Source organism: Bicyclus anynana, chromosome 12 (assembly GCF_947172395.1).
Source record: "Bicyclus anynana chromosome 12, ilBicAnyn1.1, whole genome shotgun sequence".
In the NCBI taxonomy this organism is placed as follows: domain Eukaryota; kingdom Metazoa; phylum Arthropoda; class Insecta; order Lepidoptera; family Nymphalidae; genus Bicyclus; species Bicyclus anynana.
Genome location: NC_069094.1, coordinates 14,357,225 through 14,428,531, shown reverse-complemented (window position 1 = coordinate 14,428,531; position 71,307 = coordinate 14,357,225). Strand labels below are relative to the sequence as shown.

Sequence of the window (71,307 nt, the reverse complement as noted above, 5' to 3'; positions counted from 1 at the left end):
AATAGTTAGACTAGCTATAAATAAATCAGAATTTATATTCCCTAAATGTACATCTAAACAAAAGCTATTTTAATGAACACTCATGCCCCACTTTTGTATGGCTTACCTAAAATTCACAAGGATAACATCCCAATGCGTCCAGTTGTCTCCTATATTGGAGCGCCAGCATATGAACTAGCAAAGCAATTAAATAATATAATTAAACTGAAAACCTCTTTTCGGCCAGTATTTGCACTTAAAAACACTGTTGAACTAGTCACCAAAATCAAGGATATAGATTTACCTAACTGTTGTAAATTAATATCATTAGATGTCGATAGCTTATTTACTAATGTTCCAGTAAACGAAACACTGGACATTTTAAATAAATTGTTAGAAATAAATAAAACGCATCCTTCTGAAATGGCAGAGTTGATTGAGTTAACACATATATGTATGGAACAAAATTATTTTAGATTTAATAATGATTACTACCAGCAAAATGAAGGGCTAGCTATGGGATCACCTTTGAGTCCCTTAATGGCTGACATATTTATGGATGACTTTGAAAATAAAAATATTGTTAAAAATAATCACATTTTATATTACTATCGATATGTAGACGATATAATTATATGCTGGACTGGAACGGACAGACAATTGGATGTCTTTGTAGATAAATTAAACAATTTGCACCCAAAAATTAAATTTAAATTAGAAATAGAACAGAATAATTCTTTAAATTTCCTTGATGTAACAATCACTAGAGTTAATAATAGACATCACTTTGGGATTTATCGTAAGCCAACTTATACAGATATAACCATACCAGCTTCATCTTGTCATCCATGGCAACATAAATTAGCAGCTTTCCATAGTTATGTTCATAGACTGATGTCCATTCCTCTAACTAGGGATCAGTATAACAAGGAATTAAATATAATATATCGCATGGCCATTTCGAATGGATACAACCCGAATATTGTGAATAGAATAATCAATAAGAAACAATTGGTGTTGATTAGAAAAGAACTTTATGGAATTCCATTAGAAAAACCTAAAAAATTTAAAGCTAGTCTAACATACTTTGGTCCAGTGTCGGAACGTATTGCAAAAACACTTAGAAAGCATGATATAAATGTGGCTTTCAGAACAAATAACTCTCTTAAAAATATTTGCAATGGTAAAGATAAACTAGAAAAGCAACATAAATCGGGAGTATATAAATTGCAATGTTCTGAATGTAATGCAACATATATTGGTCAAACCGGTCGGAATTTTGATACACGTTACAAGGAACACATATCCGCTGTTCGAAATGACCGTCCACAAAGGTCGCACTTTGCAAAGCATCTCCTAGATACTGGCCATAAGCTGGCAGATAATCATATGTATGACATTTTACACACTTGCAATAAAGGCCTACGACTATGCGTTTTGGAACAATTAGAAATAATAAAACATAATAAGTCAGGAATTACCTTATTAAATGAACAAATAGAGTTATCGAAGTCACCACTAATAAAAATGTTTGAATGCGATGCGAGATAAATCGCTTATATTATGAGTATCTTGGCAACGCCCACCTCTTGCCCCACCTACTTTTTGGTCTATAAAAGACGAAGCAAAGGTCGAAAACGACACTTTGCAATTGCACGTTGTAGAGTCAACATCTCCTGAGGATGCTCCGGTTTCGGGGTGAAACGTACGTAGAGAGTATTTTGTCGGACCTGGGTGACGTTGTCGCATGGGTTCGCCGAATTTTCGCGGATGATAGCAAAATAAATAAATCATTATATAATCATGATGAACTTCCGCAAAGTAACGCCTGCTTCTATCCAATATTTAAAAGAGGTTAGCTTAACCACGCAGGCACGACTCTATATAAAATTAACCAAATTACATCGACTTGCAGTCCAAAATGTTTGGTTTAATCAACAATGTAAACAATTAAATTTAGTACCAAAATATATTAATATTTCAACTAATATGCATAGCCGATCAGCCGATATTGCTATTAAAAAAGCTCAAAAAATTTGGCTTAATGAAGAATCACGTAGTTGGTTCACAATTAGAGATAATTTGAAGCTACATTTAAAAATATTGTATTCTGAACTCACATACAAATTACATAACGTAGAATTTGATCTGTTAGATAGCAAAGCAAGGGATTTTGCCTCAATAGAATGCCACAAAAAATACATTACTCAGCAAAAGAAATTACAATTCTTACAAACTAGTTCCTCTAGATCCCAACTAGTAATAGATGACAATGCAGTTACTGACAACACTGATCACGATTTCTATCCTCGTGTTAAAAATCTTACTGATACGGTTTTTTCAAAACATGAGATGACACTTTTAGAGAAAGGTTTAAAATTCAATATCCCAACTGTAACCTCTAAAAAATCGCTTGAAACCCTAGCAGTAGATACAGAATTAGCTGTAACACTTAATAAGAAAGGGGACATTGTTAAAAATATTATAGCGCACGATATCAATAAGACTCACACTCTCACAATACCTAATCAGGACATGAAAATATTGAAATCGTTACAGAGCACTATTGCACGAGATAATATTGTAATTTCTAAAGCTGATAAAGGTAATACAGTTATAATAATGAAACGGGACGAGTATGTGGATAAAGTAAAAGATATACTTCTTGGAGACGAATTCCATCAATTATCAACAGATCCAACTAAAAAGTTTGCTGCAATAGTTAGACTAGCTATAAATAAATCAGAATTTATATTCCCTAAATGTACATCTAAACAAAAGGCTATTTTAATGAACACTCATGCCCCACTTTTGTATGGCTTACCTAAAATTCACAAGGATAACATCCCAATGCGTCCAGTTGTCTCCTATATTGGAGCGCCAGCATATGAACTAGCAAAGCAATTAAATAATATAATTAAACTGAAAACCTCTTTTCGGCCAGTATTTGCACTTAAAAACACTGTTGAACTAGTCACCAAAATCAAGGATATAGATTTACCTAACTGTTGTAAATTAATATCATTAGATGTCGATAGCTTATTTACTAATGTTCCAGTAAACGAAACACTGGACATTTTAAATAAATTGTTAGAAATAAATAAAACGCATCCTTCTGAAATGGCAGAGTTGATTGAGTTAACACATATATGTATGGAACAAAATTATTTTAGATTTAATAATGATTACTACCAGCAAAATGAAGGGCTAGCTATGGGATCACCTTTGAGTCCCTTAATGGCTGACATATTTATGGATGACTTTGAAAATAAAAATATTGTTAAAAATAATCACATTTTATATTACTATCGATATGTAGACGATATAATTATATGCTGGACTGGAACGGACAGACAATTGGATGTCTTTGTAGATAAATTAAACAATTTGCACCCAAAAATTAAATTTAAATTAGAAATAGAACAGAATAATTCTTTAAATTTCCTTGATGTAACAATCACTAGAGTTAATAATAGACATCACTTTGGGATTTATCGTAAGCCAACTTATACAGATATAACCATACCAGCTTCATCTTGTCATCCATGGCAACATAAATTAGCAGCTTTCCATAGTTATGTTCATAGACTGATGTCCATTCCTCTAACTAGGGATCAGTATAACAAGGAATTAAATATAATATATCGCATGGCCATTTCGAATGGATACAACCCGAATATTGTGAATAGAATAATCAATAAGAAACAATTGGTGTTGATTAGAAAAGAACTTTATGGAATTCCATTAGAAAAACCTAAAAAATTTAAAGCTAGTCTAACATACTTTGGTCCAGTGTCGGAACGTATTGCAAAAACACTTAGAAAGCATGATATAAATGTGGCTTTCAGAACAAATAACTCTCTTAAAAATATTTGCAATGGTAAAGATAAACTAGAAAAGCAACATAAATCGGGAGTATATAAATTGCAATGTTCTGAATGTAATGCAACATATATTGGTCAAACCGGTCGGAATTTTGATACACGTTACAAGGAACACATATCCGCTGTTCGAAATGACCGTCCACAAAGGTCGCACTTTGCAAAGCATCTCCTAGATACTGGCCATAAGCTGGCAGATAATCATATGTATGACATTTTACACACTTGCAATAAAGGCCTACGACTATGCGTTTTGGAACAATTAGAAATAATAAAACATAATAAGTCAGGAATTACCTTATTAAATGAACAAATAGAGTTATCGAAGTCACCACTAATAAAAATGTTTGAATGCGATGCGAGATAAATCGCTTATATTATGAGTATCTTGGCAACGCCCACCTCTTGCCCCACCTACTTTTTGGTCTATAAAAGACGAAGCAAAGGTCGAAAACGACACTTTGCAATTGCACGTTGTAGAGTCAACATCTCCTGAGGATGCTCCGGTTTCGGGGTGAAACGTACGTAGAGAGTATTTTGTCGGACCTGGGTGACGTTGTCGCATGGGTTCGCCGAATTTTCGCGGATGATAGCAAAATAAATAAATATAATCATGATGAACTTCCGCAAAGTAACGCCTGCTTCTATCCAATATTTAAAAGAGGTTAGCTTAACCACGCAGGCACGACTCTATATAAAATTAACCAAATTACATCGACTTGCAGTCCAAAATGTTTGGTTTAATCAACAATGTAAACAATTAAATTTAGTACCAAAATATATTAATATTTCAACTAATATGCATAGCCGATCAGCCGATATTGCTATTAAAAAAGCTCAAAAAATTTGGCTTAATGAAGAATCACGTAGTTGGTTCACAATTAGAGATAATTTGAAGCTACATTTAAAAATATTGTATTCTGAACTCACATACAAATTACATAACGTAGAATTTGATCTGTTAGATAGCAAAGCAAGGGATTTTGCCTCAATAGAATGCCACAAAAAATACATTACTCAGCAAAAGAAATTACAATTCTTACAAACTAGTTCCTCTAGATCCCAACTAGTAATAGATGACAATGCAGTTACTGACAACACTGATCACGATTTCTATCCTCGTGTTAAAAATCTTACTGATACGGTTTTTTCAAAACATGAGATGACACTTTTAGAGAAAGGTTTAAAATTCAATATCCCAACTGTAACCTCTAAAAAATCGCTTGAAACCCTAGCAGTAGATACAGAATTAGCTGTAACACTTAATAAGAAAGGGGACATTGTTAAAAATATTATAGCGCACGATATCAATAAGACTCACACTCTCACAATACCTAATCAGGACATGAAAATATTGAAATCGTTACAGAGCACTATTGCACGAGATAATATTGTAATTTCTAAAGCTGATAAAGGTAATACAGTTATAATAATGAAACGGGACGAGTATGTGGATAAAGTAAAAGATATACTTCTTGGAGACGAATTCCATCAATTATCAACAGATCCAACTAAAAAGTTTGCTGCAATAGTTAGACTAGCTATAAATAAATCAGAATTTATATTCCCTAAATGTACATCTAAACAAAAGGCTATTTTAATGAACACTCATGCCCCACTTTTGTATGGCTTACCTAAAATTCACAAGGATAACATCCCAATGCGTCCAGTTGTCTCCTATATTGGAGCGCCAGCATATGAACTAGCAAAGCAATTAAATAATATAATTAAACTGAAAACCTCTTTTCGGCCAGTATTTGCACTTAAAAACACTGTTGAACTAGTCACCAAAATCAAGGATATAGATTTACCTAACTGTTGTAAATTAATATCATTAGATGTCGATAGCTTATTTACTAATGTTCCAGTAAACGAAACACTGGACATTTTAAATAAATTGTTAGAAATAAATAAAACGCATCCTTCTGAAATGGCAGAGTTGATTGAGTTAACACATATATGTATGGAACAAAATTATTTTAGATTTAATAATGATTACTACCAGCAAAATGAAGGGCTAGCTATGGGATCACCTTTGAGTCCCTTAATGGCTGACATATTTATGGATGACTTTGAAAATAAAAATATTGTTAAAAATAATCACATTTTATATTACTATCGATATGTAGACGATATAATTATATGCTGGACTGGAACGGACAAACAATTGGATGTCTTTGTAGATAAATTAAACAATTTGCACCCAAAAATTAAATTTAAATTAGAAATAGAACAGAATAATTCTTTAAATTTCCTTGATGTAACAATCACTAGAGTTAATAATAGACATCACTTTGGGATTTATCGTAAGCCAACTTATACAGATATAACCATACCAGCTTCATCTTGTCATCCATGGCAACATAAATTAGCAGCTTTCCATAGTTATGTTCATAGACTGATGTCCATTCCTCTAACTAGGGATCAGTATAACAAGGAATTAAATATAATATATCGCATGGCCATTTCGAATGGATACAACCCGAATATTGTGAATAGAATAATCAATAAGAAACAATTGGTGTTGATTAGAAAAGAACTTTATGGAATTCCATTAGAAAAACCTAAAAAATTTAAAGCTAGTCTAACATACTTTGGTCCAGTGTCGGAACGTATTGCAAAAACACTTAGAAAGCATGATATAAATGTGGCTTTCAGAACAAATAACTCTCTTAAAAATATTTGCAATGGTAAAGATAAACTAGAAAAGCAACATAAATCGGGAGTATATAAATTGCAATGTTCTGAATGTAATGCAACATATATTGGTCAAACCGGTCGGAATTTTGATACACGTTACAAGGAACACATATCCGCTGTTCGAAATGACCGTCCACAAAGGTCGCACTTTGCAAAGCATCTCCTAGATACTGGCCATAAGCTGGCAGATAATCATATGTATGACATTTTACACACTTGCAATAAAGGCCTACGACTATGCGTTTTGGAACAATTAGAAATAATAAAACATAATAAGTCAGGAATTACCTTATTAAATGAACAAATAGAGTTATCGAAGTCACCACTAATAAAAATGTTTGAATGCGATGCGAGATAAATCGCTTATATTATGAGTATCTTGGCAACGCCCACCTCTTGCCCCACCTACTTTTTGGTCTATAAAAGACGAAGCAAAGGTCGAAAACGACACTTTGCAATTGCACGTTGTAGAGTCAACATCTCCTGAGGATGCTCCGGTTTCGGGGTGAAACGTACGTAGAGAGTATTTTGTCGGACCTGGGTGACGTTGTCGCATGGGTTCGCCGAATTTTCGCGGATGATAGCAAAATAAATAAATCATTATATAATCATGATGAACTTCCGCAAAGTAACGCCTGCTTCTATCCAATATTTAAAAGAGGTTAGCTTAACCACGCAGGCACGACTCTATATAAAATTAACCAAATTACATCGACTTGCAGTCCAAAATGTTTGGTTTAATCAACAATGTAAACAATTAAATTTAGTACCAAAATATATTAATATTTCAACTAATATGCATAGCCGATCAGCCGATATTGCTATTAAAAAAGCTCAAAAAATTTGGCTTAATGAAGAATCACGTAGTTGGTTCACAATTAGAGATAATTTGAAGCTACATTTAAAAATATTGTATTCTGAACTCACATACAAATTACATAACGTAGAATTTGATCTGTTAGATAGCAAAGCAAGGGATTTTGCCTCAATAGAATGCCACAAAAAATACATTACTCAGCAAAAGAAATTACAATTCTTACAAACTAGTTCCTCTAGATCCCAACTAGTAATAGATGACAATGCAGTTACTGACAACACTGATCACGATTTCTATCCTCGTGTTAAAAATCTTACTGATACGGTTTTTTCAAAACATGAGATGACACTTTTAGAGAAAGGTTTAAAATTCAATATCCCAACTGTAACCTCTAAAAAATCGCTTGAAACCCTAGCAGTAGATACAGAATTAGCTGTAACACTTAATAAGAAAGGGGACATTGTTAAAAATATTATAGCGCACGATATCAATAAGACTCACACTCTCACAATACCTAATCAGGACATGAAAATATTGAAATCGTTACAGAGCACTATTGCACGAGATAATATTGTAATTTCTAAAGCTGATAAAGGTAATACAGTTATAATAATGAAACGGGACGAGTATGTGGATAAAGTAAAAGATATACTTCTTGGAGACGAATTCCATCAATTATCAACAGATCCAACTAAAAAGTTTGCTGCAATAGTTAGACTAGCTATAAATAAATCAGAATTTATATTCCCTAAATGTACATCTAAACAAAAGGCTATTTTAATGAACACTCATGCCCCACTTTTGTATGGCTTACCTAAAATTCACAAGGATAACATCCCAATGCGTCCAGTTGTCTCCACCGGAATCAAAGTACCCATATTTTTGTGCAAAGTTTTATTCGATGTGTCAGATTTTTATCTGAAATCGGCAAGGATTTATGGGCGAAAAGGGATTTCCGACTTGATAGGTCAGATGTTACTGCCAGAGGAAAGATTTTCTTTTGAGGGATATTCTTGAAAGTTGCAGAAATGCTGTGTTTGTTTTGCCTCCGTACTTTTGGTGTACTTTTCTGGCTGGTGGAAGGCTTTGCCCGTGGCTAGTTACGACTCTACCGGCAAAGACGTATCGCCTAGCGATTTAGCGTTCTGGTATGATGTCGTGTAGAAACCGAAAGGGGAGTGGATTTTCATCCTCGTTCAGCAGGTAGCCTGCTTCCATCTTAGATTGCATCGTCACTTACTATCAGGTGAGATTGCAGTCAAGGGCGAACTTGTAAAGAATAAAAAAAAAGATGTACAAACATAATTGATGTCTCGACGTAAATTTTTACCTATATTATTATAAGTATTATTTATCTCAAAGTTATCGAAAACATTCCTAAGGATAATATTGGGGTGCTAAATTTGATCTACTTTATCTCATATCAGTGATTGTAATGAAACTATTACAGAATTGAAACCAACATTCGTTTTGTTATAGTTGCATCTTTAATTAAAGTAAGTTGAAACGAATCCCGCTAGAATCCATTGTTGAGAAACATGAAATAATAAATAAATGAAGGTGGTAGTATTGTTTGTCAACTTTTAATTGTATCTCCGAAATGTATCAAAATTAAAAAAAAACATATCTATCTGCATTAGTAGTGCACCACTTTTATTAAAATAAAGAAATAAAATTTTTATTATCTATTAGCGACCCCGGTCAAGCTTCTTCTCTCTGACTTACGTGCATTTTTCCCTACCCCTACCCTATCCCTCTTATAAGTATTATTACGAATCGTTTGTATGGGAGTATAGAAAAATGCGTTTTTTAGACCTTTTTTCAAATTAAAATCAAACACTAATTATATATTACACAAACCTTGTCCTAACAAACTCATAAAAATAATTCATCTTGATGCAATTGTTTGAAAGTTATGGTCGTACATACATTCAGAAGATCAATTTTTATCTATTAAAGACATAAAAACAACTCCGTTATGCTAGCCACAAACGGTCAATTATTCTCACGTTTCTGTGGCACTCACGACTATGATTGATCGTATGTTGGTCACTGCGTACATGACTTCTATAGTATGCAGCGTGGGTACTGCCGTTTGCTTTCAGAAACGTGTGAATAATTGACCGTCAATGGCGACCTTTAGCTATCCGGACATGCAAAGCACAGGCGTGTCCGAGTCAGATATCTTTGCATAATGTTACTTAAATAATCTAGCTACAAACTTGCTTCCAAAGCTGTTGTTGATTTCTTGAAAGTTTGCCAGTGATGTGACAGGCTCGCCGGAGCAAGGACATGTACTCTATGAATGATTTAGTGCCAGTGGGTCACTGTGCACCACGTATCAGTTACTGTAACTATTTATAGAAGGTGACTAATCTTTGTCGGTTTTCCATTCTATTTTGAGTTTTTTATAAAGAAGATCATTATAAAATTTTATTGGAATATTATTAAGGCATGCTCATGCATGATGTAAAGTGTTTTATATCTTTTAGATGTTCATAATTAGAAACAAGCAAATCTGAACAAATATTACTTACCTTAGCTCGAACAAATACTACCTAAAGAGTGCCAATTTCTACATTGCCATAAAACATGCGTCAACGACATATTACCGTGTGAAGAGAAAAACACCGATTATAGACTTTAGCGGTGAAAATATCGCTGTCTCTTTCGATGCGATGGGATTGGTCGACATATATTTTTTCTAACCACGAGACATCTCGTTGCGCGCATCCTAGGCCTACTGTCGTAAAGTAAAGAGTGAATGTGGAAAAAAAAGAAACAAAGAAAACCACAAGAAGACAGAATAATCACACAAAAATAAATGTAGAGCAACCAAAGTTACCCCCCCACATAAGGAGGTACACCCAATGACCATGTTGTATTGACAATACGCACAGAAAACTGCACGTAGGGGGCAAATGCCCCGGCCGTGCCAACCCCCGGGCCCTTACGGGCCCAAGAGAAGAAGTAGAGAGAATGTGGAACTACATCAGGTTCTAGCAATGGATAACTAGGATGTTAGAATGACTAATGTTGCCTTATTGCATGTTTTTCTAACATCCATGTTCAGTGCACGGGGTCTTGAGATAAGTCCTGGCTTCTGAACTCATTTAACTTGCCTCCCCTCAGATTTAACTTATATAACTAGCATTTTTTTATCCAATTATGACACTTTAAAGTGATCTTAATTGTATAAAGTTCGACACTTTTCTAGAGTTTTAAATGTCGTGAGTGAATTTTCTTCTGCATAAAATCTTATTTTTAAGCGATGCGATAGTGCCCGCCAATCCGCATGGGAGTGGCGTGGTAGGCTTAAGCACAGGGCTGTTCGTTGATGACACTCCCATGATATGCGGGCGACAGAAGGAAAGACTGTGCGGGTGTGAAATCGTGCGTGCGGAGAAGTGAGGTGCATCAGTCGTGGGTTTGTCATTCATCGCTCCACGCCCCCCGGCCCGCGCGTACCATCGGAAGTGTTACGAACGAACTTGCTAAGCTATAGGGTAAACATCACTCATTCAAACTGAACAGAACGGAAAATCCGTTCCCCAGTAATTGTAATGAGTCATCAAGGTAAGAAATGCATTTTTTCATCTATAAACAGCACGGTTCCTTCCTACTACCATCCGTTCCATTCCGATTCTTCCATTTTTATCTATGGAGGAATATATTTTTTAACCGACTTCCAAAAAGGAGGAGGTTCTACGTTGATTCTTACCTACATCTATACTAATATTATAAAGCTGAAAAGTTTGTTTTTTTGTTTGCTTGAACGCACTAGTCTTTGGAACTAGTGGTCCGATTTGAAAAATTCTTTCAGTTTTAGATAGTCCATTTATCAGGAAAGGCTATAGGCTATATATTAAACATGTGTTCCTACAGGAATGGGAACCATGCGGGTAAAACCGCGCAGTGTTAGCTAGTATATTATAAAGAATATATTGTAGTACGGTATTTTTCAAAAGGAATATTATTCGTATTTTTTAGTATTCCAAGAGCCAGAGTACAAAAACTGGACATAAAAAAACACGTACAAAAACAATTTATAAGTAACCCACAAAGACCACGTCAAATTATAATACTTAGTAAAAACAAAACTTAGTAAAAACAAATTGTCTTGACGGCTAAATGCTAATTCTTTCAACACTTCTGCCCTTTCGATAATGGCTTCTGAATTTTTATTAAATTGATAAAACATCCACCTAATTACAATTAAGTTTATTTTTTATTCCTCCGTCGAAATTCACCGTTAGTGCCGGAGGGGCTATAAATTGATCAGAGCCTGTTTTATTTAATTAAGTTCAGAGTGGAGGCGGTCGAAATGTGGGTCACGTTATCTCTCTGGAAACACGGTTAGAGTTACCTTATTATTCTTTGCATTTTCTGTTTTAACTTAACGCGGTGTTGCCATACATAAAAAAATATTGGGAAATAAGAAGTGGTATTTCGGTGTTGTTTTATCTTGTAGTTTAACTAAATCTTTATAGTAATACTGACGTAATATTGACGGCCTCCGTGGCGCAGTGGTTTGCGCAGTGGATTTACAAGACGGAGGTCCTGGGTTCGATCCCCGGCTGGGTCGATTGAGTTTTTCTTACTTGGTTCAGGTCTGGCTGCTGGGAGGCTTCGGCCGTGGCTAATTACCACCCTACCGACAAAGACGTACCGCCAAGCGTATGATGTCGTGTAGAAACCTAAAGGGGCGTGGATTTTCATCCTCCTCCTAACAATTTAGCCCGCTTCCATCTTAGATTGCATCATCACTTAGGTGAGATTGTAGTCAAGGGCTAACTTGTAAAGAATTAAAAAAAAAAAATATATCACCAACCACAGAATTCTGCAGGAAACGTAAATGGCTTCATAATATTCGCGTCCTTCTCCACGTATCAATAAGTTCAAATGAACATTAAAGTGTGGTTCTCATTGTTTATATATTTTTGTATTTTATGTGACGGAGAAGGTACAGATACAATTTCTGTAAAATTCGGTTTTGGTTCATCGACTTTAAATACCTTACTTATCATTAAACATTCGGTTAATCAACAATAAAATACGATTTATTGGGCGATCAAAACGTCATATTTAACGATAACTTATCTGTTTTATAATCTTGTCATTTTAAAACAATTTAGTAGTCATTTACATACGTGCCCGCATAGCAATTGTGCATAATATCGATAATTAATAAATCAATAACCTAATCTTTCATAACTTTATGTCAGCCACTGACGTTCAATTAATCTGATATGAGATTACTTGATCGTCAGTGGCTGATATTATACGCCGTCCCCGATTCTGATACCATTTGACATATTCATAAATACAATCACCTATAAAAGAACATTACTATGTATTTTTTGTGTTAATATCACCATTAACAACGTATAATCAGCTCACTGTTGAGCACGAGTCTCCTCTCAGAATGAGAGGGGTTATGCCTTAGTCGACCACGTTGGCTCAATGCGGATTAGCAGACTTCACACACGTAGAGAATTAAGAAAATTCTAAGGCGTGCAGGTTTTCTCATGATGTTTTTCTTTCACCGTTTGACATATGATATTTAATTTCTTAATGCACATAATTGAAGTTGGAGGTGCATGCCCCGGACCGGTTTCGAAGCCACATCTTCCGGAAACGGAGGCAGTGGTCATATCCATTGGGCTATCGCGGCTCTGGATGGTCGAATTTGTTTAATACCTATTTTATAGGCTGCCTCATAAAATAGAAGTGATAGTGATAGTTGAACAGTGTGATAGTATTCTTATGAGATAGTTTACATAAAATCTAAAAAAAAGCTTTTGTAATCGACAGACAAGCTAAACAATTTGCGTCCTCAAAATTATCTCATATTGATTTCTTCATACCTTATCATTGATAATAATTCTCCAAGATAACCGTCAATTTTGACGCCTCATTTCATCATTACGGGATCGTATTTTGGCGTATTAGCTAGTGTATTACATATTGAAATCGATCTTTTAATTAATTTAACATTTTCATATATGCCTCTCAGTAAGAGCCACGGTTTGGAATACAACGATTCAACGGTTTGCATGATAAAATGGCTGGTACAGATTACTCTATGAACGAGGTAACTTTTACTTTATTAGCTATAAATATTTATATTTAAACTAGCGGACGCCCGCGACTTCGTCCGCGTGGAATTCAGTTTTTCACAAATCCCTCGGGAACCATGGATGTGTTAATCCATGCTATAATATATCTCAATACCAAATTTCAGCTAATTCGGTTAAGTAGTCGAGGCGTGAACGAGTAACAAACATTCATATAATTAAAATCATCTGTTTTCGCAAATCTCGGCAAACCATGGATTTTTTCGGGATAAAAAGTAGCCTTTGTGTTAAACCAGAGTAAAATCTATTTCCATTCCAAATTTTAGCCAAATCGCTTCAGTAGTAGCGGCGTTAAAGAGTAACAAACATCCAAACATCCAAACATACATCCAAACATACATCCAAACATACATCCAAACATTCATACAAACTTTCGCGTTTATAATATTAGTAGGATTAGTAGGATAGGATAAATAAAAGTCTCAAAGTTACTCAGCGGGCGATGGAGCGAGCTATGCTTGGGGTTTCTCGGAGTGATCGAATCAGAAATGAGGAGATCCGCAGACGAACCAAAGTCACTGACATGGCTAGCGAGTCGCGAAGCTGAAGTGGCAATGGGTAGGCCACATAGTTCGAAGAGCCGATGAACGTTGGGGTCCCAAGGTGCTGAAATGGCGACCCCGCACCGGAGGGCGTAGTGTTACTCGACCCTTCACTAGGGGGACCGATGACATTAAGCGGGATGCAGGGAGCCGCTGGATGCTGGCGGCTCGAGACCGTTTTGTTTGGGTGTTCATGCAATAGGCCCATGTCTAGCAGTGGACATCCATGGACGTCCATCGGCTGATAATAATGATGATGATGATGATGGATGATGATGAAATAAGTAAAATAAAAATAAATCTCTAAGATATAATAATAATTATATAATTATATTATTAATAATTAGCGCGCGCGTGCGATATGGTCCGCAAACAAAATCAATGCAAACTTTCAACCTATAATTCACTACTTTAGAAGTTGAATTTTAAGAATTCTTAAATCACATTATAATATTTTTTTTATGATTCAATTTAAAACTGTAACTCTAAAAATTAAGGACACACCACTCTAGCCTATCATTAAAATCATCTGTTATCGCAAATCTCGGGAAACCATGGATTTTTTCGGGATCAAAATCCAAATTTCAGCCAAATCGCTTTAGTAGTAGCGGAGTTAAAGAGTAACAAACGTCCAAACTTACATCCAAACATCCATACAAACTTTCGCGTTTATAATATTAGTAGGATAAAGCTTATTAATAAAATCATAAATTATGAATATTATCAGTAGTAACCTAATGCATTCTTCATTCACACCTACAGCTAGTACACAGTACATGTTATATAAAAGAAAGTACACAATGATCATGGACAATGTGTCAACCTACAGGTGTATACAGCTTGAAATAAAAAAACATTTTAAGATCGACAAATAGAATATGGTTCTATAGTTCACATATTCAAGAAGTACGTAAAATAAAAATAATATAATAAAAAATGTCGTGGTTCACCGATCCAACATGGTTAAAGTCGGCAACTGTTATTAATTAAATAATAAAATTCTTCGGTTTTTCTGACCACTAAAGGTTAATTTTTTTTGGCAAAATGGTAATAAAGCAAGTATAGATAAAATAAATAAATTAGGTACTTGTTATCTGGTTATTGTCAGTTAATATTCTGGTTGTGTATATTATGTAGATATCTTATCGTATAGACGCAATAATGTTACAATATTTCGTCAGTACGTAGACTAATTAATGGCGATTATTTTAATATCAGATCTATGATAAGGATTCAGGAAAAATTTATATAGGACGTCGTATTACCTCTCGCACCATTTTCATATCTGAATAAAATACTAACTGAAATCACTTGTTGGCTACACCAGTAAATTCACTTTACTTTCTAGCTTTCTTTGATGGGAAAAAAGTATATATATATCACAGAACATTTAGCTTTAGCAATAGAGGGGCCAAGTGGTCGATACCCCCGTATCCTCATATATGAAGACGTACGCTAATGTATTTGTATTATAACAAAATAGACTTTAATAACGGTTACATACAGTAAACTTAACTTAGTAATATGACACTCTTGCTTTGCTAGTGCAAGTTAAGTACTAACTAAAGTTTATTCTATATGAGCTGTATTAAATTCTTTTGTTAAAAATTATATTTTTTCGAAAAGATAAAAGATCAGAACGGTGACTAATGGACCTTTTACGAAATAAATATTTATATCTATGTCAATAAAAATAATATGGAGTAGTAACGAACAAATGACTTTTAACTCTAAAGTAAAGCTACTTGTTACACATGCTCATTTCAAGCACGAAAGCATGCTACTTATTAGCATGTGTATCGCAACAATGAAAAAAATTACTAATAATGAGCATGCTTATTTCTTGCTTGCTCAAGAATCAACAGTCATGCGATTTATGAGCATGCTACTTGCTTTTTTTTGCTTTTGAGCCGTGATAGCCCAGTGGATATGACCTCTGCCTCCGATTCCGGAGGGTGTGGGTTCGAATCCGGTCCGGGGCATGCACCTCCAACTTTTCAGTTGTGTGCATTTTAAGAAATTAAATATCACGTGTCTCAGTCGGTGAAGGAAAACATCGTGAGGAAACCTGCATACCAGAGAATTATCTTAATTCTCTGCGTGTGTGAAGTCTGCCAATCCGCATTGGGCCAGCGTGGTGGACTAATGGCCTAACCCCTCTCATTCTGAGAGGAGACTCGAGCTCAGCAGTGAGCCGAATATGGGTTGATGACGACGACTTGCTTTTGGAATGTTTGCTTTGAGCATGTTTATACAGGAGCATGCTTAAAAATAGCATGCTTATTGCTAGCAAATGTAAACTGATGATAAGCATGCTCGTATGGAGCATACTTAATAGCACGTTTTTAGCATTATATTTAACAGCATGTGTAACAGTACCATAAGGTAATTAAGTTATTTTTCAAACACTGAAGATCAACATCATTATTAATAACCCATATTCAGCTAACTATTTAGCACGAGTTTTCACTACCACGTGGTGATGAGTAAAGCCTCTTTGCCACTGAGCTATTGAGGCTTAAAATAATAAATGGGGACTTAAAACTAAATATATATTTTTTTATTAATATTTTATTTATTTATTTTGTTTATGGGCAGGAAAAAGCAAAACATTCTACTACTACATAAAAAAAACTTATAGTTTATGAGTTTATTGGATTAGGTATTAAAAAAAGATGTTTCAGTTATAAAACTAAATAATTTCACTGAAATGACTGCAACGGAACTTCGAAGTTTTTACTTTTTAAAGTGTGTGTAGCTATCACTAAACAATAAAAGTATTAGGTTACCTTGAAAGGCTTACAAAAGTTAGTGAGTTAGGGGTTTATTACAATCTGAAAACTTCAGGAACTAACTTAGTAAGCGAACAATCTCGAACTATCACTTAGCAAGTCTAGTAATTTCAAAGTTGGGTGTTCTGATTCCGAAGTTGGCGTCAGGTGCATTCCTTTCTCATGAGTTTATGTGTGCCTACAAAGAACTTGAAAGCTTAAAACTTTTCTGTAAGCTTTTTGTGTTCGTTCCACAGATTAATCAATAATATACAGATGGAGCGTACGGAACACGACTGTGTCGTAGCCGCTCCAAATACGAAATTCAAAAAGTAATACATTTTCGAATCAATGCGTGAAAGCGTCGCATCAGTATTTTTCGATATTATTGAAAAAAAATGGCGTCTTATGTTTTTAAACATTTTAAAAACTGTTCACAAAAAATTAAAAATTAAGATGGAGTATTTTTTATTGGTTGGTATTGATTATTATATTAATTTACGTAAATGTTGTTAGTGTTAAATTTTGCAATTCAAATTATGAAAAAGTTTGTATATGCGAATGTCACGAAGACGCATGACGTTTGTTTTTTTTTTTAATGGGTTTAACTGGCTTCAGTATGTTGCTTGTAAAGACTTGGTTCATTCGCAGTAAAACGTGGGCACAGAATCTATACCACACCTTTTAAAAATGTATAGATTAAGATTATTATGGTACCGTGATAGCCCGGTGGATATGACCTCTGCCTCCGATTCCGGTAGCTGTGGGTTTGAATCCGGTCCGGGACATGCACTTCCAACTTTTCATTTGTGTGCGTAGATATTAAATATCACGTGTCTCAAACGGTGAAGGACAACATGTGAGGAAATCTGCATACCAGAGAATTTTCTAAATTCTCTGCATGTGTGAATTCTGCCAATCCACATTGGGCCAGCATGGTGGGCTATAGGCCTAACCCCTTTCATTCTGAGAGGATACTCGAGCTCAGCAATGAGCCGAATATGGGTTGTTAAAGAACGAAGATTAGATTAGAAGCTTTCATTGTATCTTAATCTGAAACTCGTATTATCTATTCTAAAATCTGGTAAAACCATGTATTGAAAGCGAGCCCTGATAAATGTTAGTACGCTTTAACTGTAATGAAATGAATTGTTATCAGATCAGCACCGAGATATTATAATGTTATTTATCTAATTAAATGTCATACTCGTGCCACATAACTTCAATTAAAAAAATAAAAAAGGCATTAAACAATTATGTCTTTATTACTCACTTCATTATTTTAACAAAATGTTTCATAGTCTACTATTATCTATTATTATTCATCCTAATAAGCTAAATGAAATAAATTTTTCTTACAAGTTTTGACTTATTTTTACAACTCTGACATAAGTTGGCAAAAAAAGAGGATTTAAAAAATAAGAAAACCAATATCGAACTAAGGTTATTCACAATATTTGTCAGGAAACCTTAATTAATAAATCGAAATTTAACCAAACTAACCCTTGAATGGCAGAAAATACCTTGAGCAGTCCCAGAGACTTGTGACTCCGGGTGCAGAGTTAAGGGATCCCTTTGGACTAGCCATTACACAACACTAACCTTCACTGCTCAAGTTATTCTCCCCACCTAACCCAAGTAGTTCATGAAGGATTACACAATAATAGATGTAGACAGATCGAACGCCACAAGTGAACTATAGCCAACCGTACGGCGAGCGCCTTACATCACCAGTCACTCCATCCCGGACGCTCCCACTTTCTAACTCCCACTCTTTACGGAAACAAGTCGCGCCACCTAGCGTCAGCACGAGCCAACACGAGGTCGAGCAACGTCATTTTTGGCTGGTGGGAGACTTCGGCCGTGGCTAGTTACCACCCTACCGGCAAAGACGTACCGCCAAGCGATTTAGCGTTCCGGTACGATGTCGTGTAGAAACCGAAATGAGTGTGGTTTTCATCCTACTCTTAACAAGTTAGCCCGCTTCCATCTTAGACTGCATCGTCACTTGCCATTAGGTGGGATTGTAGTCAAGGGCTAACTTGTACAAAATATTAATGAAAAAAAAAAGAAATCTGTCTTAGGCTGCTCTATTCCAGCATACAGGTTTATAAAAAATATTAAAAAGTTTTGGGGTATAATAGAAAAAGTTTCCCTGTAAATGCACAAACTTGCTCTCCTGTAAAAAATCCCTATTCGACATATTTCTATAAGCACAAATATTAGAATATTATTTGTGCTTATAGAACTCTAAAGGCAAATTTACATTTAAATAAGAATAATTAATTATTCTATTGTTTTAAAGGATTAACTTTATAAGCATAATCTTTATTCTTAAGGCATTAGAGATGATTTTCCGAAAGTGCTTTATGATGGCTTCAAGCTAATTGAATACAATAATAATTTATCTCAGTTATCAGGAATCTTTAATAAACTTTGAGTACGAACATAACGAGCTATTGTTTTGGTTCCGGATACTTTTAATGTTAACAACTTGAACGACTTCTGCTCCTTATGAAGTTCGCTACTGTTTTCGCTGGTTATTTTGTTACTAACGATTTTCCGCATTTTCCCGTAGAACTTTCTTCCTTATTTCAATCCATCACAATTTTAGGGTATTTCTATTATAAATACTTAATTTATAATAGGAGGTATATGAAATTTAATATAAAGATTTTTTAAATTCATAAATCATATCTTTACTAGCGGACTTGTGTGGCTCCGTTTGCGTGAATTTTTGTTCTTCAAAAATCCCACAGATGGCGTTTATTTTTCAGCGTAAAGAATAGTTTTTGTAGTAATCCAAGGTAGATATATTTTATCTCCATTTAAAATTAAATTAAGTAACACACATACTACATACTTACACACTTTGTCATTATTATAGGTGTAAAAATGTAATACACAGACTAGATGTAAAAATCTGAATTAAGAACGTAATTACTCTTGCCTCTGCTGCACGCAGCTCTACGTCACGTTGCATGAACAATTGGACTATCGTGAGTGTTATTCATATTAATTGATTATGAAACACGGCTAAAACTCACGTGATATTAGGTCGGAGTGTGCCCGACTAGTTTCGAACCCATACGGGGCCCTTAGTCATGAGCTGGTTCTTCAAACTCAGTTCAGTTTGGATCGTGCCGCGATGCAAGAACCAGATCATGTCTAAGGGCTCCGTATGGGTTCGAAACTAGTCGGGCATACTCCGACCTAATATCACGTAAGTTTTAGCCGTGTTTCATAATCAATTAATATGAACACTTAAGATTAAAACCCCGCATAGTTTGAGTACTAGTTATTTGAAATTCAAAATAATCTTGTTTGAATCAGTATAACTGACGTTATTTTAAACGATAGCGATATAGTTATCCGAAAAATTACCAAAGCCCATTTGCACGTGTAAATGGGGGTTAACACATACAACAACATAAGGTTGATTTTGGAAAAGATATACTAATTATGCATCTGCAATGTCGGCAGAATTTGCATCTTGGCAGTTTGGTAAAACAGTCAAAACAGGTTTTTTTGAAAGATTCGATGATTCTATCTCATTTGTTATTTTTTTTTTCAGAAAAATGTGATGGAAAGTCTGCCACCCGATGAAAAGGCATCGCAAGCCCCCGCGAGAGCCGGATGGGGACGTCCCCTGGAATTTATATTAGCATGCCTGGGGTATGCCGTGGGACTAGGCAATGTGTGGCGATTCCCTTACCTCTGCTACAGGAATGGCGGAGGTAAGTTTGAATTCACTGTAGCATGCTATTGCTACAAGCCTACAAGAATGGTGGAGGCTTTGTTTATTCTTTACAAGTTAGCCCTTGATTACAATCTCACCTGATGGTAAGCGATGATGCAATCTAAGCTGGGAAAGCGGACTAACTTGTTAGGAGGAGGATGAAAATCCACACCCGTTTCGTTTTCTACACGACATCGTATCGAAACGCTTGGTGGTCTTTGTCGGTAGAGTGGTAACTAGCCACGGCCAAAGCCTCCCACCAGCCAAAGAACTTTAATATAGTCGAAATGCCAGCGACAGCCAGACCTTCGTCATTTTATAAAAGTTGAAAGTTTGTCAGCTCATGTGCCTGCTATAGATAAATACCGTGATCAAGTATGGAGTTTGGACCGTGGTGGCTTTGGGAGATAGCAGGTTTCAAGGATCCAGCCCCTTAGCTAAAGTATAAAGTGTAATTTTTTATATACGTTCATCGGCATAATATGAGAAATGATATCCCTATTCTCCAGACACTTGGCTTAATGGCAACCCCTCGCTAAAGATCCTTGAAGTTTCATATTAGTGTTGTTGAAGGGTTTCCGCGATGCTAAGATGCTGGGAATATATTATGCCGAGGAAAACATAAAGAAAATATACTTAGAAGGTTGATATTAATTGATTATGAAACACGGCTAAAACTAACGTGATATTACGTCGGAGTATGCCCGACTAGTTTCGAACCCATAAGGGGCCCTTAGTCATGAGCTGGTTCTTGCATCGCGGCACGATCCAAACTGAAAAAATTCTAAAATTAGAAGGTTGAGTTGGATCCTTAAAACCTGTTACCTCATAAAGAGACCACGGTCCAAACTCCACAATTGGCTACCTACCGTATTTACTTATGGTAGGGTCATGAGCTGACAACAGCTTTTATAAAATATTGAAGGTCTGGGGTTTAAAGGCTCTTAGACATACGTCATATTAGCATGCTCGGATATGCCGTGGGACTGGCCAATTCGTTGAATAGAAATTTCTTAAAATATCCTCTTATTGCAGTAAAAATACTCATCATAATAAGTAAGATAATATTTTTTTCATATATAAAAGTACAAAGTTACGTGGTACAAAGACACAATGGCAGAAAAAAAGAGAGATTTCAGAATACTATTTCAACATAGACATTATTTACGCTCCCTTAAGCGTCGGAAAGTATGTACCTACAAAGGAAAACATAGGAAGTATTACCGGGAATTTTATTCTATAAAGTAACATGCTACGTATACACGACCGAACATGCTCGATATTAGTATTAAGTTCATTTGCGCATAAGAATACGTGGACTCACTGTGAAATCAACATACGAGTAACTCAAAGAGTAAATTAATATATTGGGGTAACTCTCTTCGAACATGTATACGGACTTATTAGGTTTTTTTATTTACAATACTATCATGACTTAAAACGATAATGAAGAACGATAATAAACTTTGATAATGGTAACACATAAAAAATAAATCCAAAATTTTAATTTTATTCAGTCTATTATTATTACTATTATGGGAAATATAAAAAGAAATTCATGTGATTTTTACAGGTACAATAAGCGTAGTCTGTAGTAAATAAACTTTGTTGTTTTGAAATCGGAAGACCACACGACTAAATGTCTTTTTATTAAAACCAAAATCCTCGATATCCTCATCGAGCATGTGTGGACGTGTGTGGAGACTTTAAACTTTTCCCTGTTGGTACGAGCTTAACAAAACAGAATTTTTACTCACTCGCCACAGAACCACAGAGAAAAGATAATATTATTCGCCTTACAAATCTTGTTTTAGCTTATTGTTCTAAGCTCGACTCGTGGACTTTGTTTGATCAAATAATGCGCTGTCTGTAAGCTTTATGTAATACTAGCCTGCAACTCCGTTCGCGTGACATCCTGTTTTTCACAAATACCGTTGAAACCAAAGATTTTATTATAGAGATAAGTCACTAGTGCGTCAAAACTGAGGCGAACAAAAGTCTTGATTTGAGACAAACTGTCTTAATTTCATTGAGTCGCATAGTAGGTAAAGAATGAAAGTATTTATACAAATTATACCTAAATATACACATACATTGTCGAGTTGTGTGTTAAGTAACTTTGAAACTGTATATACATAAATATATAATAGAATTAAACACAAAATTGGCATAGCCCCTGTCATTCTGAGATGAGGAGGAGGAACGAACGAATAAGGCTCCTGGCACATACTTTTCGTTTGTTTAGAAGAGAAATATCCTTTGAAAGTCGCCGTGGTCCAAGACTTGCTGGTAAGAGGCTTCAGCCGTGGCTAGTTAGCTAACAGCAAAGACATATCGTCAAGCGATTTAGGTGCAATATATAATTTGGTGGTTACAAATGGTTCTGGATCTCAGATTCTGGGAAAGTTAGGAGCCAGATATTTTAGTAAATGATATTTCAAAGTGTTAGCTTTGTTATGACTATACAAATTACACAATTTGTAAAACTTTTCTCGATAGATAATTTTTTTGAAAAATACATGTTTTGCTCTCACATTTTGCTTTCAATCTCAGGAAAAGCAAACTTATTCTCTTAATTTTTTGTTTTGTATAGAAAATTACGTATATATCTTGAACATGGCCATTTTGTTTTTCGTTATGTTGTTTAATTTACTTGCAATTAGGTAAAAATGGTTTTGGCGCTCACGTCATAAAATTTGCGTCGCGCGTCAATCGCTCCGTGCTTTTCACTCACGTGAAAGTCATAATTCGGCGTCTCGCTTGCGCTTCGAATTTTATCCATATCGTACCGACGTGCTGCGCGCTGTTTTTTGATTGTAGTCAAGGCCTAACTTGTAGAGAATAAAAAAATGGACAGCTACTTTACCTTAAATTAAAAAAAAAACAAATATTTATTAAATCATGTTACGATAGTATGTTTTGTTTCAGGTGCATTTTTGATACCCTTCTTCATAATGTTGGTACTAATTGGACTGCCGATATTCTACTTGGAGCTTTATATCGGACAGTACAGCGCTTTGGGCCCCATCAAAGCGTTTAGCTCTATTGCCCCCTTCTTCGGAGGCCTGGGCTATTGCACGCTCGTAGTGATCAGCTTGATCTTAGTGTATTACATGATCATAGTCGCTTGGACCATATTCTATACATTTATATCCATTGGTGGCAACATGGCTTGGGGATCTTGTGTAAACGATTTCAATACTGATGGTACGTATTAATTAAATCTATACTAATATTATATATTTTTACGATATTTATTTAACTACCCGATAATGATTATTCTTTTCTTTTGTTAATTATTTTTGTTCTTAAATATTGTATTATGTAATAATAACCAGTGCACAGTAAAACCAACTGTGGTTTGTGTTGCACCATAGTTAGGCTTAATTAAAATGTGTTTTTCGTAGAATAATAAATAAATAAATAAATAATAAATAAACAAAATAAACCTGAAGAGTTTGTTTGTTTATCTGCTTAATCTCAGGAACTACTGGTCCGATTTAAAATATTCTTTCAGTGTTAGATAGCTTATTTATCGAGGAAGGATAAAGGCTATATAGTATCCCCGTATTCTTACGGGAACGGGAATCACGCGGGTAGAACCGTTTTAAATATGATTTACTAGCAGATGCCCGTGACTTCGTCCGCCATTAGACCTCTTTAATCTGGTCCTCTCGATAAAACTGTTCTTAGCATACGTCTACTAACTATTACCTACCTCTCTGCCAAAATTCATTTTTGGACGTCAAGCGGTTTTTGATATTTCGTGATGTGTAAGCTTTCCATGTATTTGTATTTGCCATAAAATATTTTTAACAAAAAGACTGAACCGACACCGTTTACTATAGATACCTACTACAAACCACCGCAAAAAACAATCACCAAACAAAACAATGTCAACAGAAAACAGATAAATAATATGCACAAAATAACCGAATATTATCAAATTTACGTTTATTTCGGACTATTGATTTTATACGTCATCAACCCATATTCGGCTCACTGCTGAGCTCGAGTCTCCTCTCAGAATGAGAGGGGTTAGGCCAATAGTCCACCACGCTGGCCCAATGCGGATTGGCAGACTTCACACACGCAGAGAATTAAGATAATTCTCTGGTATGCAGGTTTCCTCACGATGTTTTCCTTCACCGATTGAGACACGTGATATTAAATTTTTTTTTTTTTTTTTATAATCTGTAGTATAATGCCAATTTATAAGATATCTACAAATGGGTGGACAAGTCTTTCCCTCCGTTTATCCACCGGGGATAATATATCCACCGGCGTGCCCATGCTCGGAGAGTAGATAAAACGAGTTTGAGGGATAAACGTTTTATCCTCTCCCCGTGGATAAAATTCTCCCTTGCCCATGCTAGCCCTGCTGAGATGCATTACCTACCTACTCTAAAAAGTGTAAAATAATATCGAACCCATGTCCTTTCTATTGATCGGTGACGGCGTTATACCAAATAGGCTTTTTGTTTTAGGTACGATTTTAAATAAACTAAATTGAAATCGCTTTATCCGTTCAGGAGCTATGGTGTCACAGACATACTGACATACGGACAGACAGACACGTCAAACTTATAACACCCCACTTTTTGCCTCGGGGGTTAAAAAAGGAAAGTACTATTTTGACACTATGCACCGTGTTAAAAAAAAAACTGAATTCACACGGCGATTATGAAGCATCCCATGTTTTGTTTGAACCTAAAAATAACACGCAATAGTTTGGGGTGATGTTATTTTATTAGAGATGAACAAATATCAGCTAAAAGTATTTAAATGCATGTAACACACATTTGTTTTCTTTTCCAATGCAAATACTATAAAAATAAACACACACATTTTGTATTCAATTCTTACTTTTTTTTTAAATTATCGTGAGTGTTATTCATAATATTAGTTTATTATAAAACACGGCTGAAACTCTTGTGATAAAACGTAGGAGTATGCCTGACTTGTTTCGAACCCACACGGGACCCTTAGTCATGAGCTGCGCTTGCTGTGCACGTATAGGTATGGATAAAAATATCGTGAGGAAACCTGCATATCAGAGAATTTTCTTAATTCTCTACGTGTGTGAAGTCTGCCAATACGCATTGCGCCAGCGTGGTTGACTAAGGCCTAGCCTCTCTCATTCTGATAGGAGACTCGTGCTTAACAGTGAGCTGAATATGGGCTACTAATTATGATATGATTGTAGAAATTACAACAGTTAAAAGATTTCTTTTCATGGCGCAAGCTCGCCAACAAGCATTAAAGCAGCATGGTGGGTTTCATCTCATGAGTTCTCCCTAATGTTTGCCACAGACGATCAACTAAGCTCACACGTCTGCAGTGCTAACGGCTTGACAACTGATAAAACTGATCGTGTGTTGGTTGTGTTGAGCATGACATCATGCCGATCGCGACCAACACAGTCGTTTTTATCGGACGTCAAGCCGTTAGCGCTGCAGGCATGTTAGATTACTTGATCGTCAGTGGCTGACGTCAAATAAGGGAAGCCTGCCTGCTTAAATAGGCTGATAATGATGATGATGAAGTACATTTAATAAAACTTTTTATTGCAAAATTTAAATAAAAACATAAAACACAATCATAATATCCTTGATAATGAAATTTAGATCTCAAAATTGAAATAAATCTCCATACACACATAAATGAAATATTATTTCCTCTTTCGATCGTAAAATGCACATTTGAGTTGAGTCGTATAATATTTTATGACTGACGAGTAGATTGTAATCGTGAAGAATATTATGTGCATTTAAGAAAGGCTAGCTTTTGGTTACCAAAGATTATGAAAAAAAAATCTCAATTCGACGCGTGTTTCTTTTTATAATATTTCGTCGTCATCAGCCCATATTCGGCTCACTGCTGAGCTCAAGTCTCCTCTCAGAATGAGAGGGGTCAGGCCAATAGTCCACCACGCTGGCCTAATGCGGATTAACAGACTTCACACACGCAGAGAATTAAGATAATTCTCTGTGTGTCTGTATGCAGGTTTACTCACGATGTTTTCCTTCACTGATTGAGACACGTGATATTTAATTCCTTAAAATGCACACAACTGAAAAGTTGGAGGTCCGTTGGAGGTCGGTTGGAGGAGCTCCGGAATCGGAGGCAGTGTTCATATCCACTGGACTATTACGGCTCTCATATTTGTTATAATATTTGTTACCTCATAATTTCGTCATTTAGTAACCAATTTTTAAAATTCATTTTTTGTTTGAAAGAGTAAGTATAACTTCCAAATTGGTCCCATTTCAGTTTTTTTTAAATCGGTTAAATAATTACGTGTTAAAAGCAAAATAACTGAAATACGTCTTTGAATGAGTTCAATTTTTATCTTATATAGATTATGTCAATATATATACCATTAAAAATAGATCCTGTGACAGACAGACAAACCCCATGTTTTCATAATTTTTCATTTCATAAATAAAGGATAGTTTTTGTATTTATTTGTAAAATTAACCAACAATCGCAAGTTTGTAGTTTATCATGTCATCATCATCACCCAGGGCCGGCCGTCCATACGGTGAACGGAGCAGTCGCTATAGGCGCCAAATCCTAGAGAGCGTCGAAATGATAATCCTACTCAACCGTAGACGGTACTGCGCCTGGTTTTTAATTGGTCACCCCAGAGTATCTTCGTGTTCCATTCTTACTTTACACTCATAATTTGGTATAGGTATCTACATATTATTAGGAACAAACAGGAGAGGCACCACAATTGGATCTCGCTCCATTTATAAATTTACTTCGGGCCGGCGCTGTAGCAACCCATATTCGGCTCTCTGCTCACAGCAGTCTCGAGACTCCTCTCAGAATGAGAGGGGTCTCGAGACTCCTGACACGCTTGCCCAATCACACAATTGACAGACTTCACACACGTAGCGAATCAAGAAAATTCGTATGCAGGTTTCCTCACGATGTTTTTTTCACCATTTGAGACACGTGATATTTAATTTCTTAAAATGCACATAACTGAAAACTTGGAGGTGCATGCCTCGGGGAATCGAACCTACGCCCTCTGGAATTGGGCTAAATCATATCCACTGGGCTATCACGGCTCTCATGTACATTCATTTAATAGTTATCCGATTAATGTGTATTGAATCAGCTTGTTACAGCGGTTCGTACGACAAGGATTGTCGAGTCAACAACACGGGTGCGGCGACAGATCTCACATACTACATGCGGCGGTGTATGAGCATCGGCGAGATATGCGAGATGAGCAACTTACAGCCTTACGATAACTTGCACTGCTGGAACGGCACGCATACCACTCCTTGGTTCTATAACGTCAGAAGGGTCCTGGCATCTGAGGAGTATTATAAGTAAGCTATCTGACTACGCATTCAGACTCAAAATACATATAATTTACTATCGTAACTCATTATCATCATCAATATCAACCCGTGTTCGTCTCACCGTTGAGTACAAGTCTTTTTTTATCTTGGATAGGCTTGCCTACAATCATGCCTGATGGTAAGCAATGATGAGGTCTAAGATGATGCGCGCTTGCCTAGAAGATGCCTATTCACACTTGCCCTGAACGTGCACAAATTGTAGGTGTCAGGAAACACAGACACCGGTAGGGCATTCCACATCTTACCAGTTCTAATTAGAAACGTTAACGCAAAAGGTTTTGCGGGTTGACTGAATGTCGACAACAAAGGGATGCCATTTTTAGAATGGGGATGGAGGAACAAGATGATACAGTTCCTGTGCACACTCTCCGAAGTGTATCCGGTAAAAGACCCCTAGACAGGGGACGTTGCGCCGGTGTTGTAAACTTTGCAGTTTCGTCCGTGTCAACGGTTCATCACTGCATTCGTCTAGCGCGACGATCATCCGAGTCTAATGCAGCGAGCTGATAATTAGCAGCCCCATCCCATAGGTGACTTCAGTACTCCATGCTGGTTCGAACCTGTGCCTGATAAAGGGTGAGAAATCGTTCTGATGTAAAGTACCGCTTTACCTTTTTAAGATGCCTAATTTTTTAACTCTAAAGTAACTAAAGTCTTGGCCTTATTCTCGATGCATTTCCCGAATATATTTCCAGCTAAATACTATTCTCCTTTTACATCAATTACACTAATATTATGAAGGAATTTTGAGTCAACTATTGTTGTTCCGATAGTTGTTTCAGTCTTAAAATGAAATATTTGACCAAAACCCTAAGAAGCTTTCGCTTAACTGCTGGATCAGGGGTCGGATACAGAGGGCAGTGATTCTTGAGACGACGTGTATAGTGAGGAGGTCCCTCACTCTAGACCCCCGACCACCGGTTGCTTGGACACTCAAATGTCCAGCAGTGGAAGGGTTGATATTTTTTTACAAACTTTTTATGGTGTTCGGTTAAGTGCGTGTTTTTACTCGTAGTTAACTGATGACTTCTGCCGGTTTGCTCTACTGTAAGCCGTATAAAATAACTTGTTCCAATACGTGTACAAAATAATATATACTTGACTTGTTTTCTTGCAGTGAACGTGTTCTAGGGAGAGGAGGTGCAACATGGTCAAGTTGGGGTACGATGCAATGGCATTTGGTCGGATGCCTGTTCTTTTGCTGGGTGGTGGCCTTCCTGTGTATTATCAAGGTATCTACGATACAAGGTCTATGATACAATATTATGTATTTTGACGGCCTCCGTGGCGCAGTATGCGCGGTGGATTTACAAGACGGAGGTCCTGGTTCGATTCCCGGCTGGGCCGATAAAGGTTTTCTTAATAAATATAGGTTCTTAATATAGGTTCTCACACTTAAAGGTTTTCTAAATAAAGTGTGAGAGGCTACGGCCGAGGCTAGTTGCCGCCCTACTGGCAAAGATATACCGCAAAGTGATTTACTGTTCCGGTACGATGTCGTGTAGAAACCGAAAGGGGTGTGGATTTTCTTCCTACTCCTAACAAGTTAGCCAGCTTACTATCAGGTGAGATTGTAGTCACGGGTTAACTTGTAAAGTATAAAAAAAAGTATCATAATTACTCACAGAAATTTCTTATTTTTTAATTGATCATTTTCATATATTTTTTTTAGTTTCTAGCTTTTCTGCGTGGCTTTACTCTTATAAAACACATACAGCATATATTTAAGTTATATGTTTATAAAGCTTTTTTGCATTTTGGGCTATATAACACTGAAATTATTTTTTAATTCGAACCATAGCTTCTGAGATTAACCTACATAATTGTGTAAACAAACATACATTATGTTGTGCAGAGAATAACGAATTTTCTGTACAATGTAAACTATAAAAAAAATTGTTGAATAATGTTATTATTTAGATAACTTTGTGTAATAATATGTTTAAGGTTAGTTTGTAAAAAAAATCCTTGAAAGTAACTTTAATTTTAAGTTTTCGACTTTAACTACCACCATTAATTTAAATTGAATTATAACATAACTTGACGTTTCAAAAGTGCTTGTAAATTAAGGCTAAATGAAATAAATGAATTTTTAATTTTTGATTTTGTTTTTATTTTCCTCTTTTAGGGTGTGCAATCAGCCGGGAAGGTGGTATACTTCACGTCGCTTTTCCCCTACGTCATGTTGACGGCTTTACTCATCAGAGGGGTCACCTTGGAAGGCGCGGGAGAAGGAATCCTATTCTACCTCTTACCTGATTGGGAGATCCTGTTAACTGCAAGAGTATGGGGAGATGCTGCGTCTCAGGTAAATTTGAGATTTATTTTCAGGCAGTCACAGATATTTTTTAATTAATTAATTAATTAATTTTAATTCGTAAATCAAAATCGTAAAATTTTTGTTATAATATATGAACAAACTCTTTTTGACTCTGCTATAAAAAAACCAACAACCGACTTTATAAAATATATACTATTTATACGATTTTTGTAAAACAGATTAAGAAAGATATCTAGAAGCAAGTGGTAACCTTTTTAGACAATTTTCAGGGGGTATATTTGCTATCTCATATAGGAGACTCGAGCTCAGCATTGAGCCGAATGGCTCACTTCTGAGCTCAAGTCTCCTTCCTTCCTTCTGAGCTAAAGTTTTGGTTCCTGGGCCCAAAGACTATTAAGATTTGCTAGAATTTCACAGCACAGGGTATATAACATGTTCTTAACAAGCCCTGGAAAGAGTTGTTAGTCTGTTAAATGTTTTTCCACTTAACGTAAGGTATTTTCATTATCAACCCATATTCGGCTCACAGCTGAGCTCGAGTCTCCTCTCAAAATGAGAATTAAGAAAACTCTCTGGTATGCAGGTTTCCTCATATATGTTTTTCCTTCACCGTTTGAGACACGTAATGTATAACTGTACAAAATTATATCGACATATAAATAAAAATATAATAACCAATATTTTGAGTTTTACAAAGTAATTTATGTTAAGTAAACCTCAGAGTAACACAATTATGTGTTAATTAAATTAAGTACTGTTTAAATCTGCTCCAAAAAGCTATTCGGTCGCCCATTAAACTTTGAAAACTTTGACGAACATAAATCCTTTTGCAGGATTTATTGAAAACAATTTCGTATTAAGGCTGATCGTACATATTTTCTTGCATAATTATACCTTATCAAAACATACACTATGCTGGTGTAATAACAACACGATGTCATTTTCTAAGGGTCTGTTACAGCCCTTATTTTTATCATCATCATCATCATCATTATCAGCCGATGGACGTGCTCTGCTGAACATGCCTCTTGCATGGACTTCCAAGCACAACGGTATCGAGCCGCCAGCATTCAGCGGCCATTTTTTATGTCTTCGTCATTTTGTAAAATTTGAAAATGTCAATGAATTGATGTATATGTATAATCGACCCATCGCAATGATGATTTTAATTCCAAATGCCGCGCACGATGTAAGTACCATGGTAGGGGTAAAGGATAAAAATAAAAGTCAAGTAATATGATATAACAGTAAGTCACCTTACCTACTATCACTTAACTAGTTTTAATGATCGTCGTTGTACTCATGTCTCGATATTTAGCTCCAAAAATACAGTTTGACTTGATGGCATCCATTCTACCCACAATAGTTCAAACTCCAGGTGTTGTCTAACGTACCTACGTTAGACAACACCTTACGAAGACTTACCTTTGTAAGGAGCAAGAGGTATAAATTTTCACTTTTATAAAATCACGATCAATGTATCACTCTTTTGCACCCGAAATCGTTATTAGAAAATTACTTAGTCATAATTCTGCACTGAAGATGTCGTCTTGCAAAAAATACATCTCATATCTTTGAAATAATCGTAAGTATAGCAGTGAATACAAATCGATGAATATTCATATTTAGACTTAATAGGCTACCGGATGTTGTATTGTATGGCAATCTAAAAATGTCACAAGAAATTCAATACATAAAATATATTCAGTGAACACAAATGTGCAATCACCTTTAGTATTTCCTTGTCATACATAAATAAACACCCTAAGACTAATCAAGTCGAAAATACGAACAAATTGTGCGGCTATTAATAAAAAGTTTCAAATTTATTCACACTGTTTTATAGAAAGCAAATTTTCACAGCATTTTTACGTAATTTTTTTACACAGCTACTGAGCGACTTTAGCAACTTTGTCGGAAATAACTTAGCAAGCTTCTCGCTTTGCTTCCCCGCAATCTTAAAGGAAAGTTAAAGTTTTAGTTCGGCTATCAAAACGCTAAACAAGTATGTTTTCAATACATTTGCTCGGATATAAGCTTTTATTTTGCCGTTATCAAAATGTGAGAGATAATTTCCTACTTACTTTAATTACAATGTGGTGTGATTGAGTAACAAACATCAGCTAACCTTTCCAAATTTCTCAGATAGATTAGATAAAATAACCTATTATATTATGTAATCTTTAGGGTTCCATATACGTTAAGGGTAAAACGGGATCTGTTAGCGATAGAGGGCAAATGTTACGTCTTTAATGAGAGCATGCGTCACTCATTGACAGCTTATTTAAAATCCAATGACTTAACCACGCAGCCCAGTGGATATGGCCTCCGCCTTCTATTCCGGAGGGTGTGCGTTCGGATTCGGTCCGGGGCATGCACCTCCAACTTTTCAGTTGTGTGCATTTTAACAAATTAAATATCACGTGTCTCAAACGATGGAGGAAAATCGTGAGGAAACCTACATACCAGAGAATTTTCTTAATTCTCTGCGTATGTCTGTGTCTGCGCATTGGGCCAGCGTGGTGGATTATTGGCCTAACCCTTCATTTGGAGAGGACACTCGAGCTCAGCAGTGAGTTGATAATGATGATGATGATGAAATCTGTGTTTCATTGAGCCTGGCCTTAACAGGATCTTATTACTAAGACTTCGCTGTTGGTCCGTCTGTCCGTGTGTCGGTCACCTGGATGTATCTTATGAACCGTGATACAGTAATAGTACTTAAATAAAAGAACAGTAAAAAGTAAGAAGGTTGAAAGCAAATACTAAATAGTATCTATACTAATATTATAAATCTGAAGAGTTTGTTTCTTTGATTGATTGAACGCGCTAATCTCAGGAAGTACTGGTCCGATTTGAAAAATTGTATCAGTGTTAGATAGCCCATTTATCGAGCTAGGCTATATATTATCCCCGTATTTCTACGGGAACTGGAACCACGCGAGTGAAACCGCGCGGCGTTAGCTAGTACATAATATAATAACAAATGTAAATCAAGTTTACTTTTAATTAACTAACTACTAACTTTGTTTTCTAGATCTTCTATTCGTTCGGTGTTGCTTGCGGCTCCTTAATAACTTTGGCGTCGTACAACAACTTTACCAACAACTGTCAGTTCGACGCCATATTCGTCTGTCTCTCCAACTTCGGGACCTCCATTTATGCTGGCTTCGCAATATTCTCCGTGCTTGGTTTCCAAGCTCAAATGATGGGGGTCAGCGTTGACGGTGAGTACCTAATCTTTAATTTTTAAGCACCTTCAGTACATACGCTAGCTTTTTTTTTTTTTATTCTTTACAAGTTAGCCCTTGACTACAGGTCTCACCTGATGGTAAGTGATGATGCAGTTTAAGATGGAAGCGGGCTAACTTGTTAGGAGGAGGATAAAAATCCACAGCCCTTTCGGTTTCTACACGGCATCGTACCGGAACGCTAAATCGCTTGGCGGTACGTCTTTGCCGGTAGGGTGGTAATTAGCCATGGCCGAAGCCTCCCACCAGCCAGACCTGGACAAATTAAGAAAATCTCAATCTGCCCAGCCGGGGATCGAACCCAGGACCTCAGTTTTGTAAATCCACCGCGCATACCACTGCGCCACGGAGGCCGTCAAAATAATTCTTTCGTAATTCGTTCGGCTTGGCTAATTCGTTCGTAAAACTCCCGATGGACCGCGCGGGCCGGGTGGTAGCGCACCGCGTACCCGCACAATCCTTCCCTCTGACCCGCGCGTACGACTTCACACCCACGCAGTCCTTTCCCCCCGTCGCCCGCATATCATGGGAGTGTCAAAATCATCAAATCCGAGCTGTTTCTGAGGATTTCCTGAAAATGTTCGTTTTATGTATTCTTTTACTCCACTGCACTGTAAGTCATCTTGTAAATCTAAAAATTCTTAGACAAACAATACGCTATGCAAATAAAAACGCTTTTGCTCGGTGAGCGTGCAGCGGTGTACTGGAGCCAATCAGACGGGATTAAACAACTCCATTAGATCAATATACACACCGGTTCTGTATTATTCGTATGGAAAGTTTATCTTTAACAAACACCAGAATAAAATTACTTGTGCGCATCTTAAAATGCATCCAAAAAGTGATGCTTATTTTGCTTTTTACCCTTCTGCAAGAAGGGTTATGTTTTTCGAGCGTATCTTTTATGTATGTATTGTTATCGCCGCATTGCAACGACTTGCGGTAAGGACGGCTTCAGTGTGCTCGTGGCGTTCGAGCCGTCCAAATCTCTAGTTGTGTAATTCTTTATGGGTTACTTGGGATAGGCGGGGAGAGTGACTTGAGTGGAAAAGGGGAGTGTTAGATATCTGTCAAAGGCGCCTTTAACCCTACCGCTAGTTCACAAGTGCGTGACTTCACTTAAGGTCATTCTCTGCCATTCCAGGGTCTTATTTTGGATACAGTTTGATTTGTTAATTAAGTTGTCCTGACAAATGTTGTGAATCATAACCTTTGTTCGACATAGGTTTTTTTTATTTTTGTAATCACCTCTGAGTCTGTTAAAAGTATGTATTCTTTGTGGGGGAGATTCCACCAGGGAATAACTCATTGGACAGTATATAATAGGTGCTGGTAAAGCAAAACTTTTTAGACATAATTTTATTAGATAAAAATAACATTTTTGTTGTATTCGTAAAAGGTAAACTTTTCCTACGAAATAATATAAAACCATGTATTTATGACTCATTAAATTAATTTGCTTTATTTGTTACGCATTCAATAAAAAAAAATCAACCGACTTCAAAAACATAAAACGTACCGACTAAACTAAAAAGCGTAAAATAACATCATATCATGTTCTACATGTTAATCAGTTTGAAGACGGTGCTAACCCAATGATGTATTAATTCAAGCCATGTTAGGATATCACAAAGATTTAGGGTTTCTTTCATATATTCTTTCAGAAATGACTTAAATTAATATAACATCGTTTTAGCACCGCCTGCCTTTTCTCCAGGATACAATATTCATATCCTGACATGATGACAATAGAACCACCGTCGGAGTATACCCTTTTCAATAAAAAAAGAATTATACAAATCGGTCCAGTCGTCTTCGAGTAATCAAATAACGTACATAAACAACCTTCTCCTTTTTTGAAGTCGGATAATTGTCAGGTAACATAATACCCTTCTTGCAGTCGGGTAAAAAAAGACAGATTGATATTATTTTTTTTTATTCTCTACAAGTTAGCCCTTTACTACAATCTCGATGGTAAGGAATGATGCGATCTAAGATGGAATCTGGCTAACTAGTTAGGAGGAGGATGAAAATCCATACCCCTTTCGGTTTCTACTCGACATCGTCTTCATCATCTTTGTCGGTAGGGTGGTAACTAGCCACGGCTGAAGCCTCCCACCAGCCACACCTGGACCAATTAAGAAAACCTCAATCAGCCCAGCCGGGGATCGAACCCAGGACCTCCGTCAAGTAAATCCACCGCGCATAACACTGCGCCACGGAGGCCGCCATGATATTATAAAAACATTTTTGTAATTTACCTTGTAGTGTTTAAAATCCAATCAAATTTTTTACCTTAGAAGCGAGTATTTGAAAACTTTATCAATCAAACAAAGCATGTCCCGAATCTGCTGTTACGCGAACAAAGTTACGGGGTTCGTTGGCACAAAACAAAACGCTGCCTCGTATTGATCCGCTGAGTTGATTAATCCATACGGACCGGTGCGCGCCACGGGCTATAGCAAACAACTCCACGTTCGAGCGTTCGATTAACCGTAATTTTTCAACTACCCTCGCTGCTGTAAATAAACATGTGCATTGTTTAACCTGTTTTGTAGTGCCTGTGAGATCGTTTTACCGCAAATATCAATCAAATAACCAGAGCCGTTTGTAATTAATAAACAAGTTAGCCAATAGTTGAGAAACCTATACAATTTTTACACGACTGCAAGGAAGGGTTGTTTTTTGCAAGTACATTTTATTTATATGTAAATGTACTTTATACCTTCCAAACGACTGAATGGATTTCAACAATAGTAAGTATAGTTAGATTTTGAAAATCCTTCTGTCCTTACATAGGTGTAGAAAAATGATGGATTGTAGAAATAGGCTACTCGCCTGCTGTACAAAATTATGAAGATTTTTTGCATTTAGGCAGTTTAGATGCCTAGAAACTCTAATCACATGTTTATTTGTAAAAATAATCTCGTAGTTGTAATATTGTTATAAAACAAAATTGTATTTTTATCACGTCACCGCAAACGCCAATCATAAACTGTGACGTCATTCGCTACAATGCCTCGGTTTGTGATTGGCGCTTGCGGCGACGTGATATATCACATCACTACAAACACCAATCACGCTTTTATCTCTATGAATGACGTCACTTGCTAATGAATAATAATGATTCGGCGGCAAAAAATTTACGTAGATTATTTTCATTTATATTAAATTTTTTACTTGTTATTATTGACGGGACAAAATAAAATATAGTTTATAATACTTCCATAATTCAGATTAAACACTGCTTACAAAGAGGCAAGTAGCCTATTGACGTGAAAATAGGCATGAGCAATATTGACTCATTTCTCCAGTGTTGTGACTAACAACAAACTCGAAAGGATTCACCAAACAGAACATGAATTTAGCGCGGGTTAGAGCGCTATACTAACGCCACGCTATAGCGACGAAATTGTGTTGTACTATGACGTAATTAGCTGCCAAACAATCCTAACACCCTAACAGAGCGTTGCGTAATTAAGCCAGCTATCACTCTGTAGAATATGTCGTAATATTTACGGGACACCCTGTATATAGAACCACTTATAGGACTTGTAAATACTGTAGCACTGTTAGCAATCATAGTAGCTGCGAGATAAATGGATAGCGCAAATAATACACATTAATAGATCACTGTTGCTATCCAATTTGGTAATGTTTGCTCGAGTTAATTCAATTTTGAAACTGCGTTACCCGAGTTGTGACACTTAACTGGCGTGCGACTGTATTCGCTTTCATGAAATTGAATGATTAGTGATTGAAACTGTTATCTAGTAATTATCACATTCGATACTATACACGATCAGCTAGCCTATTCACTGTTTTGGTCTATAATATCAACGTACCTATTAAAATTAACATCAAATCAATTGACAAATTGAAATCTATAACTCGTGCGCGTTAACTTGACATAGTACAAACATCATTCGAACCAGGTGTCAAGTTAATCTGCACGAGCAGTACGTACTGTACGATATCGACCAGTATCACGGGATGACATTTGCTACATTTAATCTCAATTTCTTATATTAAGTCAATAGCAAACGTCAAAGATAGTGAATTAGTCTGCTGAGGTCACTTACGGTCAGAATAACAAAAAAAGATGTCTTATTTTTGACTTTTCTAACGTGTGAAGAGCAGAACTTCGACTTGGTTTAGTATTAAAGGGAGGTGAATAGCTAACTAGTCCAAGGTTCAATCATTACGGCGTAATTTTGACCAACAATACATCACATCTGACCGTAATAGAGATTTAATAAACATTATCAGAGAATATCTGGCATTTATAATAATACTGTACTAATACTGATAATATTATTATCGTCTATTATACGTATTTAAATAAGTAATTCTTATATCGCGTACTTCGGAAACTATGTAGGTATTAACTATTTGCATTAAATTATACGTGTATCTAACCTACCTAGGTATTTAGATAAGGTTTTGCTTTTTAAGTTTCTCTCACGCATTAAATCTCCTACCTGACCTACGGATCCTAGAGCTTATTAGAAGACTCAAAGTCACTCAGCGGGCGATCGAGTTATACTTGATGTTTTTCTGTATTTCCGATTTTATATGGGTTTTGGTGGTGGACCACTCCAGGGTTAATATAAATTGTTCATGTTTTAAGTAGTATTTTTTTAAAATTGATAGTGGACTATTTATTTTATATTATGTATAAAACAGGTGAAAATATAATATATGGGAATGAAAAAGAGGTCATAAGTTTACATCCATTTCCATTCGTACGAAGTCGCGGGCGTCCGCAAATATATGATACCTATAATACTGTTTTCTTTATTTAGATGTGGCTGAGCACGGACCGGGTTTGGCATTCGTGGCGTACCCCGAAGCGTTGCTTCAGATGCCAATACCTCAGTTTTGGTCTATCTTGTTCTTCTTCATGCTCTTCATCCTTGGGCTTGGCTGCCAGTTTGCTGGCATCGAAGCCATCAACACTGCCATTGTGGACCAATGGCCTCAACTTAGGAAGCGATACTGGATGGTAAGCTATGAGGAAATAAACCAATAATTGTTTATATATTTTTTTATTCTTTACAAATTAGCCCTTGACCACAAACTCACCTGGTAAGTGATGATGCAATCTAAGATGGAAGCAGGCTAACTTGATAGGAGTAGGATGAAAATCGATGTCAGATTCATCAAAACAGAGTTCCTCCAAATCCTAACCTCTTAACGGGAGCTTTAACTTACCGCACTGCTCCAATACGAGTTTATTTTCCAGGTAGACATGGTACAATTTTAAAATTCTAACTTTGATTTTGTCTATGCAGGTGACGGCTGGGACCTGCTTCACGTGTTTCCTTCTGGGATTGCCTATGTGCTTCAGCGGCGGAGTATTTATGTTAACGCTGCTAGATATCAACACCGCCTCCTGGGCTGTACTGTTGATTGGTATGGCTGAGGTGAGTTTGTGTTTCTGTTCACGCTGCTAAGATATATGAACACCGCCTCCTGGGCTTGTTGATTGGTATGGTATGGCTAAGGTGAGTTTGTGTTTCTGTTCACGCTGCTAAATATTAACACCTCTTCCTGGGCTATACAGTATAACTCAGGAGAGTATATATGATACTAGCAGATAACCGCAACTTTGTTTTACTTTCTATCTGTCTATATACTTCTCTGTCTCCGTGTAAATCACTCAATAAACATAGCTTTATAAAAAAAACAACCGTTAAAACAAATCGCATTTTGCCAGCTTGAGTCTGAGAGCTTGCAAATTAAATTATAACATGGACTCGTTTAAGTAATTCCAAGACAATCTTTCCGAGCTGAACTTGCCCTAAAGTATTTTGCTCAGTTCGTTGTTCCCGGGGATCTTTTTAGTCGGAGAGCGTGTGGAAATTATTCGGTGTTTGACTATTTAGATTTTTTTTTCTGCTATAAGTAAAATAACTATAAGCAGATGTGTTCAGCGATAACTTCGCTTTTCGAGTGTATTCCCCAGTAAGAATATGCCGTCTTTGTTTTAAAGGTTAGTTTTAAATAACATGCTTTCTTTTAAGCCTGATCTGATAAGTTGTAAATCAATTAGAAAAAAAAAATGAAAAATTATGTGGTGAATAGAGATGTACCTACCTACTCGTGTAAATCTTAAGATCTCGTTGTATGATTGAATGTTGTTATGAGGAAATCACACGGGTAATCATCAATCAGCTAATAAATGTAAATCAAGTAGCAGTGATTTCAAAATTAATTATTATCTATTTTTAATTAAGATAATGCTGGCAAAATTACTGGCACATGAGGTTTTAGATTTTTACATTTTTTTATTTTAGTATCACCGTCATAAAATAGCATATTTATTTAAATTTGTAAGTTAATCATTTGTAACTATTAACATTATATACATTATTAAAAGTAAACTAATCTAAAACTAACTTTTACTACCTATATATGTAATATAAATAAAAAATTAAAAAAGGAAATATATAATTTACATTTTGGATCTAATATTTTTGTGGTATTTGAAACTACTTTTTCAAAAATTTACGAATACAGAGTACGTCACTAGCTCTTTGACTACAGGTATTTTGTCCCCAATCTTTTTAGACAGGATCCAATGAATATTAATTTATTCTTATCCACCGAGTATCTCTTGCGAGGCCGCGGGTGATATGGAGTTTCTGTAAAGCACGATCATGTTTAAATCGCCTTGGCTTTAAGTAATTTGTTTGAGACACGTCTTCTCTTTGTTACTGCAATTCACTCTTATTCACGGCAATGCTCCTGGCATACGCGATTACATTTAGAGCACGTTTATTTTTTAACGTGCGTTTTGAATATCGCCGCAACTCTGCGCTCAAATTGAGCCAGGACTTAGTTATAAAAATATTTTATTTGAATACTAGTTGACGCCCGCGACTTAGTCCGCGTGGAATTTAGTTTTTCACATATTTCTCGGGAACCATGGATTTTTTTGGGATAAAAAGTAGCCTATGTATTAATCCGGACGATAATCTATCTCTGCTTCAAATTTCAGATGATTCGGTTTAGTAGTCGAGGCGTGAAAGAGTAACAAACATTCTTACCATCAAAATCATCAGGTTTTCGCGGGAATTCTTAGATTTTTTTGGGATAAAAAGTAGCTTATGTGTGTAACCCAGAGTAAAATCTACTTCCATTCTAAATTTCAACCAAATTGCTTCAGTAGTAGCGGCGTTAAAGAGTAACAAACATCTAAACAAACATACATCCATACGAACTTTCGCGTTCATAATATTAATAGGATTATTAAAAACCAATGTTTCATGTCGCGTCTGTCTGTTCTTAATAAACCCGAAAAACTACATTAGATTTTTTAAATACATAATTTGTCTAGGTTTTATTAAATCGGTTGCAATATGAGGATAATAAGTATTGTTTCAAGTGTTCAAGCCAGCGGGGAAATTTAATCATAAACACTTTCAAACATTCCATCATAATCCGCGAGATAATTAACAAAAATGTCTTGTGAGATATTTGTCTTTTAGGGATGTACAAAAAATTATGCGGTGGCACTTTATCTTCTAAAACAACTATCGAGTACAAATAAAGTTTTCACCAATTTTCTCGCAGACAAAGCCACGGGTACCCGCTTTTTTGAAAATACAATGTTAAGCCTTGAATTTAATTTAATATTATAATTTTGTAGTGCGCTGCCGTGTCTTGGAGTTACGGCATCAACCGAGCCATAAGTGACTTGGCGTCCATGAACATGAAGCTCGGCATTGTAATGCGAACGTACTGGAAAGCTACTTGGACGGCCATTGTGCCTGTTGCTAGCATGGTGAGTATAAATTAACTTTTCTATACTAATATACAGGGTGTTCAAGATGCACAGCATAATCAATTAGTCAACTACGTTCAAGAGTGTTATTTAACTCTAGAGTTATATTCTTTATGGAAAATTAATTAAAAACGTCTTAGGAACATGTGTTCTAAGATGAATATTTTTCGAGTTAATATTTCTTTTGCTTTTATACTACATATGTTTAAGAGTATTTCCCATAACTCTAGGGTTATATTTTTTATGGAAAAATTAATTAAAAACTTCTAAGGAACATGTGTTCTAAGATGAATATTTTCTGAGTTAAAAATATTTCTTTTGTAAATAGATTTTAAATTGCGTCCCATAAATCGCGTCCTCATATTATGACTTAGCCAAACTTATTCATTGATAAATGTAGAATATTTTATTGAAGTAGCATACTAGTGAAGTGTGGAGTACCAGTTTCAATATTTCGTCGATATCGACAGTCTTACCACTACGATTACGTATTTTAAAATGCAAGGATAGATGTGTGTTACATAGATGGAATTTGAATTACTTTGTATGAAAACATTAAAACTTAAAAGTTAGAGGCCGGATTCGAATCTAAGGCCTCCGAATCGAAGACAAAGGTCATATCCACTGGGCTATCATGGCACTGGTCGACTCGACTTCTCTATAAACCACCGATACCCAAAGTGGTCCCAGGTGGAACCCCCTACGGAAGATTCGGCGGGGAAGTAGCTATCAAAAATTAAAGTTGGCCTAAATAACTTATTCCCTGGACAATTTTACTTTTTGACATCCACTCACAGCATAACCAATTAGTCAACTACGTAATCAATTCTCACTTTTTTTTTGAAAAATTTCGTAATTTTTGCGGAATTTTGGATAGAAATTTAGCAAAGGGTCCAATGATAACAGTTAAATTAGAAAGTGGTCTATAAGAAAAAAATGTTTGAGAACCTCTGCTCTAAACTGTAATTAATATAATCACGTTGTTTTACAGAGTGTCTTAATATTCGTGTTCCTAAACTGGACGGCACCGGCCTACGAGGACTACATATTTCCCTTATTTGCCGAGCTGCTTGGATGGGCTATTGGACTGTCCACTCTTGTATTCTTTCCTGTTGGTATTGGCTGGGCCTTTTATAAAGGATACGTAAGTTTATCAATCTATTTTCACATCATATTAAAAATCTGTACAATTATCTTTTATTACTCGCTTTATATTAGCTTCACTTGTAACTATGTGTGTAAGAAAATCTTGGAATCTTAATTTGACCCACTTCCCGGTCTTCGATTAGGATGAAATTTTGCACACGCTCTGAGTTGTGATGACAATACATGACTAGGTAAGAAACGTCATTACAAATCCAATATGGAGGCCTCCTCAAGATGGCGAACAGGCTGTTTGAATGATATGAATATCAATTGAAAAGGTTTAACATACTGGTTAACATTCATTAATCTATTACTCGGTGAAGATGTAGCTTAAGGATGGTAGAAAAATTTACAAAGAGATTTTTTTACAACCTTAATAACTGACAAACTTTACCTCTATATAATATTAGTATAGATCTGTTGAGTTACCTTTTACATTGAATTACGAACACCTACTAGTTTTTTTTTTTATAATACAATATGCTCGTATTCACAATCCGCTAAATAAGGCAAAAAAGCAGTATGGCCATACCACCCTTTTCTCTAAACAATTCAAGTCATTTTCGACCTCTAAAACTAGAAGCCTGAACTGGAAGTATTCAATATATATGTTGTGTTAATTCACAGAGTGGCAAAGATTTGTTCACACCAACACCGCTATGGAAGCCAGCAGGTAAGATAGAGCCAACGCCTGACACGATTCTGACCAACGGTGGGTCGCCCGCTGAATATGACAATATTGCTTACATATCTTGAAATTGGATCAAGTTGATATGGAATTGCACAATTAGGAGGAAATAATATAGACGTAACTTGTATTCGGAAGATATGGATTTTATGGGAAACGTATCTTTTAAAATAAAACCAAAAAACGATCTTGAATTCATTTGTAAAAGAAGAATTCTTTAAGGGGCATTCCATTTTTTTAGTTATTGTATCAGTAAATACTATTAGTACTAAGAAGGTTTAAACGAGAGTTATGAGGTAGAAGGAACAAAAAGATTTTAACAAATATTACGGGTATGTTAGATACGTTTAAATAGCATGTCCAGTATTATGATATAAAAACTGAAGTATAACTAATCTATTGCTAAACGAGCTTACAATGACAGTGTTATGCTTAGATATAATTTATAAAATACCTATATTAATAATTTAATTGGATTTATATGTATAAACTACACCCTGTCTTGTAAATTTTTAACCAATAAAGTGACTATGACTATTATAAAGTTAGTAATTTACTACTACTAAATTTAGTAAATCTCGCATTTTACTATTATTTAAACTGTCATGAAATAAACGAATATTGTTTTGTTGTTGTATTTTATAATTGTTGCACGTTAATTTTAAATAAAATCTGTAAATAATAATTTATTGTTTTTCTTATTCTTGACCGCATTTTTTAGTTTTATTTATAACGTTTTGAACAAAAGTGCCAATAGCATATTTTTTTACAATTCGTCTATTTACTATATATAATACAAGATAATCATGTCTGATGGTAAATAATGACGCCGCTTAAAAGCTAAAGTGGAACGCGCTTGCCTAGAAGGCGTCTATTAAGTTTTGACGAAGACACATTTCTAGGTGGTAGCGAAACGGAAGCAGAAATCCGCAAAAATACGCTACCAATGAAGAATTATAGCGTTCTCAGGATATTGACAACGGATGTGTGCAAATTAATGCAACACATAGATCAAAGTTTTTTTTTTATTCTTTACCAGTTAGCCCTTGACTACAATCTCACCTGATGGTAAGTGATGATGCAGTCAGTCTAAGACGGAAGCAGGCTAACTTGTTAGGAGGAGAATGAAAATCCACACCCCTTTTCGGTTTCTACACGACATCGTACCGGAACGCTAAATCGCTTGGCGGTACGTCTTTGCCGGTAGGGTGGTAACTAGCCACGGCCGAAGCATCCCACCAGCCAGACCTGGACCAATTAAAAAAAATCTCAATCGGCCAAATCGGAGATCGAACCCAGGACCTCCGTCTTGTAAATCCACCGCGCATATCACTGCGCCACGGAGGTCGTCAAAGTGGTCAAGAAGATAAGAATCCTAGTGCGGAGATCACAAATAATCATAATCACAAAGTAATGTATTTTACTGGTCATTTTTAACAGTTATGTCAACTGTTTTATATACTTTATTGCAACAAATCAGCATCATGATCCGGAGTGCGGAACTTTGAAAAGCTTTCCAAAAGAGTGCTAAATATAAACAATGCCAAAGTTGTCGAGTCTTAATGCCTACGTCAGAACAAATTTGCACCTGCTCCGCAAACTTCCAGCCTTACATTTCTTACTCTGAATTTCAGTCAGATGCAATTTGCAAAGTTTACGGTCGTTATTTTTGCTCATAACTTATTTGTTTGTGTTTGAATTAAGTATTTTTTTTTTATTTCGACGACAGGTTGACCTGATTGCGATCTTATATGAAAATATATTTTCTTGGCAATTCAATGCATTGCCAGTTACCGCAGTTTGTATAATAAAGAAGCTTGACGTCGCACTCAAAAGATATAGCCCAGTCAAATAAAGAAATTAAAGTGTTCAACTTCAGAATGAGAGATTCTGTATGCACCGTCATTTTGGTGTTCTAAAAGTTTTCTCTTTTTCTTTTATTCTTTACAAGTTAGCCCTTGACTACAATCTCACCTGATGGTAAGTGATGATGCAATCTAAGATGGAAGCGGGCTAACTTGGTTGGAGTAGGATGAAACTCCACACTCCTTTCGGTTTCCACACGACATGGTACCGGAACGCTAAATCGCTTGGCGGTACGTCTTTTTCGGTAGGGTGGTAACTAGCCACGGCCGAAGCCTCCCAGCAGCCAGACCTGGACCAACTAAAAAAATCTCAATCGGCCCAGCTGAGGATCGAACCCAGGACCTCCGTCTTGCAAATAAACCGCGCATACCACTGCGCCACGGAGGCCGTTTTCTCAAAATTCTTATAAAACTTGTGTCTGCATCGTAAGCTGTTATTGTTTTTATTTAAGTTATTTAAGATCACAAGAATAAGTTTAACGCGATTATGTAGCTTCAATGATTCTTGCATTTATTATTCAAATTATACAGTAGGTACCAAAGTCACCGACATAGCTCAACAAGTTGCGAAGCTCAACATAGTTCGATTAGCCGATGGACGTTGGGGTCCCAAAGTGCTGGAATGGCGACCCCGCACCAGTAAGGGCAGTGTTGGCCGACCCCCCACCAGGTGGATTGACGACATCAAGCAAGTCGCAGTGATTCGCTGAATGCAGGTGGCTCAGTATCGTACTGTTTGGAAGTCCCTACAAAAGGCCTATGTCCTGCAGTGGACGTCCATCGGCTGATATGATGTTGATGATGACAGTAGATATAAATATTTGCAACAAGTTGTTGTATTGCAAAATTTTCACACATTTTGTTATTTTGTGATCGTTCTAATATTTTTTTTATTACCTACTTACTCGTATTATAAAAATCGACGTGCAAAATGGAGTAAAATAACAGTAGAGCAAGGCACTGTGACTATGCACACTTTTTTATGGGCGTTAAAAAGCGTTCAAATCAATACTTCTTTACTTTATAAAGATAAAAAGTTTGTTTGTTTGATTGAACGCGCTAATCTCAGGAGCCACTGGTTCGATTTGAAGAATTCTTTCAGTGTTAGATAGCCCATTTATCTAGGAAGACTATAGGCTATATATTATCCCTGTCTTCCTACGGGAACGGGGACCACGCGGGTAAAACCGCGCGGCGTCTGCTTTTAGAATAAAAAGTTAAGAACGTCTATTTCCAACACCCAAAATTAAAAATGCAACACAGGTCGAAAAAAGCGTCGCGTTTGTAAAACACTGACGTAAATACATAATAAAAACATAATTATACTTGGAATAGCATTTGTTCTATTTTGTCATAGTAAACAAAATGTTCAATGTGTATAAAAATCACGTTCTTAAAGTCTAGAGTTAACAATCTATTAGTAATCAGGAGTCAACGCAAAACGCCTTGGGCCTTTAACGCCTTGTTCACAGTTCCTACAAAGCGGATTACGTGGATTTTGTGTACGTTTATTTTCGTCACTAGATTTACTCTACGCTAAATAATACAAAAATGTGATGAGGGTGCAAAAATAAAGGTACCTACGTCCACGTAGCAGAAAATAAAATAAAAAGAAATCTTGCCTCATAGTAAGCAATGTATTCCTAAATATACCAGATAGGTAGTTAATGGTAGTCACTATTCAAAGTCACTATGTATAAAGAATTTTGAAACTACATTACAAATAATGTTAGGTTTGACCCTTCTGCGCCTGAAACATTTATATTTATAGATTTGAAAATTGATTTCAATGCTGGATAGCCTGGATAATAATAATAATAATAATAATAATTTTACGCATACAAAATAGCAGAGTAAAGCTAGTAAAATCATCATATCAACCAATATTGGGCTCACTGCTGAGCTCGAGTCTCCTCTCAGAATGAGAGGGATTAGGCCATTAGTCCACCACGCTGGCCCAATGCGGATTGGCTGACTTCACACACGCAGAAAATTGAGAAAATTCTCCGGTGTGCAGGTTTCCTCACGATGTTTTTCCTTCACCGTTTGAGACGCATGATATTTAATCTCTTAAAATGCACACAACTGAAAAGTTGGTGGTGCATGCCCCGGACCGGAATCGAACCCACGCCCTCCGAAACCGGAGGCTATCACGGCTCTCGGCTAATAAAATTTAAAACCATTGAATCCAACTTAAGACCAAACCCAGAACTCTCCGAAAATAGAACCAAGATCCTCACCCATACCGCAATACTCCATTGGGCGAACAATCAAAAACAAACACTGTGTATTTTGACCGAAATTACCGAACATCGCGTGTCGTATAATTTATGGCACGATAACTCTTTTACGAGAGGCTTTCACGATCGTTACTGCTCGACGTTTGTTTCATAATTAAAATTTTGGCCCATTCATTATTATTTTGTTAACGTTAACTCTTTTTAATGGCTATTTAAAGGCGAAAATATTTTAAGCAGATAAATCAACTTAAATGTTGAAATAAAAACTCTGGTAATTTCAGTTTTTAGCTACGTAAATTATACACTATAATAATTTGAAACTGAATTTTACTAAGGTTTTTAATATAAATTTAAACGTCAAATGTAACGTTATGATGAAGACAACTTTACGTCAAAAATTTTAGAAAATTGTCCTAACAAAACCATGATTACCTTCTCAACTAATAAGAAAATTCAGTACTTATTGAAAAAAAATAAACTAAAGATAGTGTCTCTAAGATTGCTTATTATCATTATAAAATGCATCATTATCATTATGGGTATATTTGGCTCACTGCTGAGCTCGAGTCACCTCTCAGAATGAGTGGGGTTAAGCCAATAATCTGCCACGCTGGCCCAATGCGGATTGGCAAACTTCACACACGCAGAAAATTAAGAAAACGCAGGTTTCCTCACGATGTTTTCCTTCACCGTATGAGACACGTGATATTTAATTTCTTAAAATGCACACAACTGAAAAGGATTCAAACCCACAACCTCCGGAATCGGAAGCAGAGGTCATATCCACTGGGCTATCGCGGCTCAATATAACTTGCACAATTACTTTTTATTTATTACTCTACGAATAAATAGTAATAATAAATAGACTCTGAAAAGAAACCCTTCTCCGCCGAGAGTCGAGACATAGTTCTCTGTAATAAAACACTCCCCGGTATGAAACAGATCTTGTTAATTATATTTTCAGCGTCCAAGTTTATCAAAAGGCTGAGATGAGAATGAGGGAAGTTAGCGCTATTTATAAAGTAACAGGTGCTAGTTAATGTTCTTTAAGTCTTAAGCTCTTTAAGTCTCCTTTATTATCTATGATCAACAGAGTGAGTCTTTTTTCTAACCCTATTATTGGACCGAGTTTTTTTATAACTAACTGATAGTCCAGTGGATATGACCTCTGCCTCCGATTCCAAAAAGGTGTGGGTTCGAATCCAGTCCGCGGCATGCACCTCCAACTTCTCAGTTGTGTGTTTTAAGAAATTAAATACCACGTGTCTTAAACGGTGCAGGAAAAACATCGTGAGGAAACCTGCATACCAGAGAATTTTCTTAATTCACTGCGTGTGTGAAGTCTGTCAATCCGCATTGGGCCGCAACCTTGGCTGAGTTTGTTGTGGGTTCATCTCGGACCAAGGCGCGTTTGGGACCCCTCGTAACTTTAATTTAAAGTTTTCGACTATTATTACCATCATTAGAATAAATTAAATTATGACAATCTTGACCTTTCAAAAGTGCTTGTAAACTAAGCCTAATTGAAATAAATGAATTTTGAATTTGGAATACGACATAATAGATTTAGATGAAATTTTCAAAACTAGGTAGCTTGTGGTTTAATACACTATGAACTAGTTTTCAGTGAGTTTTGTTTGATAAAGTTGCTAACGAAATAAATTTTACATTTCACCGATATACGACCGAAACGACCCATAACTTGGTTAAGTTTGATGTGTCCCTTTTTACCCACTACGGTGAAGCTAATAGGAAAGTTTATGATTTTGAAAAAATACATGTTTAAGTTTAGATTACTATTAATAATTTGGTAATACGCATTATCAATACTAAATACATATAAAAGAAAAAAACGTGTCTGTGAATTCAAGGAACTGTGTTTTCTCTTGTGCTTAAAATTATTTACACGTTATAAAGCACAAACGAACTTTTTTGAAAATTTTTGTCTGTCTATTTATCTAGACTTATCTCTAGAACATTTAAATTTATTTTAATAGACCTTTCACTGGAAAGATACATAGGAAGTTATAGGCCATTTTTTGGTAAAATTTCTAAGTTTTCAAAAAAAAACTGAATTTCACGTAGATGTCGTCCGATTGCCCGATGAATATTTTTTTTACGTTCAGTTTAAGCAGAATTTCATTTTGTAATTAACTTCTTTTTAAATATTAGTTAATTAAAGTGAACATTCTATTTCTGAATATAGCAGCGAATCAAATCAAGATAATCTCTATTCAGGAGGCGATCACAAGTGATTTTACATCACGAAAGACATTTCAGCTGACTCACTCCGATCAATCAAGTTGCGCTGTAGTATCACCATTGTAATTTATACAAAATGACAAAACCTTATACTTTTTGTTGTCCTACATTATCCTAATTCCTACTATTATTATAAAGGCGAAAGTTTGTATGGATGTTTGGATGTATGTTTGTTTGGTTGTTTGATACTCTTTAACGCCGCTACTGAAGCGATTTGGCTGAAAGGACAATGCCAGACAATGTATAGAAGTTTAACCCACTAAAAGAAATTAATTTGCAACAATATATTATATATCATTTTATTGGATTTTTTGTACTATTAAACAAATATTACTTTTTAACCCTTTATAACTAGGGGTATTAAAATACATTAAAACAGGCTTGAATTTATTATTTTTAAATTACACCGAGGTGTCTATAACGTGTTTTGACAATTTGATAGTGTTACGACAGTTTATTTTAACATTTTGACTTTTTTGTATAACATTGCTCTAGATTCTCTAGATTAAAATGGAATAAAAACGCTTCGAAGGGCTCGAACCCAAGGTCGAAATAAGGTTTTTAAAAAATAAGTATTGCCATGTCTGCAACGAGGAAATAACGAAATGGATTTAATTACTTTTTTTGGCAGATTTTTATTCCGTAGTTTAGCAGTAAAAATGGTTTATTAAAAAACAATTATTTCAAAATTGGATATATTTAGTACATTTACATTTTCCGCAAAATGAGTTGAGTTAGGACTGGGTCAGGATCTGGCATTCTCCTTTGTATACCGACAAAAAACTTACCACCAGCGATGATCGTAAGCGATTTAGTGTTCCGGTACGATGTCGTTTAATAACCGAAAGGTGTGTGGATTTTCATCTTCCTCCTAATAAATTAGCCCACTTCCAACTTAAATTGCATCATTATTTATCATCAGATGAGATTTTTATCAAAAGCTTATTTGTAAAGAATAAAAAAATGGTTTGCTAAATGTATTATTATTAAAAAATATGCCCCTAGTAGAGAACTTCGTACAAGTGAAATTTAGTTCTTTCCTGTAAAAATCTATGTGTTAATCCAGGATATAATCTATCTTCATCCCAAATTTCAGCTTAATCGGTTTAATAGTCAAGACGCTAAAGTGTAACAAACATACAATAGGATAAATACAATAGGATAAATCTCTGTAGCTCCGAAATTAATAATCACAGATACCCTGTTATTTCTACAACACTGTTTTACTAATAACATGAACTTATTAATAATACACTTCATCATTATCAACCCATATTCGGCTCACTGCTGAGCTCGAGTCTCCTCTCAGAATGAGAGGGGTTATGCCAAATAGTCCACCACGCTGCCTCATCAACCCATATTCGGCTCACTGCTGAGCTCGAGTCTCCTCTCAGAATGAGAGGGGTTAGGCCAATAGTCCACCACGCTGGCCCAATGCGGATTGGCAGACTTCACACACGCAGAGAATTAAGATAATTCTCTGGTATGCAGGTTTCCTCACGATGTTTTCCTTCACCGATTGAGACACGTGATATTTAATTTCTTAAAATGCACACAACTGAAAAGTTGGAGGTGCATGCCCCGGACCGGATTCGAACCCACACCCTCCGGAATCGGAGGCAGAGGTCATATCCACTGGGCTATCACAGCTCTTGCACTGTAAGAGCTGTGATAGCCCACCACGCTGGCCCAATGCGAATTGGCCGACTTCACATACGCAGAGAATTAAGAAAATTCTCTGGTATGCAGGTTTCTACACGATGTTTTTCCTTCACCATTTGAAACACGTGATATTTAATTTCCTAAAAAACACAACTGAAAAGTTGGAGGTGCATGCCCCGGACCGGATTCGAGCCCACAACCTCCGGAATCGGAGGCAGAGGTCATATCCACTGGGATATAACGGCTCACTGTCATCATCCCTATTAAAATGTTCTGAACAAAAATACAACATTTTGTTTCAATAAATAGAAAGTGGTATTTTGCTTATGTTTATTCCTATAATCCTGCATTATAACATGGTGACATGGCCACAGTATGAAACTTGCGTGTCGACCTTGTCTTTACACAATTTTCTTACATCGCTTTAGGTTTATTGCCAACTGGGGAGTGATTTAATAGGCAGTTTTGTATTTCATACAAATTAGAAAAAAAAGAACAAATACTAGCGCTCATACTCATAAAATATAGGCAGAATATTATTTACTTTTGTACGAGTATACTAGAAACCCGTCCCGACTTTTATCGGGCGGCCAATCTGCAGTTAATTATATAGGTACTTAATAAAACAGGCGAGATAGCCCAGTGGATATGACCTGTGCCTTCAATTCGGAGGGCGTAGGTTCGAATTAAGGTACCTATGCACCTCTAATTTTTCAGTTATGTGAATTTCAATAAGAAATTAAAAATTACATGTGTCTCCATCGGCGAAAGAAAAACATAGTGAGGAAACTTGCATAGCTAAGAATTTTCTTGATTCTCTACGTTTGTGAAGTCAGACTTCAATACATTCTAGTTAGTAAATTTTCTGTCGATGCTTTCAATATAATTGGTATGCTTTTTGAGAATGTGTGTTAAAACAGTAATATAAACATGTGATATATATATATTTTTGAAATGGTTTTTTTATGACCTTTCAATTGATACCCATATTGTTAGATTAAGGTAAAAAAAATACCTTCCATCTGACGGAGTCGGGTAAAAAGAAGCTATTGGCGACAAATAGAGTTATTACTCGCTCGTTATAAGATGTACTCCTTCCAGCCACTCTGGAGTGATGATCATTGCTTGGATCAACTATCAAAGTTGATAAATTTGCTACGTATCCTGACGGAATGCATACCTCGTCAGAACACGAATTTCAATCACTTAACTCACAAATAACATTCAGACACGAAAAATTTATACCTAATAATGCGAAAATTGCTCAAAAGTACTCGTTTTAAACGAGTAGCTTACACGGTATTTATTTTTCGCTTCTCTTTGTTTATGTTAGGGGTGCATGACCGTTTGACGTACACTTTGAGCTGGAGTGAGTTGAGTGTGCAAAAAATTGAACATTATTTTTATTAGCGTTTAATTTCGAAATATCTAAAAGACCGAACTGCTCCGTGTTTATTTTTTAGAATTAATAAAAAGATTATAAAATATGTTTTCTTAGTTTTTTTTTCATTATTATTGATCATACTGTTTGTTTAATAATTTATTACAATTTTCAATGTACCACCATCTGTTATGAAATAATCATTTCAAGCTGTGTTTTGTTTAAAGAAATTTCGTCTGCGTCATCGATTCAGAACGAATGATCTATCAAGTCTAAATCTTTTAACTTCTTCACACTCTATCTATACAAGCTTTGAACCTTGTTATCAACATCATAATTAGCGACCCATTTTCGGCTCACTGTTGAGCACGAGTTTCTTCTCAGAATTATTGAGATTGGGTCACGCCAGACTTAACACAAGTAGAGACTTTTTCAGGTATGAAGAGAACCTCACGATGCTTTTCCGTTTAAAACAAAAAAAAAATCTTAAAATGCACATAACTGAAATTTTGGAGGTGCATGCCCCGGACCGGATCCGAATGCGCCCTCCGAGTCAAAGGCAGAGGTCAGTCCACTGAGCTATCAAGTCTCTACTGAACCTTGTGACGAGTAAAAATTGTACTGTTGAACTGCTTAACTTTATTGAGGATTCCTTGTTTTTTGGCTGCTATTTTGGCTATAGACTTGATATATTTTCTGAAATTGAGGTTGGATAAGAATAAGATACCTATGAGCTCAAAGATTACATTAGATCCATCTTCCTAATATCTAATTAGTTAGGTTATCCGCGAAAATAGTAATTATTCCGTTTGACGTGAAACCGAGCCGCGGGAGCCCCTCTATCATCAGGAATTAAGAGATAATGCCGCCCTCACTCACCCTCCGACGGTAATGTGATAATCCCCTGCGTGCACCTTTCCCTCATCAACTAAGCAAATTATATTATTTATTTTTGAAATGATAACTTCATATGGGAAAGTAAACCACTTCGTAACTTAACGCAATACGATGCCACTCTATCTGGCTTCACTTTCTCTCACGCATATGGCAGCAGATTTAAGTTATCGCTTCTGTCGAGCGTCCCGAGACGCACGTTTTTTTTTTATTTACATTATACTTGTAAACCACAAAACAAGAAATATACTTATTATTAGCTGAAACACTGAACATAAAGCGCTTAAGCGTAATATTCGTGGAAAAACTTCCAAAGGCTACGAAAATACTATTTATGGTCAAACTTTAAGAGTTTCCGATGAAAGTTGCCATAAGCCCTCATTCGCACGAGAGTTTTTCTAACGAACGTTAAAAAGCGTTCAAATATAGTACCATGTTAAATGAAGGTCTATTTCCAACGTCCATAATTGAAAATGCAACACTGCTCGAAAAAAGCATCGCGTTTAAATACGCTGTCGTGTGAACTTACACTTGGGAATGCATTTGTTGTATTAGGGCGCATTATTAACGTCCATTAAAAAAACTCTCGTGCGAATGAAGACTTCAGCTAAGCGTCTGACAACTGGTGACGAAATTTTTCAAGCTATTTTGTTTAAATTACAAAATAATACCTACATTTTATTATTTTACAATTGAGGGTCTACTGTTATCCTTGATAACTGCTACCTCTAAGCTACCACTGTCCAAACTTCGTAGTTGGCTAGTAGGTAACCCATGGCAAGAGCATCATCATCATCATCATCATCATCATCAACAGCCAATAAACGTCCACTGCTGGACATACGCCTCTTGCATGGACCTCCAAACAAAACGGTCTCGAGCCGCCAGCAACAGCTCTCCGCTTGATGTCCCCTGTCCACATAGTGGGGGGTCGTCCAACAATACGCGGTGCGGGGTAGGCTATACCCTATCCAATACCAATTTCTATACCCAACACGTAATAGTTACCACAATTTCATTTAAAAAATAGTTTTAGTCACAAAACGCAATTAGTATGTAAAACTAAAACAAAGGCCTGTAAACAAAATCCCCGATGCTGCATGTCGAAAATAAAATTGATAAAATTGTGCTCGAAACGAAATAAAAAAATTAAAAAAAATAGATGGTGCTCAAAAATATCTATAAAAAAATATATGCACTTTCAAAATACGAATCTTTATTTATGTGTGTTGTTTTATCGTATGATATGGAATTACTATGTTGTAGCATCAAAAATTCGTAGAGGAATTCGTATAACGTTTATTATTTTTTTCGTAATTGGTTTCATGACCGTAAAACAGATTTAGGTATTAGTAGAACAGAAGAGTTTTTTCATTGAAATGAATTGCAATTCATACTCTTAGCAGACTCAGAAGTGGATTACAAAAAATAACACAAAAAACAACAGGACAACTTAATTACACATATCAAACTGCAACCGAAACCCTAGAATGGTAGAGAATTACCTTGAGTGGAGTCATAAACTTGTGATCGTTGTATGAAGGGTTAAAGACGTCTTTGACAGTTAACTAACACTCCCCTTTTCCCTTCAACTCACTCTGCCCGCCTATCCCAAGTAACCCATAAAGAATTACATAACAAGAAATGTGGACGGTTTGAACGCCACGAGCATACTGAACACGAGCACGTTAAATCGCAAGTCGTTCCCGCTAACCGATCGGTACCCCTCTCTAACTCCCTAGTCTTTACGGAAACAAATCGCGCCACCTAGCGTCGGCACGAGCCAACATGAGATTGAGCGATGTGATATCCGCCTCAGACTATTATTTCCTACACGGCCTTTCCTGACAGGAAGACGTTCTCGTGTGCCATTTGACTGGTCATCATTTATTGTGATGAATTGACATCTTCCTACTTTTTTGAAGTCGTTTAAAAAAGGACAGCTATTTTGGAGTAAGAAGTAGTAAAGTGGCCATTGGATATCGCTTCGTCCTTTTAAAATCACCTCAAAGGAATTTTCCAATATCACTGAATTGTGAATTGGTCTCTTTTAAGCTACTGTTACACATGTTCATTTCAAGCATGTAAGCATGCTTCTATTAAGCAGTTGCTACTTATTAGCATGTGTATCGTAACATTGCTAATAATGACCATGCTTATTTCGAGCTTGCTCAAGAATCAACAGTAGTGCGATTTATGAGCATGCTACTTGCTGCGCGGGTGGAAGGGAGCGTGCTTGTAGCGCGTCCGAACAGGTTTGCTTATTGAGTATGCTAGTCGGTCGGTCAGCATTGCTATTCTGTATTCTCTTCACCTTCATGTCTCCTTGTCTAACACGATACTATATACTATAGACAGAGAGCGATAGATACAAATTAGCATGTGTAATTGGAATGTTTGCTTTGAGCATGCTTATTCAAGAGCATACTTAAAAATAGCATGCTTATTGCCAACAAATGTAAACTGATGATAAGCATGCTCGTATGGAATATACTTAATAGCACGTTTTTAGCATGCTATTTTAGAGCATGTGTAACAGTACCTTAAGTCTATACAATAATGTATCATTAATTAAAACGTAGTCTAAATAATTACCAAGTTTACATTGTTCCTTGTTGTTTATTCTCGCAAAAAAGATAAAAAAAGAAACAAAACAACAGTGTGGCACGACGAGCTTGGACATTGAAAAACACGGGACGGAAGGATGAAGACGTTGCAATTTGTTGTACAAGTTAACTCAATGTACTGACTGAGGATTTATTGTATTTGGTGCCGGACTGCGGAAGGGTTATTGTTTTGTTTCTCTTATTTTGTTCATAGAACCAGAGCCGGTGATGGCTAGACCTTTGCCATTTTATATAAAAAAAATATCAACAGACGTATTCTTTGACGTATGCTAGTTGACATATACGAAATTAAGATTCTATGTAAAAATGTCTTCCGGTGCTTACTGGTGGTTATCACCACGTTAACACACAGTAGGTAAATGACATTTTGACAATTGATTTGATGTTTATTTTAATAAGTTAATAATAAAGACCAAAATTGTAAATAGGCCAGTAGGTCAGGTTATTAGCAAACTCACAACTTTGAAGTTCTACACATACTCGTAGTGGGTACTTGTACAATGTACATGTATGTATTCTGATACTTTTAGGGTCAGTACCTACTTTAATATTAAGCCAAACTCGATGTGCAATGTTTATAAATAAAAAAAAATAAAATTATGGACATCTAGTCATTTCATACTTAATAATTATTTTAATTTACATGTTCATAAATTTAAAAAAAAAACTTGAATAATGTTGTTTAGCTTAGAACAGCTAGTTAAAGTTATTAACTGTTGAATAAAATTAAAAAAAAAGAAAAAATATCATATATTTTTTAAATAAATGACATGACGAGTATGCCCTTAAAACACAGATTCAGAGCCTAAATCGTCTAAATGCAAACATATTTTTTCATAGTAGGGAATGTATTGAACTTTTTTTAATTAAAAAAATTGTGACAACATTTCGTCTAATCATTAAACTTTTTTTTCTCGTCTTAATATTCAGCGTAATTCATTACTTTTTAAATAATTGACTTAAAGTTACCTTGATATAAAGCATTTAATCTTTCAATATACAAGTTATCTAGTAAAGAAGGTACATACTTAAGTAAAAGCCTCTAAACCAAAAAATAACAAATCGGTCGGCATATTTCATACTCGTGACATTAATAAAATATTCGCGCGAATCTGGATTCATATTGGCTGAAAGGATTCAATATGAGACTGACTGTCATCAATCGCCTTATAGAATTGACGCGGTAACACTTGCGTTTTATAGCGTACCTTTTCAGAAGGACAATTTTAATCAGACACCCTCTAACGTGAGGAGGGAGGGACATTAATAGATCGTTAAAAAAAAATCTTCGAGATCTCTGTCGTGTACTACAGCCTATCTTGATGAGCACTGTTTACCAACATCATAATCATCTTCATCATCGTCATTACTCATATTCGGCTCACTGCTGAACTTGAATCTCCTCTCAGAATGAGAGGGGATAGGCCAATAGTCCACCAGACTTCACACACGCAGAGAATTAAGAAAATTCTCTGGTATGCAGGTTTCCTCACGATGTTTTCCTTCACCGATTGAGTCACGTGATATTTAATTTCTTAAAATGCACACTATTGAAAAGTTGGAAGTGCATGCTCCGGACCAGATTCGAACCAACACCCTCCGGAATCGGAGGCAGAGGTCATATCCACTGGGCTATCACAGCTCTTACCAACAACAAAATAGAATTGAAGGTAGAAAACACATGTCATTTCATAACTAATTTTTTGATTTTGATTTTTTTGATTTTGAACTTATTTTTTTAAATTATTTTTGGTTTGGTTATAAAATATTATATAAAATATACTAACCATATCTAACTGTTCTAAGTTTATTAATCAAATTTATTTTCATTAATTTAAGAACAAGTTAATTATAATTATTATTAGGTGTGAAATGACTAGTGATTTATACCCTCATTTTTAATTTGTTTATTGGTAAACAGTACTCATCAAGAAAAGCTGTAATATAGATGGTAGTGTGTAATATAGAGGAGTCCTAAGTCCTATATTACGAAAACAAAACGTAATGTAAAAATTAAATTGTTATATTCTTAATCCTCCCCTATTATGCTCGTGAGTGGCGTGAAATATTAAAATGTAATTTGTACGCCGCGGTGTAACCGACGTAGATGTTTTGGCAGATCTTTGCTAAATTAGACTACAACGGCCTGTAATAACCAGACCTCCCTCATCTGGTTTATGGTAAATGACAAGCAGCTCATAATGCTCATGCTATAATAAGTGTGGTAGACAACAATGGACTTTGCGAACGAACTATGGTGGCTTTAGCAGGTTCATCATTATCAGCCGATGGACGTCCACTGCTCGACATAGGCCTCTTGCATGGACTTCCAAACAAAACGGTCTCGAGCTGCCAGCATCCAGCGGCTCCCTGCAACCCGCTTGATGTCTTCGGTCCACCTAGTGGGGGGTCGACCAACATTGCGCTTTCCGGTGCTGGGTCGCCATTCTAGCACCTTGGTACCCCAACGTCCATCGGCTCTACGAACTATGTGGCCTGCCAACTGGCGCTTCAGCATGTTGCAGGTTTGGAATTTGTCAAAATTGTCGAAGAATAAGTAAGAGTAAAATAAATATTTTATAATATAGGTAATATAACTTTCTAGTTTATACAAAGTGGTGCCAGGAATACGACCTTAAATTAATACACGATCGCTAACAGTCAATCAAAATACGATAAGGTGATTAAATTAATTATTGTATAATAAATAAAAAAACTAAATTTTCAAACAAAATAAATTCGGAAATAATCTAAAAAATTCACAACACTTTATAATAATATAAAACTAACCTCAAGTGACCTGTAGGTAAAACCGGCAACATCGCGTCTCCTAGTTTTAGGTTATTTGGCGGTCCGTTTGTAGTGCGTAAAGTTCTTTCATGCACTCGTAGGTACTTATCTACATAAGAATAATCACGGGCGGGCGGGAGCGCCAAAATTGAATTAATTTGTATTTTGTACGCCGCACGAGACGAGTAGATATTGTTCTTGTCACTAGATGTCATTGTTACTAATCAAAACTCACACATTTTAAACATGATAGGTATAGGTAGGTACTCGTACGTATTTACAGTACTTAGCTTAAATTTTTAAATGCTGCAAATGTTCACCATTGATTAAAAGACACATGTTACAACGTCGCGAGATATCGGTATACTCAGTAGCAGTTTCACCGAAACGTGGCATTATGTTTCAATACCAAAACACACTTCACAATAAAAAAAACTACACAAATCACAAGAAATGTTTGATTTGTATAAAACAATGCGCAAGGGTAGCAACTGGCTATAACTCACTGAGTCACTATTCAAAAGACGCCGCCCGCGCCGGGAACCAAATCTAGCAAAAACACTAAATGTATTTCTATCCTATTCCCACTTAGTAAATCTTCCAAACACCTAACCTACAGTTAGCTAAAAACAAATGATATTGAATGAAAGCCCTTATAGGCCAGGATCCGGTGAATATTTTAACAGTTGATGACTGTCAAGTTAATTTTCCGTGAGTAGCTTCGTCTTGATGAGGCGCCCAACTTTTAAATTTTCGAAAATAATTTATTTTGGTAGCTAACAGAGTTAGTAGATAACAAAAATGTCTGAGCATAGGAACGAAATAACTGACCTCGCTATTTGTAAGACAATATGGCTGATAAGTTGTATAACTATTAATTTATACAACTTTTCAGCCATATTGTCCTACAAATTCAATGTTATTTTTGCCTCATCAAGACACTCACATAAAATTAACTTGGTAGTGATCAACTGTAAAAATGTTCCCCGGATCCTGGACTATTAGTGCCCAATTGACAACGTCGCAATTTTCGTTTGTTTACATTAAAAATAGGTACAAAATTTGTGGTGCCGAATAATTATTGTAGGTAAGTATGGTAAAGATAATAAGAATTTTTATTCTTATGTGCATTAGGTCTAAATTTCAATAGGATTTTGTTTTTTGTAAGTTACCAATATTTTTTAAAACGCACATTTTAAATTGTTATTTTGGTTTATCAAGGTGAATGACCTAGTGAATTTTCGTGAGGTATTTGTAATACATTTACAGCGTGTTCAAAAATTGTTTAAGTGAAAAAATTATCCTGTGGCTAAACCGCTGCATAGAAATTAATAAATATTGCAGACTACTTACACGATATCCCATATGTGGTTGAAATTAAGGTCGTAATCGTTTCACCACTTGTATAAGTATCGATGTAGTGGTAAATAAAAGCCTCTTTTGAAATACCTCAAAAATGAGGCTGTCTGGCTGGTGCGAGACAAAGACGTACCGCCAAGCGATTTAGCGTTCCAGTACGATGTCGTGTAGAAACCGAAAGAGGTGTAGATTTTCATCCTCCTCCTAACAAGTTAGCCCGCTTCCATCTCAGATTGCATCATCACTTACAATGAGGTGAGATTGTAGTCAAGGGCTTACCTACTTGTAAAGAATAAAAAAAGAAAGAATGAAAAATGCGTTTATTTCAAAATTATGCCACACATCACAATATCTCCAGTACACCATGACATCCAGGACAATACCCTGCGATGTGTGGCATAACCCAGAAAATGGCCGCAGCTCAGCATAATGCTACGTGACCAATTGAATTAGGACACGTACGCTGATTTTCAGCTGAATGAAAAACATATTCATAAGAGCCGTGATAGTCCAGTGGATATGACCTCTGCCTCCGATTCCGGATGGCATGGGTTCGAATCCGGTCCGGGGCATGCACTTCCAACTTTTCAGTTGTGTGCATTTTAAGAAATTAAATATCACGTGTCTCAATCGGTGAAGGAAAACATCGTGAGGAAACCTGCATACCAGAGAATTTTCTCAATTCTCTGCGTGTGTGAAGTCTGCCAATCCGCATTGGGCCAGTGTGGTGGACCATTGGCCTTACCCCTTTAATTCTGAGAGGAGACTCGAGCTCAACAGTGAGCCGAATATGGGTTGATGCCTCGAATTCATATGTGCAAGGCTTTCGTAGAAACTAATCTATCTGAAGTTTCATTAAAATAATAAAACTAGATGCACCTAGCTAAGCTCTCTTTAGACAACAACATGCGGATGTTATATCTGCGCATATGCTGAGCGGCATCCAAACAAACGAAATGAATAACGTTATCTGACGTGGCTCACATAAGAAGCCCGTAACAATGGATTGGATTCCTTTTGTCTTTATCCACCATGAAATATCGGTTTGATAGATTCTGTTCCGAGCCAATGTTAAATTATTATTTGGGCTACGTATTAACATACCTAGTAGTGTTTCTAGTTAGTTGCTGACTATTTATAATATACTAGCAGACGCCCGCGACTTCGCCCGCGTGGAATTCAGTTTTTTATGGATCGAATGGAAAACAATTTTCCGGAATGAAAAATGTGAGCCGTCACAGGACGCCTGGCAGATGTGAAACATCGTCATTATTTTGTAAAAAACAAACAACACTGTATACTACGGAGTATAGATTATAGGTATCCGAGCTTAGTGTAGCGAGAGAGATGGCTTAACGCCGGATCGAGTGGGAGAGAATCGCACAGTTGATTGCGCATGGCGACGCGTCGCCACACCGCACGCATTACTGCATATGGACTGTATATATATATATACTTGCAGAATATATTACTTCCGTTTACTGGGTTGTGCCACACATCGCAGGATATTTTTAAAGAACAAATTGTGTTGTGTGGCATAATTCACTAATAAAGCTTTTTTCTTTCTTCTTTCTTTCAGAAAAATGAAAAAGAAAATTGTGATAGGAACTAAATATGTCATAATGATAAAATAAAATATTACGATTTTTTATCCAGATAACTATGACTATTTATTGAATAAACATTTATTTTCATTAAATAAAAAAAATACGAATTTATTTGAAATTGTGACTACCGGATCGAGTGGGAGAGAATCACACAGTCGATTACGCATGGGGACACCGTACTTACTATTTCTTATAGACTGTATACCATCTTACAGCGTAGCGACGCGTCGCCACAGCAAGCGTCGCCACGCCAATCGGTTTTACGTGCGGCTATAGATGTTTCACATCAAAAGTGGCCTATGTGTAAAATCTATATCTTATAGAAGCGAAATCGCTTCAGTAGCCGCAGCGTAAAGGAGGAACAGACATACTTACCTACATAATACACACATTATTTTTATTAATTAGGTTTAAGATAGTTAAGAAGAGGAATACTTAAGAGCTTAAAAACGCTAAAGAGCACAAAGAAAAAAGTCTTTGTTAATTATTTCTCAAGTAAATAAATAAAAAAATTAAAAAAATGTGATAGAGCTCATCGAGAAAAGTAATATTGTTATGCTTATTTTGCCGCTCTGCAGACTTATTCTTTATAGTAATAACTAGTTGCCTCGACAAACGTTAAAAATTCTTTGTTAAGTACAAAAATCATGATTTTAATTTTTTTCTTTCCTTCGTAAACTTTCAAACTTCAACGGACAACCGAGTTATTAAAAATTACTCAATTCAGTCCTTTTTTCAAGATAGCGGAAAGTGCACAGGAAATCTCGGTCAAGAATTTGAAGTTTCAAAAAGCTTTTCTAGGCTATACGTCACGACATATATTTTCTACGTCATATCCAAAATTCAACTTTCTCGGTTACGTGGTTACGAGTATTTTGATTCCAAATGCAAATAATCCAATAGTAACTGAACATCTAGCAACAACGTGAACAAACAACAAAAACAAAAATATTTTCGATAAGCCCGTAGAGAAATAAGTAATACGTAAAATTTACATAAAAAAACAACGAATATAAATAAAGATCGGAACTATTTTGAAAGCGACCATACATTTTTATATAGCCTCTGAGGGTCATAAATTACAAAAGCTATTTATTTTCCAATTATTTTCTTTTTTTAGTAACGGAGCGTGCTACTTACGAATGCATTATTTTCGAATTTTGTTTTATTTTGCACTTAATTTTGGAGAAACAATCCTAAGCTTAGATTAGCTTAGTAATTGTAGGAACCTCATAAAAGTGTATTCACACTTTCATGAGTTTTTCTTATTTGTAGAAATAAACATACAAACATTAGACATTGACATAAAAAGGACATGGCCGAAAAATGACATTGCGTTTACACGTACTTAGCTAGTGTATTTATATAATAAAAATAGAAAGATGAATTAACACATAATTCTTAACCTCTCTGAACTTCTCAGTTTTTATTTAAAAATAAAAAGATTGCAATATGAATTCGTCCACATCCAATGCTTCTGTCCAAAGTATACTCGCGCTAATTTTAAGAACTACTGGTCCGATTTGAAAAATTCTTTCAGTGTTAAATAGCCCATTTATCGAGGAAGGTTATGGCATATATATAATCCCCGTATTCTTACGGGAACGGGAACCAGGCGGGTTAAACCGCGCGGCGTCAGCTAGTAATCAAAATAAAATCCATACCATGCCTAAAGGACTTAGGTGTAGTATCGTGTAAATAACTACATACACATCAATTATTTTATATGTTTATACGTCTGGTTATATAGAGAGCAACCAATTCATGATATTAATGAAGCACTAAAAACCTTTTAAAAAAATAATGTGATTTAAACAAGCTCATAGGTATTTTAGCACTGTACTGCTAAACATGTAACAATTATTTGTAGGTAGGCTTTATAGATAATAATAAACGAAGATGTACCTACCTTTTTTTTGCCACATAGAGATCTACAGGTAGGTAACGTACTACACCGCTAAATCGCTTGGGGATACGTCTCGTCGTCTCAATAATTAGCCACTACTAATACACCTATCTACCACCAGATCAGAACTTCAGGCCTATTTTGTATATACATTTTAGTGGTTTTAGTAGGTCACATTTTCAGCGGTGGATATTTTTCTCGGTGTACAATTCTGAATAATTCGATAAAAATGTGGCCTACTATTACTTAATCCATGTCAGGTTACCGTAATAATTCTCAACATGATATTGTGAAGCGTCATAAGTGCTTTACTATCAGAATAATTATTTATTTATACTATAAATAAATAATTATTGTTACTTATAAATCTTGCAATACCTAGAGCTCGTCATTATTTGGAAGACGAGCCTACGACAGTCAGCGGCCAGCGAGCCAGCGCGGTTCACCATTTTGCAATGCAACATAGTACATAGTCCAGTAATTTTAGGCATTTTATACCCCAATCTGGGGAAAAATTCCTAGTGAGCTGAATTTTTGTATACACCTTTATTACGGCGTTATTATGAAGTTCTGAAAAATCGACATCGATATCGTGCCGGCTAAAAAAATTACAGAGGTCAAAAGGTCACGAAAATCAGTTTTTTGCAAATATTTCGCGACCTATTGCTTGGACGTCAATAGAGGTCATTATAAAAATTGTTCCTCATAAAATTGTCTACAAAAAATGTCTCTTATAGTTTTTCTGTAAAATTAACGGTTTTCCGATCATAGCGCTGAGAAAGCGGCAAGAATGCACTCACATACGGTACGGTATATTGTATACCGTACACCAAGGCGTAAAATCTATTGCTTTTTAGTAATGTTTGTAAATGTCTCTAAATCTTTTATTTTAAATTTAGATGTTTCCAGAAAGATATATTTATCGTATAGGGGTTTAGGTTTTTAGTAAGACGTACTATATCTCATTCTAATGACCTTCAATGGCAGATGTTTCGTATTTCATTGTTCCGAGACCCGTCCCTTTATACCTGCTACTGCCAGTTAGACTGAGTATACTCATAGCACGCACTCAAATACTTGATCAATCTACATCATTTTTTTTCAAAAAACCAGGAAAAAACAATGCTGAAACAAAAATATACTCGACTGATAGCCTCAACAAGTATCCACATTGCAAAAAAAATATTCTGTTTCTGCATGCCATGACCGGATGCGATACAACTTCAGCACTTTTTGGGAAAGGAAAATTTAAAGTCATGAAGATGTTTGAAAAAAGACCCGATTTAAACAATTGTACAGAAATATTCCAACAAGAAAATTGCTCTCGAGATGTCATTGTCAATACTGGAATACATTTTCTACTAGCTGTATACGGTGCTCCAAAATCAGAAAATTCAATTGATAATTACAGATAAAAGCTACAGCTTTGCTAAATTAACAAGACAAAGTACAGCTGTAAAATTTCCTTCATTACCACCTACTTCTTCAGCTCAACAGCATATTTTTCGAGCATATTACCAAATACAAACCTGGCTAGGAAGAGATATCGATCCAGAACAGTGGGGTTGGGAGTTAAAAAATGATATGCTGCATCCAATAATGACTTTATTACCACCAGCACCCGATGAACTTCTGAATACAATCTTTTGTAATTGTACAAAAGGTTGTGGCGGCAAATGTGGATGCAAAAAAATTGGATTGAGATGCTCAAAAGTTTGTGGGCATTGCCGCGGCCAGTCATGCTTAAACGCCGAGTCAACGAATGATGAATATGATGAAGATGTAGATTTAAATCAAGAAATAACTCCACTTGACATTTTGTCAGTAGCCAATAACGATAGTGAAGCTGAAAATATTGACAATGAATAAAAAAAAAATTATTCGCAAAAATTTATTTTTTTCGGTATTTTTCAAAATTTTGATAAAAAAATATTAATTGTTAATTAAAATAAACTTTCATTATATATCATGGATTATGCCTACGGGGGAAACCATGTAAAAAACGCGCCTTACATTCTACCTCGAAGGTGGTGAGGAAACGAGTGCATCGTCACAATATAGTCGCTATCTCAGCGCTATGATCGGAAAACCGTTAATTTTACAGAAAAACTATAAGAGACATTTTTTGTAGACAATTTTATGAGGAACAATTTTTATAATGACCTCTATTGACGTCCGAGCAATAGGTCGCGAAATATTTGCAAAAAACTGATTTTCGTGACCTTTTGACCTCTGTAATTTTTTTAGCCGGCACGATATCGATGTCGATTTTTCACAACTTCATAATAACGCCGTAATAAAGGTGTATACAAAAATTCAGCTCACTAGGAATTTTTCCCCAGATGAAACCTAAAATAACTGGACTAACATAGGAGCGGACGTTTCGCGCGAAATAAACATGACAGGTTTAAGTCTAGTCTGTTGTAATGACAACTTCTGCGAGTTTAATATTTATAGTAATTTAATATACCAATTTTTAGCATCATAAAATACCAAATATCATTTGTGTAAATTGAAATTAGTAACTCATACAAAAATCGGCCATGTCCTTTGATACCGGTTATAAAATATTATAAACACGAAGGTTTGTATGGATGTTTGGATGTTTGTTGCTCTATAACGCCGCTACTACTGAAGCGATTTAGCTGAAATTTGGAATGGAAATAGATTTTACTCTGGATTAACACATAGGCTATTTTTATCCCGGAAAAATCCTTGGTTTCCCGAGATTTGCGAAAACTGATGATTTTGATGATATGAATGTTTGTTACTCTTTCACGCCTCAATTACTGAACCGAATTAGCTGAAATTTGGTATTAAGATATATTATAGCCTGGATTAACTCATAGACTACTTTTTATCTCGGAAAATCCATGCTTCCCGAGGGATTTGTGAAAAACTAAATTCCACGCGGACGAAGTCGCGGGCGTCCGCTAGTCGGTTACAAGTATTAATCAAAAGTGCGACGTCCTGTTTTGAAGTGCATTGTTGAAATAAAGCTGTAATGGTGATCCCGCACCGGAAAGCGCAGTATTGGTCAACCATCACCAGGTAAATGTTTTAAGGCGGGTTACAGAGAGCCGCTGGTTAATGGCGACTCGACACCGTACAGTATGGAAGTCCTCACAAGAACCTATGTCCACATTCAGAGGGTGTCTATCGGCTGATAATGATGACTGTTCACGGGGTAGTCATGTACACCGACTTAGTACTAAAGGGCGCAGGGTAGTCTTACTAATATTATAAACGCGTAACTTTGTATGGATGTTTGTTACACTTTGACGCAGCAACTACTGAACCGATTTAGCTGAAATTTGGAATGGAAATAGATTTTACTCTGGATTAACACATAGGCTATCACTTTTCATCTCAAAACAATCCATGGTTCCTGAGGGATTTGTGAAAAACTAAGTTTGCGTAAGTACGCGGACGAAATCACAAGCGTCCGCTTGTATTTTATAATTTTCTCCTGTATTATAAAACTTGTATGTCATCATTCGGTAGTACTAAGTACCTACTTATAGGTTCTATTTCGTGGTACAAAGATTAACTGCTTTTAATTAACCGATCAAAGATTGTATTCCCTATTATATAGTCTACAAAAGGCAAACAAGTTACATCTCATTTCGCGATAAAGATCTACACAAAAAGCGAGGAGCAACCACGCGATATCATGGTTAGAATTTTCTTGAAATATCAACCTTATTTCTTTTTATACCTACTAAGGAATACAAAGAACATTTACTAAACAAATAAATTATAGGCAAGATTACAAACATCTTTAATGTAATGTTAGAGAAAAATACATTACGATAAAAATTTCATATTGAAATCCTTAAAAAGCTTATGAGCTTGTAGGGACGAAAATCAAGTTACGACGAAAATATACGTAGCTTTTACATGAACAGATAAAGGTATAGAATAGCCGCAGCGGCACCATTGCTTCACGTGTGTGATGTTACTAAGTGTTTTTCTTTCAGACTATGTGATTAAATTATTGATAGTATATTATTATGTATTTATAGAGCCGTGATAGCCCAGTGGATACGACTTCTGCCTCCGATTCCAGAGGTTATGGGTTCGAATCCGATCAGGGCCTATTGGCCTAATCCCTCTCATTCTGAGAGGAGACTCGAGCTCAGCAGTGAGCCTAATATGGGTTGATATCATTATCAACCCATATTAGGCTCACACATTATGAAATATGAATATAATATGTGTAGAAGAGCAAATTGTACCTTCGGATATTTTTATACTTTCTTTCTTTGAATGGCTTTTCACAGTGTAAATAAAATTAAAGACGTATTATCGACAGCAACACAAGTCCAAAAAACACAATAGCTTCCATAATTATCTACGAATCAATACCAATCCGAAATGCTCACGCAAGCGTTGCGTGCTAATAATGCCTTTGACTCGATTATTACCTACAGTCTACAGTCTCGTAGAGTATTATAGCTTGACAACTTCGTTCGTAACATTCCCGATGGTCCGCGCGCGCCGGGTGGCGTGTAGCGATGAATGAAAAACACACGACTGATGCACCTCACTTCCCCGCACGCACGATTTCACACCCGTGCAGTATTTCCCCCCGTCGCCCGCATATCATGAAAGTGTCATCAACAAACTTGCCAGACTATAGTACGAGAGTTATACATCTCTGCCATAGAGTTGCTTTCGAATGTCGAAACTATTATAAAGTCAAAGTGAAATGCATCTAAAATACTTTGTTTTATAGTTGTTCTTTTTAAACCCTGACGCAAAAAGAACGGTCTATCTGTCTGTGGTACCATAGCTCCCAAACGGCTGAATTGACTAAGTTTTTTTTTTTGTGAAAGGTGATTTATGTGCGGGTATTCTTAGATATGTTTGATGAAAATCGGTCGAGCCTTTCAAAGTTATGTGGGGTGAAAGTGGGAAAGAATAACCGAATGTGTGCAAACATACTCGAATGGGGTCTCAAATGAAAGCGCACTGAAAGAGAATATTGATGACTTGATCGAGAGTGTAATTTCAGGACCTTCGGGGGTTTTTCAAAATTTTCAGTTTTATGTTTTATGTTAACAGCACTTTTTTAATAATATATTTTAATCAAACAATCAGTGTGCCTAGTGGGAGTTTTCAATATTTTCATACTATTACTATCACGTTGACGTTTACGCAAATTGATATGGAATTGAAACAGTTGTGCAGTAGTGCCACTAGATGGCGCTGTTTCAATTCCTAAGAAATTCGCGTTTACGTTACGTGACGGTAACAGTATCAAACTGCCTCTAGGCCCTCTGATGGCTCCCCTTAAAAGGAAATTAGCTTTTCAAAATATTTTCAAAAAAACACACTTAAGTGCTACAGTGACTTACTGTGCTTCATAGACTACAACCTAACAAACTTTACCACTTTATAATGTTAGTATAAATACAGAGCTGTGATAGCCCAGTGGATATGACCTCTGCCTCCGATTCCGGAGGGTGTGAGTTCGAATCAGGTCCGGGGAATGCACCTCCAACTTTTCAGTTGTGTGCATTTTAAGAAATTAAATATCACGTGTCTCAATCGGTGAAGGAAAACATCGTGAGGAAACCTGCATACTTGAGAATTATCTTAATTCTCCGCTTCATAATATAAGCGCATAAAAATATACCTTACCTACCTTACCTTATCAGCCGATAGACGTCCACTGCTGGACATAGGCCTCTTGCATGGACCTCCAAGCACAACGATCTCGAGCCGCCAGCATTTTTTTTTTATGCTATTCCCGGCTCTGGCATAAAAATATGTAATTACATAAATAATTCACCCATTTATACGATCATCATTTTTATGCTCCTCTTTTATAACTGCAGGGTATCCGATTTCGGCGTCGTTTCCACGTGAACACCAGTTAATCACGTATGTTTTTATATTCGGGGATACGAGCACACTTTTTTTATGACTGTATTATAAATGCTCTTTTACGAGTCATCAAGAACACTGGCGGGCGTAAACGGGTAATGGATTCTACGCATTATAATAATATCATCTAATATATTATCTAATATAGGGTCGTTTATGACTCGTTTCTAAACGATTTCGTGGTTCGATGTTGGGTTGTATGGTTTTTGCATGTACGTTCACCAAAATCTTCGTCAATTGTAGAACGATTTAAAACCTCCTTTAAGAAGATCCTTAGAAAGCATATATGGATAGATCTATGCTTTCTATACCACTTTTACATAAGGGGAGGAAAAAATATTTTACCCTAAGAAAAAATATTTTTCAAGATTTTATTTTAAGTACGACTTTTTTCACATTTTCAATTTATACTAATATTATAAAGCTGAAGAGTTTGTTTGTTTGTATGTTTGATTGAACGCGCTAATCTCAGGAAGCACCTATGGGTCCGATTTGAAAAATTCTTTGAGTGTTAGATAGTCCATTTATCAAGGAAGGCTGAAGGCTATATATTATTCCCGTATTCATACGGGAACGGGAACTACGCGGGTGAAACCGCGCGGCGTCAGCCAGTATACTCATTAACTACAGCTGTCTAGTTGATCTCTGCGCTAAGCCGCGGACGGACGTACAGTCAACAGACGGACATGGTGAAACTATAAGGGTTCCTTGTAGACTACGGAACCTTAACATTTACATTTTATACTTGGATATTTGAGAGTGTGTAGCCTATAAGCCGGCTACCTCTACACGAACCAAATTCTTTAATTGTTAGCCTTACTCGCCATACGTAGGACTTTATGAGCATCATCTAATCATATTTAAGCTTTTGCTAAATGGCTGCTCATTACTACACGCTCGTTTAACAGTTGTCGTACCCACATAAGTTTCATCACAATCGGATGATCGGTTTTTTTTTCATTTTTTACAATATCCCCTTGACTACAATCTCACCCGATGGTAAGTGATAATTCAATATAAGATGGAAGCGGGCTAACTTGATAGGATTTCTATGAAAATCCAAATCCCTTTCGGTTTCTACAAGACATCGTACCGGAACGCTAAATCGCTTGGCGGTTCGTCTTTGCTAGTCCGGGGGAGGTAACTAGCCACGGCCGAAGCCTTCCACCAGCTATATCTCAATCAGCCCAGCCGAGGATCGTACCCAGGACCTCCGTCTTGTAAATCCACTGCGCCACTTAGGCCGTCAAAAGTTTATTCGGTTAGGAATACATAGACACCAAACATATAAAAACCAGTAAGCAACAACAAAGAAATTCTTTTAATAAAATACCAGTACTTAGTTATAAGTATTGGTATGACAAAACGTCTCCAAAGACTATGAAGGTATTTGGAAATGCATTTTCTTTATAAATCTCTATCGACGAAAAGGAAAAATGGAAGCTTTTCGCGAGGAGGAAAAATAATTCCCGGTATATTTCATGAATAATATATTTGTGAAATATCGATGCAAAAGCGCCTTTGATATAGAATTGATACTCGCGGCACTTCTTGTTAGCGATTGTGCGATGCACTGCTCGGGGACCGTTTACACTTAAGTTAGTGGCGAGCACAAGGTTTTTGATAGTGGTAGGTAAGCAATCTATATAATTAGAAATGAACTTTATTGGTGTATTTAAATTTTATAAAATTTTACAATAATATTAAAACTACGTACCTATC

At 36.0% G+C, this 71,307-nt stretch overlaps 1 protein-coding gene across 1 annotated transcript; it reads left to right on the top strand.

The window, feature by feature from the left end:
* Positions 1-19,931: 19,931 nt before the first annotated feature.
* Positions 19,932-43,168, top strand: LOC112043811 (sodium- and chloride-dependent glycine transporter 1-like). Its single transcript, XM_052884811.1, has 12 exons — positions 19,932-20,006; positions 20,402-20,564; positions 23,495-23,773; positions 27,696-27,912; positions 29,063-29,177; positions 30,074-30,253; positions 33,264-33,453; positions 38,283-38,482; positions 38,772-38,903; positions 41,132-41,266; positions 42,258-42,410; positions 43,040-43,168. The coding sequence occupies exons 1-12, from the start codon at positions 19,932-19,934 to the stop codon at positions 43,166-43,168; spliced, it is 1,968 nt and encodes a 655-aa protein (XP_052740771.1).
* The last annotated feature ends 28,139 nt before the right edge of the window (positions 43,169-71,307 follow it).

Excerpts from the sequence above, each read along its gene's own strand:
- LOC112043811 (XM_052884811.1), top strand. The coding sequence starts at position 19,932 with ATGAGCTGGTTCTTCAAACTCAGTTCAGTTTGGATCGTGCCGCGATGC. Across the intron at positions 29,178-30,073 it reads CCTTCCTGTGTATTATCAAG|GGTGTGCAATCAGCCGGGAA; the intron begins GTATCTACGATA and ends TTCCTCTTTTAG. Across the intron at positions 42,411-43,039 it reads GGGCCTTTTATAAAGGATAC|AGTGGCAAAGATTTGTTCAC; the intron begins GTAAGTTTATCA and ends GTTAATTCACAG.